This window comes from Grus americana, chromosome 1 (genome assembly GCF_028858705.1).
Source record: "Grus americana isolate bGruAme1 chromosome 1, bGruAme1.mat, whole genome shotgun sequence".
In the NCBI taxonomy this organism is placed as follows: Eukaryota; Metazoa; Chordata; class Aves; order Gruiformes; family Gruidae; genus Grus; species Grus americana.
The window spans coordinates 24,404,045-24,476,133 of record NC_072852.1 but is presented as its reverse complement, the minus strand read 5'-3'; the positions used below and the strand labels follow the sequence as shown (position 1 = coordinate 24,476,133).

At 40.4% G+C, this 72,089-nt stretch overlaps 1 protein-coding gene and 1 long non-coding RNA gene across 2 annotated transcripts; one reads left to right on the top strand and one right to left on the bottom strand.

Annotated features, from left to right (window-relative positions):
- Nucleotides 1–40,547: 40,547 nt before the first annotated feature.
- GPR37 (G protein-coupled receptor 37) lies at nt 40,548–54,437 on the bottom strand. The gene is made up of 2 exons (XM_054813646.1): nt 52,935–54,437; nt 40,548–41,825 (listed from the first exon to the last, which is right to left on the bottom strand). Exons 1-2 carry the CDS (start codon nt 53,640–53,642, stop codon nt 41,007–41,009), a joined length of 1,527 nt encoding a protein of 508 aa, XP_054669621.1. The 5' UTR covers nt 53,643–54,437; the 3' UTR covers nt 40,548–41,006.
- A 206-nt stretch (nt 54,438–54,643) lies between these two features.
- Nucleotides 54,644–61,240, top strand: LOC129215822 (uncharacterized). The gene is made up of 3 exons (XR_008580105.1): nt 54,644–54,912; nt 56,370–56,449; nt 59,497–61,240. It is a non-coding gene; the product is annotated as an uncharacterized LOC129215822 (long non-coding RNA).
- Nucleotides 61,241–72,089: the final 10,849 nt, after the last annotated feature.

Genomic DNA, 72,089 nt, shown 5'->3' with positions numbered 1-72,089 from the left:
CAGTATTGTGAGATTTGAAGAAAGCAACCATCTAAACAAACAGATCTCCTGAGCTCCTAGGAAATTTGTCAATATATCAGGTGGGTGGAACTTTTGAGATATAACAGTGATTTTGTAAACTGATAAGGTTGAAAAGGGAAACTTAATACCTAACAAATATTTAATAATAAGAAATTGGAAGCATTTATAGCAAAAGATGTGGTTGGGTAAAAGGTAAAACAGATATGATTACTAGTGTGCAATTAACAGATCAAGAACTTAAATTCCCTTTTATATTGTGTGTTGATAGGAACACCACAACATTTTTCAAGGAAGAACAATCTGTAGAAAGGGTGTTGGATTAAATGGAAGGCCTTTTTATTCCCAGGCCTCTTTGGCTTCCTATGTAGCATTGGATAAGCCATTTATTTTGCCTGATCCCCTACTTGCTCAGGATATTATTTTCCTATCTACAGGACAGTTTTGAGGATAAATTCTACTAATAATGATTAGGCATTTGAATATTTGGATGTAGTCATACAAGTATCTAAGTCCTTAGTTATCTATTAGTTCAGAAGGAAATTAGATTTGGGAGATGGCTTTGTCTCTATCTCAAACCTATAATTTAGTAAAAATAATGAAACACTAGGACTTGGGTGGCTGCCTAAATTGGAGAATTACATTATTATCAACTCCATTTCAGTGACAGAGTTGATGCTCACAAGTCTGACTACTAAAAAACTGTTTTGAAGACTATAAAAACACTCACAGAGTGAAAAGAAGAGACTGCTTTTGTGCTATCTTAATGAAACAAATATTTTGAGAAAAACAATAAATTTACTCTTTTGTCTATGGAATAGCTTTGATATTCAAATTTCTTTCTTCCTTCATCTTGACTCTTACACCTTAATGCACACCACCCTTCCCATATGTCAGTTTGACACTAAAGATAATGAATACTTTTTGCTTGAAATATTTTACTGTATTATTTAAGAAAATAGCTCATTGGCACACTGTATTGGAAGGGATTTTTTTAAAAAAATATTAACACCAATTTTTATAGATTCTTAAATTCCATCACTATTATTAACTTTAGGATGTAATTCCTATCCACAAATTTATTCATTAGGCAATCTTTTGAATAGGCAAATATTTCACTAATTTTCTCACACATATTGCAAATTACATAAATATATTTGACAAAAGGGAACTGATCCCTTCTAGAATCCTTAAAAGTATAAAAAGCTGAAAAATCTGATATTTTTCATCAAAATTGTTAATTTTGACCAGTACTTACCAGGACTCCTGCTCAGCCATATTCAAATATTTTTGAAAACTCAAATAGAAAATTAATTGTCATCTAACAATATGTAGAATGAAATGATTGCTTCTTGCAGAGTCTTTGGAGAAATATTTTCATTTTTCAGAGTATTCCAGAATTAATTCAGAACAGATGTCTGGTAGTTATAAAGAAAAACTCTAAAGAATCAGTGCAATAAAAGCCTTGTGCACCTGAAAGTTAAGGACTGCAAAATTGCCATTTAGGTACAAATTGAAAATACACAGTCCCTTAACTCACAGTTAAATTCCTAACTTCACATTCTGTTGAAAAGGAAAATCAGGAGGATTTATAAAATAAAAATCTAAATATTTTGTTGGAACTGGACCTTGCAGCTGAGCCTTTCTGCATGGAGCAGAGAAGGAGCTGGACCTGGTCACTACTCCAGGAGAAGGGCAGATCACAGCACGATCTGGATTCAGGATATATGTGGCAAACTGGCTTTTGGGTAAATATTTTTCATCCATCAATGATCCTTTTGTAAGGATAGCAAAAACAGTCAGATGTGCAGGCACAGCTCAGTCTCCTCTGGAGGTAGGGTCAAAACACAGGAGGAGTTTGTTTATGACCAGAATGATGACAAGCACTACTGAACACTTCTTCTCCCGCATGTAGGCTTGGCCTGCTGCATCTCCAAAGAGAAGTCAAAACAAGAAACACTGAACAAGGACCTGCCTGATGTATACCTGCCTGACACTGTAGGTGTACTGTCACCTTCAGTTAATGAAAAGGAAAAATCAAAGGTGAGTCCAATGACATGCAAAAAGATACCTCTGTATATTTGGAACCCATAACTCTGATTTTCTCCATGTGGGTACCATTTCCCTTCACTGAAGAGAGTTCATTTTTTTTGTTTGTATTTTTGCTAGCAATGAATTTCCTATCCAAGACACTAGAAACCCAATATTGCTTACATCTGAAAGGACTGAAAACCATAACTGCAGCTTTATAAAACTGTTCTCAAAAATGACTTAAGCTGTGGTTCCATGCCTGGAAAGGATTCATTACATCCTAGAAAAAGAGTCCAGAGCAGATAAAACTCTATAGCCTAATAAAGCACTAAGGTGATGGAGGAAAAACTCTCACCATTCTTCTAACGGTGATTTATATTCTTTCCAAAACTTGTTTCACCCCAATAATATGAACGGACTTTGCAGAGCAACAGAAACACATTTCCTCTCTCTTAGCCGAATGCTTTACCTTTCTGTATACTAAATCATGCTCTTTAACACTAGTTTTCTGTCCAGCTTCATGACAGTTGCTTTACATTTTGATTTCTTTTTCAACCTCAAGAGGATATGTAGAAAAAGGCTGTCTAATGTAGTCTCATGTCTAGAGAACTCTTCTGGAAGGAACATGAATGAATTCTCAGAAGAATCATTCTCCATGTTTTTAATAATGCTGAATTTTATAATGGAATGGAGAAGGTAAATACTTTTCCCAGAACATTTTGAAAGAAAACAGAGACAACCTGTGTATTTTGAAAAAAGTCAGGTCCTGGGGGTGTGCTTAGCTAGTGCCCAAAATGAGAGTTAGGTAGCTCTTAGCTGTGTATAATCTTAACACAGTTGCAGAACTATTCAGGTCTCTAAAAGTTAAGATTCCAGAAGTACAGAAGTACAATTTTTATGAAAATTCAAACCCAAAACCTGCAGTACCTGGAGATTTTTGGTAACTCCAAGGCAGTCAAAAAGGAATTGGAATATCTGTACCCTGGATAAGGACAGTTAAATCATGCCTGATTCCTACATTTGGTGCTCAAGATAGGTTCTAACCCTATTCATACAATTTTATTGCTACACTTTTTAAAATTATTGCCTATTGAGTAGTAAGAGAGACCAACCATCTACAAGTAGTCTCTGATATATAAGACCTTGTCATTTCTCCATGATTCCTCTCTCTGTGGGAAAGAACTGAACAAATTTGGTATGCTATACCATGAATGAATAAAATAATGGATCAATATTTAAGAGATTTGCCCTACTTCTTGATTTACTGTTAACTTCCTGAATGACTCTGGACTATCACCCCTTTATTTGGATTTTCTATTCACATTAAGCTCAAACTTATTTTGGTACAACTCTGTTGTTTCTAATTACTACTAGTTCCTAGATAATAAAGTATCACAGATGCCACTCTACAAATTTAAGAAATCGTGTAAGATGGTAAGATGTAATCTGTACCAAAATAGTACATCTGCTATGATTCCATAATAGTCTGGTCTGCTTTGGAATTAGAAACAGATGTTGCGTTACATTAGAAGGGAAAATAGGGCTAGTAGGGAGTGGGGTAGAAAAAAACCAGGATTCTTTACCATTACCATCTGCATTTTAAAACCTTGATGTATATTGGTTTGGTCCTTAAAGATATCTCCCTTTGAAATACCTCAAATTGACAGAGTTTACACTTCCAACACTCTGAACAACTTGAGGCATAGGCCAGTACTTTCAGTCTAGTATGTTAGTTTAAATAAATAAACGCCCTGGAATGAGTTTCTCCAAATTATGAGAGTGGGAAGAGATGTCAGGTGAGTCATCCGTAGTAGCTCATCCTCCTGAGTCATGGTAGAACTGATGCAAATATTCCTTCGAGGTCCCAGGACTAGCTGTGAATATGTCAAACAAGTTTACTTCAGTCAGCTTCCTTGCAATTGATTCTTCTGCCAGAAATAATTAAGCATCCTCTAATACTTAATCACATTCTCCCATGCCAGGGCACAAGTCCCTTTCTTCTCCTCTTCTAATAAATGATAATGGCTTGTGACATAAGATTTCCTTCTTCTATAAATTGTATTGTGGGATTTTTTACAAGTTATTTTATAGGGTATTCACGCTCTTCCATTGCTTTGTTCTCTTATGCCACCCTCATGGATCAGGTTTTTAAATATCTTAGGAAGCTTGCTGATCTTCTTTTGATTCTCTGCAGATTTCTATTCCCTTTGAAATACAGCATCCCAAAATGTGGGTGTTATTTCAAGTAGCAATATTATAGAGGTGTTACCGTCAAGCTTGATTTACTGCGATGATCCTATTGATACAACCCAATGCAGGAACTGCCTTTTTTATGATTGCTGATTTATCCCCAATTTATGTTAGTTTAATCTTTACACACTCCTTGATGGACCCAATCTAATTATGTTCTTGAATTTGATTATTCTCCCATGTATGAACTTATTTCCATTAGTGTTTACTGAATTTCATTGATTTTAGACACTTGCTCCAGTTTAAGAAGAGTATTCCATGTTCTAATCCTAACCTCCAAATTAATTTAGATGCATTTCAATGTTAACTTTCACATATAGAAGTTAAGTAGTCTTTACAAGCACCCTCCAAGTCTTCAGTGAATTTTTGCTGTACATTGGAGTCAGAACTATTTTGCAGGACCCTGCATTCAATTTGCTATTGGAACATCAGAATTATTTTACTTGATTTTTAGAAAACTCCATGCCTACATTATAGGATTTCCATCTATTCCTGTATGCCCCATGACCATATAAAATTTTCAGATTTTCCCTAGCAAGTGCTTTCAGGATCAAAGTAGTCAGTTAGACTGAAGACCTGTGGTGATATTTCCTCCCCCTCAAAATTTCACAGTTAAATATGTAAGGAAGAAAGAAACGTTCTACTAGCTGCATGACATACAAGGAGCAACCAGTAGTACTCTCCTATTCAGGCAAACCCTCTGCCAGTCTTTTTCAGACATCAGTGTGAAACCGACAGACATTTATCCCTCCCAACATCTTGAATTAACTTATCAAAATGCCCCTGCTGCACTAATGTCTTCTGCATGATTACTTCTCATTTCCTCATAGTCCACTAAGTATTGCGTTCAGTTTCTTGTTCCCTGCAGTACTCTATTTTCCCCCCACTCAAAGACAAAATTATGCAATGAAAATTTTCTCTGCCTAGAAAAAGTTCTTGTTCCTCTCATTGCTTCTACCATATTGAATAGTCGACCGATTCAAATAAAAAAAAAAAGGACCCTATGCTAGATTCTTCTTTTTTAGCTTTCCAAAAAATTACTTCTGAAACACACTCAGACAGCAACTGGGTTCACACAAGGAATTTCTTAGCTGCATGTTCATTTCATGAGTACCTCTTTCCTCTTACCTATACTAACATACAGAGTGGGATCCAGTATCAGCCTTCCAAAAATCATGACTTACTTGATCATCTTTCCAACTCTAGTTTTAGTATGATTCTTCTCAGGGAGTATTGCTTAAGTATTAAGTATTTCTGAAGTCAGAAATGTTCAGGGTTGCAGGGCCACACTCCATTGACAATGGACTTTGATTTGCTGTTGGCCTCTGCAGGCCGCCTCTCCAAAGTTCTTGTAGTGTGTTACTGAATCAATTAAGCCAGAGAGAAGTAAAGCACTTCCTTACTCCGGCTACCTATAACAAAACAAAAACCAAACAACCAAACAAACAAAAACCCAGAAGAAAACACCAAAAATCCAAAAACCACAATCCCCCAAAAAGAAGAAGGAAAAGAAGATAAAGAGCATGAGCTGTCTGGTTTATGTAGAAAGTAGCAAAAGCAGAGGTTCTCCTCCCTGAGGAATGAGAGGCAGTGGGTAGGCGCACATGGCTGAGTAATTGGCTCACTGAAGGACTGAAGTACATTACTGCTTTCAAAAAGCAAGGTGAAAATTGAATCATAGTTTGTTCATTGACCAGACCCTGCAGTAACGCTTTACACAGAACAAACTGTATTATTAGACATATTCCTTCAGAAAAATTCCTAATGTGACCATCACAAGTAAAGTCCAGAGGGGTCTCCCTGAGGTGACAAGATAGTGTAATGATGGGTACAATGTCAGATATGAGACATCTATGACAAGCATAAGATTCTCCAAAGAACAAAGGAATTGCCAAAGCCGAACAGATGAATGGCCTGTTTTAGTCTGTATCGTCAATCTGGTTGTCAGCAGAACAAGCAATACCAGAGAATAACAGAAGAAACCACACACAGAAAAATCACCTAATAGTGTGCCAGCTGATGGTTGTCTTATCTCCTGAAGCACAAAATTTTATATTACAGAATTTCTGCCCCATGAATTTCAGGAAATATATTCCCATAGTTGTGGAACCAGCTGTTGTTTAGACAATATGGTACATGGGTTATGCATAATTTTATAAGGATATAAAAATGTGTAAGATTATAATGATTATATTCTATATTTATTCAGATGCATTACGGAAGATGGATTTTTTTAAATTATGTTTAATATTGAACAGTGCCTTTAAATTGTTATCAAATAGGAATATATAGGAAATAAATTATAAATAAATAAATAGGAATAAATAGGAAAACATCAGCAATGGGTACGCTATTTGTTGAATGTTCTCTGAAAAAGATGTTGAAAAGTAAAAAAGACAACATTAAATTTAATTCAGACATCATCGACTTACCACTAAGTTTGTGCAGTTGAATTCCAGATGCCAATGCTAGAATAGTGCTATATATATTATATAATGGACTTCTTTTTCCTCAACAATAATGTTTGAACATAATGACATACCGAAAAGTCTTTTACAAAAGAAATTTATTGAAATTCATGAATTTTATGTTCAGACTAAAAAGAATCACTGAGGCATGGTTCCAAGGGTCAACTCAAACTTTCATAGTTGCAGTCACAGTTAATTGTACCCTACTTTTTAAACAAGTGCCAGTGCATTTATTCTGTTCACTCTATATAAGGGCATGAGGATCTAGCTCCCAGTGACATTTTGCTGATACAAAGATATTGCAATACTAAACCTATTCATATTAAATGCAAGGGGAAATTCAGCTGTAAATATTATAGCACATATTGTACCTTGACATATACCTGTGATGACCCTACCAAAGTCAAAGCACAAAGATTTCCCAGCAAAGTTTGGCCTTATGAATAAAATGTTACATGATGGACATACAGCTATTTTAATCGTAACTGGGAACATGAAATATGGGAAAAGCACTTTCCATTTTTTGCAGATAACTTTGACATGATCTAGCCCTCTTTGTTTCCAGTGATTCTCTTGAAATCCTATTCAAATTGGTTATGCTTTTTCCCAGTAAATAATATACTCATGATTCATGAAGTGCACATTTTAGATCAAAGTTTCACTGTAAAAGAGCGTACCACATCCTCTTTGAAATCAATGGGACTGTCCCTGGTAAATTTTTCTTCATCTAATACATTGTATCATTTTATAGAATTTTTAATTGGATTGAGAGAGTAAAGGTAGAAAGTATGATAGTCAATAGCTATTCAGGTCTGAGTAAGAAGTGATTGAGAACATTGACATATTTTTCTTCTTCTCAAAGTTCTTGCCAGCTGTAGAAGGATTTGAACCTTGCACTACAGAAATAGCACTTCTGTTGCTACCATCAGTGCTGGAAAAAGAAAATATATTTTGAAGTGAGCTGTCCCCTCATGCTTTCTTGAATTCTCAGCAAAATTGCTGTCACTGATTGACAAATCTCAACTTAGTTGACAGATAGATCTAACCTTGGAGGGGTTGTATATCCATTCTGTCCCTGTCTACCTTGTGGTGCCCTTACAAATATCACCAAGTTTCTATGGTGGTTGTTCTCCCTGTAGATATAGAGAATGTGTCTCAAGCCTGAGATACCATCTCCTCCCAGGTTTGAACTGGACTTTTCAGTCCACGTGTGAAGGCAGAGCGGGAAGCAAGGCTTGGTAAAAGGGCTGAGCCATGCCACTGCCCAAGCTGTGCCTGTGGGAAATAACTGGCTTCTTGGTCTCATTGGTAATAGCAGCTTCTTAGCATGTAAACCACTCCCAAATTCCATGTAAAAATTGGCTTGAGCCCATTCCAAGATTTTAACATGTTCTCTCCTCAGTGACTCCTAAAAAATAAATGCCATTGCTGGTTTCTCTGTTATCTGGTAACTATTGTTTAATACCATCAGCTGCATCAACCTTTACCCGCAATTTCTGTGCAAAGGCAAAAGGAAAGCATCACGTAACACGAATTTTTGTAAAGCACTTTTCTGTGCTACTGCTCTAATTTATAGGGTCTGACTGTGCAACCTCTTATTCATTTATAGCAGTACTCATTAGGGACCCAGCAGAGGAGCTTGTGTGAAGTAGTGTTCACAAGGAAGACTAACAATCAAGTTCATAGACTGTGAAAGTCTTTTTGTATGGTTGTACCCAGAGGAAAACCCAGAAGGCTCTTGAACCACATGCAGTACAGAATTTCACACAGAAAAAATGGCATCATACCCATAACCTCTGCTTGAGCTGAAGCAATTTGCTCAGCATCACAGCCTAAAGCGTGTTGAAGCAGCTGATAATACACCAGGATGGCCAATGCCATAAAGGAGATGTTTAGTGTCCTTTAGCCTTCATAATAGCACTGAAGGTAACCCTACTGAACTAATAGTGGGGAAAGAAGGGGGAACCTGGTGAGACTTGGCAGGCACATGCACAGAATAATTAGCGGAGGTCTGAGCTGAAGAGAGTCCCCACTGTTAAGTATTTATTATTTGCATCTCAGACAGTGCTGTGAATCTTACCTTTAATCGCTAATATTTGCCTGGAGACAAAGTGATTCAAACCTGACAGCAGACGTTACTAAGTGAACAGTGAACCAGTGTCCTAATAATTATTTGCTCATGGAGTAGCTCTCTGGCTTTTCAGAAGCAGGCAAACACAGCATGGTACAACTAAATGATTATATGCTAACAACTACAATAATTTAAGATTAGGCAAGAGCTGGAGAAAGAACAGTGTTCAGGCGGGCTGAAAATCTGTTCAGTTTAACACCTCTGCTGATGGGTTGTGTTTCTGTTACCAGTTGTATGCCTGAAGGATATATTTATCTGTTTTCCTATTTTAAGGATATGCTATAGTGCTTGTCTTAGTATCTTTAAATGGCCTTATGCAAATATACATGAGTTTCAGATGATCAAGTTGTTATAAGAAAATAATAAAGGTATGGCAGTTTTATATCACTGCCTGTGGATTTATGTGCATAGTTTTATTTGACCTACAGGCAGAGAGGAATTAAAACAATATTTTGTTTGACTTTGGTATTTAGAAATTATATGAGAACTGGCAATCTCATAGTTCCTCTAGACTGGACATAGTCTGCTGAACTGCATTTCACTTCTAACACATAACAGACCTAAGTAATTCATTTCCCTCCCTCTCCTGAATGGATCATCAGTAATACGTAATGGGTAAAACCATGAGATAGGAGAAGAGACTATCCCAATATAATAATCTAGTGTAGCAGTACAATCTGTTTGGAGCAACTTTTCTGCTACACTTTCCGCTTTAAGCATTTAAAGATGGACTTTTTTAAAGAAAGCTTGTAAGTCAGTGAGAACTTTGTTGGATAAGGTAGGTCAAATTAGATCTTTTAAAGTGTTTGGATTAAGGTATATATGGTGGTTGTTACTGAAAAGTTGTAAGAACGTTTTTTTTAAGACCTCCCAAGTATTTTTAAAAATCTTTCCAAAGTTTATTTTCATTCTATATTCTTCCTTCACTTTTTTTCCTTAGATATCTTAGGGGGCATGTAATTTGTCTGTACCATGTTAACACCTGGCAAAATAATGTGTGGCATATGGCCTAATAGCTTATGAACACACAAAGGAATTTGGCATTGCATGAAAAATTAATTTTAAATTCCTGTGTAAATTAGTGGCAAGGGGATGTGATTTTCCAGTTCACATACACATCTCCAATAAGAAATTGCAGCTTAAGGCTAATGAAGTATCTGCCGTAACAGAAAACTATCTTGCTCACTCTGTCTGCATCTGCTGATAATTTCTTAACAAGCTCACTAATGTAGGTAAATTTTCTATGTATAATTAAAAAAAATTAAGCTGGCATCATATTAAAGCATGTTAGTGATAATAATATTTTTTTCAACCAATTTTCATTTTTACATGATACGTGATACATTTGTTGTGTAAAATAGCAGTGCCTAGCTAGTATGTGACCTAGTATAATACGGTCACATTTAATCCAAAAGTTCCTATTAGTGAAGGGAAATAAAAATGAGAGGGATGCATTCATTCTGTCCTGATTGCTTTCCTAGGACATTTGAGAGAACTTCATGCATAGTCATTGTTTCCCTTCTAAATTCCTTCAGGTCACCCTTATTATGTAAATCATTAAAATTATATGCCCATTTGATCCCAGGACAAATTCTTTTCTGTTTTCAAAAGGCCATGGCAAAACAATACTGTACATTTTGTTTTCTTTTTACTTTTAAAATATTCACATTGTAAACACAGTTAATTCTTTGCTAACATTAGACAATTTGAATATGACTCAAAGAAGTGGATATCATCCCTTTGACAAGCTAAATACCACTGGTCTAGTTGTCAGGGATATAATGCTTCACCACCTTGTCTTTGCTTGGCACCTTTGAAAAAAAGAAGGTAACTTCTTATTTAGACACTAATTTGAGTCTCCCGAGTTGGAAATGCTGCTGTGTTCAAACTCCTCTTACAAGATGGGTTTTATAACCTGTACTCACCTCTGCCAGGGTGATCACACAAGGTTTGGATGAAAGGCTGACCCAGGACTCAGGCTGCTTCTCATTTTCTGGGCTGGCTTTCAAATCCTCTGAAGAAGTTACCTCACCACAGGTAGGAGATGAGAAATTTGAAGGGTTGTTACACACTGTCAATATTGATGGAAGGCTGGTGGAAAGCTACTGGGCACAGCAGGGCATAACGAGAAATTCACTCTCAGATCAGTGATCTTTTTCATGCAGGCCACAGAGCTGCTGCAGCCTCACAGGCGGGGTCACTTTTTTCAGACTTTCTTTTGGTTCTGAAATAAAAAAGCCAACAAGACATATACTCTTTTTTGAATCATACAGTGACACGTGATTACATGAAGAATATAGCATTAAAAAGGAAAGCCTAAGAAAACTCCTTATTCCTGTAGTCCTTCCAGCTTCCACCCAATTATTTTTCTGGCTTTCTCTTTTCAGCATTTTCTGTAGTAGTATTTTCTGTTGTTTCTTCCTTTCCTACCCACCTATTAGTCCACTGCAAAGATTTTGTTTTAACCTGATACTCTTGCTGTAATATTCTGTCTGTCTTTTGCTTTGGACTTCTGTTTTTTCATGGTTTTTCCCCGCTTTCATGTTCAGCTTTGCAAATTTAATTTTCTCACTCAAACCTAGGCTTAGCTGCAGCTCAGACCAACACAGTCCTCCAAGTCCACATCTATTCTGCAACTTGCCTAGTAGGTCACCTTTTGTTATTAGCTTGAATACATCAATCAGAACTGTGCTAAAGACACCAAATTTGTGCCACTCAGCTGGCAGGAGATGACAGCCCTGTAGGTACAGGAGCCAATGTGTTAATTGGGGAGATGAAGAAAGTTCATGGCCAGTAGAGGAGAGACTGAGGTTGTCAAGGGAACAGGACAGCATTGCTAGTGGATTTTTTTAAATTGGGGAAATTAATTTTTTCTTCTTTCAGTGGCAGATGTTTTATGATTCATTTTTTTATACCAGATATTATCCAGATATTTCTTTGAGAAAGATGTATTTCAAAGATCAGCTGGGCATTTTCGCCCATTCAGTGCCCTGGAAAAGAAAATACTGGCAAGCCTCTTCATCTCCCTTGTTCTTAATTTATGTCATATTTTCAGTTTCTGTAGATTATTTACTGAAATGTGTTTTGCTAATGGAATCATCAGCAGACCTGCATGCTGTGGCATGAAAATCCATTACCAGGACCAGTCAATCCCATTTTAGTACCAGCCAACCCCAACAGAGGCATTGAAGTCAGGGCCGTAGCCAGCTTGCTTGGGCTGTCTGGTCTAGTCAGTAGTCAATGTAGTCAGTGGTTCTCTGGAACAAGTTTGCTCATTGCACAGACCTGGACTCAGACAAAACCTGTCCTTTGCACCCAGGGCTCTTTGACCACTCCCATGATATAAATCTTCGTTATTAATTGCCCAGATGCACACTTCGCTCCTTCTCTTGTGATTTCTGTATTGTTAGAAGTCTTGTTTCTCCATGCCTTTAAAGAATAGAGTACCTTCTGGTTCACATTCAGCCCTGGTTCTAAAGCAATACGACTGTGGACAGTTGCTTAAGAAGCTTCCTAAGCAGCTTTCAGGAGAGCTGGGAATATCAGCCCAAATTGTGGCTGATAGCAACAGAGGAGAGAGAGGGTTTTCCTTGGATTTATAACTGCTCCATCTAGGTTGTTTTCACTTTAAAAAAAGCACTTATTGCCATGAAACCACTTTCATAATTATATGAAAAATAAAGAATACTGACTGACTTTGAACTAAGATGCAACTTCAAAGGCATAAGGAACTTCTTATGGTATCGAAATGTCATTTTCCTCATGATATAGGAGCTGTTGTCTCCTGCATTGCTGTAGACTGCCATTCTTATACCCCCAAAGGTATACTAATCAATTCTTAAACAGTCTTGCATCATCCATGTTTTAGACATCTGAACTACTGAGTGATCTTTGTAGCAGACACATCTGAAAAAGCAGCATTCACAATACTTATGCATAATTTACAGTATAATTCTTTACACTTATCTAGCACCTTTCAGCTCAGGATTCCGAAGCTCTTTGCAAATATTAATTAATTTATCCTTCCAGTGCTGCTTGCAGATAGGGGATATTAGTATTCCTCAGGAGAGGCAGTGGTCAAAAAAAAAAATGATTGTAACTTTGAGCAAGTCACTGTTGCTCTATAACTCTATTTTTTCAAAAGCAAAATGGAGATAAAATAATAAAGTAATTCACAAAAATGTTATTAAGAATCAATATTTTAGCTTTCAAGGGAAGTCTGAATACTTTTAGTGCAAAATGTTATTTTTAATGTGGATAAGTGGAGGCATAAGCTTGTGAGGGCCCCAACTCTTGCATCCAGCTACCAGCCTTACACATACTGAAATACGCAGGAGGTGGACACCTAGCCCCTAGTCACTTTTGAGGGTCTTGACCAAAGGCTCAACAGTACAAAGGGGTGTATATCAATCCCTCCCACTCCTGTGCTGCCTACAGCAGGAATTCAAGGACCTCATTGTATATTTTTGTTTTTAAATATGAGTGTTCCAACTTGTTCCTTGCCCATTTTTTCTTTTGTCCTTTAAGACCATTGTCTGCTTTGAAAATCAAAGAACTGACATTAAAACTCTCAGTTTTTTGCGCTTCTGAGAGCATTTTGACACTTAATCAAGTCTTGCTTCTCCCAGTTCCCTTTATTATGATAATGTATTACACCAAATTGAAGATGGCAAGAAGAAAATTACTTGGATGATGTCTTAACGCATTAAACTAAGGCCTGCTCTCACTGAAGCCCATAGCAACACTCCTATTATTTGCTTAATGCTAATGTTGTATTCTCAGCCACGCCATACAGCAAAGAAAAGCCAGTCACACAGTGCTGAATATATTAAAATGTTAACAGTATTAGGAACTTGAATTCCTTGGTGCTATGGTCTTCTAATTCGATATCCGATGCCTTGTTAAAATGGAGTTTCCTTGTCTATTCCTGAACAGAGTTATTCCTATGTCACCTTCCATTGACTCGAATATTTAGTCGGGACTTTTCATTTTAAAAGGATCTCATTTTCACACTTCTCTTTCACAGGACTGGTGAGTAAAGGAGAATTTTTTAACTTGAGTAATTCTCCCTCCAGCAATTCTGTGTTTCTGTAATAGCCCCAGAGGGCAGTATGTATTCCAGTGCAGAAGCACATTGGTTAAACTTTCTTCTAAACTTTTGATTTTTTAATTCCAACTGAATGTTTGTCTTTGAAGGTACACAGTCACTTTTGTTTTAACAGATAAGTCAAATAACAGGGAATTTACCTGTTGTTACCTCACAGAGAAACTAATTAAGAAAAATTTTTCTAAGACTATTTTGGACTTTTTATTACTTATAATTCAAGTTACCCATCTCCTAGTACATTAACCAATGACAGCTTTTGTAGTCTTAATTTAAAACAATTCTGGCCTGGAATGCATAAGCTATGTTTATCACTGAGTCTAACTGACAACATCACTATAATGAAGCAAGGAAAGGAGAAACAAGCCAGAAGCCTGAGTTGTTTCTGGAGACAAACCTTCTTTTATTATTAGTGTTGAACAATTATATAAAAATTATTGTAATATTGAAATGCTATATAAGATTTTTGCATCATCAGTGTGGTAATCAATATAACTCATAAAATAAATCTAAATATGGGGCTATTCAGTATGCTGGCATTAAATCTTAGCAGTAATAGCTAATTTCTTTGTATAGCTCTGTTTAGATTCATATATAATAACATTTAATTTGTTAACAACAAGCACCGTTTCTGTGAATTACATGGTTTTGTGGTTTATGACTTTTAGGGTCTCACGTTGTAGGTGGTCAGGATTTACAATTTTCCCCCAAACACATGTTACTTTTGATAGAATCTACCTTCGTGCAAAATGTTCTTCAAATCATATAATAAAAATAGGACTCATGGCCATCTGGGGGTTTCACCCTGGTTCTCCTACACTCACTTTAGTGAGTCAGGCAACTGTTATGCTTGATTGAGCACTTAACTGAAATCCAGGGGGACGACTTGCCGCTCATGTAGGCTTACCAAGCTCTCTTTACACCAGCTCGCTCAGTTACAGACAATCATACAGCTTCAGACTGCAAAGACATATATTATGGGCCTGGGACATACCTGAGAGTGGACAAAAATCTGGCTAATCTGCTACTGGTATCCAAGCTGGCTGGTTTGAAGATAACTCAGGTTTCTGCTCGTGAGATGTACAGTTTAAATTGCAGAAGTTCATGGCTTGTCATGACACAGAGAGTCTCAAAACTGGAGTAACAAGGATGCTACATGTGGGTTGGACCCTGGGAGTAGGAGTCTCTTTCCACAGGCTCTTTGGGGCTTTCCTGGCTCCCTGGGCTCTGCTGGAGTCCTTCAGTGTTGAAGGCTGTACCTTCTGGAGACGTCCAGATGGTGTCTGTTAGGCCATGGTCGTACCTGTGTTAGAACTGGATCTACCCCACACAGAAGTGCACCTTTGGTTTGAACCGTGCATGGGGGGGCAAATGTCCTGTCCATATAAGCTTTGTGCTGGCTATGCGCTTTTATGCTGGTTTTATGCCAATTAGAAAAGAAGAGAAAAAGCCTGATCTGGCATAAAGTTAGAGACATGCAGACAGATAATACTTGATCTGGCAGGCAGCCTGGCAATATGAAGTTAGCTTATTAATATTTTAAAATAAACTTGAGTCAGCAAAGTAAGTATATACCACATCAGTGCCTTTCATCCTATGTCTGCCATGTTTTTGATTCCGCAGCAGGATAGATATGTCATTATGGTGGATATAAAGGGCAGCAGGCACCGTATGCACGTCGTTCGGAAGTAAGTCAGAGGCCATAAGTTTTCCATAACTGATTTTTCCAAGTCTGTCACTAATATATGTCTTTCTAGGAGGCAGACTCCCGAGGAGTCTTTCCAGAGACTTTCATGGACACACGCTGGAATTGCTGAACTCAGTATGATTGCTTTGTCCTTCTAGTTGTACCAAATCAAAGTTTCCATTGTCTTCTTTTTCATTACTGTAGTACAATGAGTGAGCATTATTTTAAAAGTCCTAATCTCCACTAAAATGCAATTTTCCTCCTGCAAGGACAAAACTTGTTACTGATACTATTGTTTCACATCAAATGAGACACACATAATTTTTTATTTACTGTCTTTATCCTCAAACATTTTTAATCACCCTCCTGAATTCTAATGCTGATAATTCTTAATACAGGATATTTGCACACACACAGATAAGAAGACACAGACATATTCATGCTTTCAAATGATTTAATCATAATGTGACTGTTGACTTTGTTGTCTCTTTACTTGGCTTTTAAAGATTTAAAGTCTATTCCAAGGTGCAGAGTTTTGCCAAAAGCAATTGTAACTTTCACAACAGGGAGAATCTGCAATCGTGTTCATAAACTTTTCTAACTCCTTAATATTACAGTCTCTTTCTGTGAACCTCAATGCAATCTCTATCCCACATCCTTTAGCTGACAGCACTGAATGAAGCTGTTTTCAATTCAAAGTGTCTTATAAGGTAGGTGCTAGGCACCTGAATTTTTCAGGTAATTAATGTTTAAAGTCACTTGCTAGGAGGGGCTAATCTAATGGAGGCAAGGAATATCCATTTATAAAACAAGCAAGAAAAGGGAGTTTGCAAATTAATTACTGTCTTTTGAACCTTTGTGAATAGCTATTTTTACTGTGCTGTTAAAATTTATGTGGTTATCTTACTTTTCCATGTGTAAGCTCTTTATTAGAAGCTGGGGGCGGGGGGAGGGAAGAGAGAAAAAAACAAACTGAACTGTTTGTCTTCCAGCAATTGAAGTCTCTCTGACTCTGCTGATACCACAAAATGTCAACATGTTCTAAAAATGGTCTGCTGTTAATATATTGTATGATGTATGTACAAATCCATTAGACTCTGGTTGGATTCTGGAATGAACATAGAAAGCAGTTTCTCTTCAGACTTTAGTCAGGGCCTCATTCTTTTCATGTTCTTACCCAGCTACATTATATTCATAGAAACTTAGAAAAACAGGGCTCTCCTCAAATGATCAGCTGTAAGTGGCTGGCCCAAGGCGGGCTCTCTTACACCTAGGTCAGTCCAGGACAGGTGTTTTGTATAAGCTGTGGTGAAGACCTCCAATGACGAAGACTCCTAAACCTCCCCAGGATATCTGTTAAGGTTGCTAGAATGAATCCAAGTGAATTTCAAACTAATCCAGATGATGTGAAATTGGCTCTGGACTGAAATCTCCAGAGTGTTTCAGTGTGGAAGAACAACCAGCTGTGTCAGGGCTCTGAGGAACCTTCTCTCCTCTGCTCTTGGATTACATATGTGCAAGGCTGAGAGACATTCACGTTCCCAGCGGTGTACGCATTCTCATTTTCCCTCACTTTTACAGATACAGCCTCTCTTATTTCTGCCATAACCAACATAACACCTCTCCTCCTCTATGTAATGATCTTCCCTTTGGATCCATCACAAATAGCTGGAATCCTGTGTCAGGCTGCCAGGCATTGCTTTGCACGTGAAAAACAGTATGAGTCATAAGAAAAGGAAAAACCACAGAGGATCCAACAGATATTTATTCATTTTCATTTGCACTTTTGTAAAAACTTCGAAAGCTGGAGTTCAAAGATGTTCCTCATTCAGCTACAGTCCCGTACGTCATAAGCTGTGACCACAAAGCTGCATGTGTATCACCAAGAGCTTCAGTTCCTTCCAAACCTCTGTTGACATGGCTGCCTCCTGAACAGCTCAACTAGCAAGCCTCCTTCAACAAAATATGAATAAAATATAGACACCTAAGATGAGCACACCCTGGTAATGAGGCCAACTGGCATGGAACAGCCTGTGTCCGTACTGTTAACTGTCTTAATTTTCAGAGCAGAAATGTGTGTAAGGCATCTGGGAATGATCAGTGAACAGTATTCCCTAGTCATCCCAGGGAGAAGTTTGGAAGATAATTGTGACCAGGACCGTTCCAAAAAATGTAGCAGTGTAGCATATGGATACTAATGCTTAGAGCGCTCCTGGAGAAGACATGCATTACTCCCATAGGTATGAAAATGTTTACTTTGCTTCATCTGAGCCCACATTTCTAAGCTGTACCTTACGGCTGCCCTAATTAGGTGGTATAGGCATAGAAAAAAAATAGATAGATAGATAGACAGATAGAGCATATTTTCTTTCCCAGAACTGGAGCTGAGCTGTAACAAACGTAATTTAGAAATTCTTGTGGTTTGCCTGAGTTAGAGCTGACTCTCCAGGCTGACATACAAGTGACAGTCAGTACTTCTGATTCACATCAGAGCTGTGGGCTGGGAAAACCTGCAGCCCCAGCTCTTGTAATCCAGGGATAAACTTTCCCCAGATTTTTGGACAGTTAAGATTTGGACTTGCGGCTTGGGATTTTCTATTGGCCCAATTTATTAGGGAAGTGAGATAATTCAGCTTTAACATTTTTCTCTTGGGGGTCCTCTGCAGGTCGTCAGAACACCACACAGCCCCAGTAATGAAGCGTATATCTCTGCTTTCCCCCCCCCTTTCTGAAGCGCAGTGCTCTTCCAGTTGGACATCCAGCACCTACCCATACCTGTGCCTATTGCTTATTTCCAGTACTCCCACGGGAGCTGACTGTAAAGTCAATTCATTTTAAGCTGAGCTCTGATCGAGGTGAAGTAGAGAGCAGCTAATGACCTGAGCCAGGTACACCATCCCTTTCCCCTGCCTCTCCTCGTTCAGCCGTTTTAATCAGCTATACCAGGGGAAAGGAATCCTCCTCACATATTGTGCACATAAGAAATGTTAAATAGCAAAGTTTAAGGTCAAGCAGGCCCATGAGTCCAAAATGCCATCAGCCCTTTATTACTGATTTTGATATTTGAGATCTTCTACTCTACAGGATTTAAAAAAAAAAAAAGAAGAAGAAGAAGATAGTATTTAAATTATTAAAGCTCTTGGCTGAGGTTTTCAAAGGAATGTACTCTGAGGCAAAAGAAACCCAGGAGCTGTATTCACTTTAAATAATTCTAGTATTCCAATTAGGAAAGCTGTGAGGTTTTTTGTTTCTTAGCTGCCTGAAGACATGCCAGAGTTCGGGAGGCTTTTTAAAAATCCCTATAATTCTCATTAAAGGCTTTTATATTTGCTCCTAAGGCAACACCTATGTAATATAGTTGTTTGCAGTTATCTTTGGCAGGAAGAGATGGTAAAAAAGCAATTGCAGTTGTTTGGTAAGTCCAACGCGCTACCTGGTAGAGAGAGACTGTGTGAAACCACCAGCAGCGGCTGAACAGGAGAAACAAGTGCTCCAGAAAGGCCCTGAGCGACAATTTCCCTGTGAAGTGCTGCCTCATCCTCAGAGCAGGATAAATGCCATTTCTCAGGAAAACCAAACTACGTAAGGATGAGAATAGGTAACAACATGCATCACGTCAGAGAGATTTTTTCCCTAACAATCCTGCGGTTAAAGAAATTTACAATTTGCATTGATTAGCAGTTCTATAGATTGGCATGTTTTTCCCTGTCTCAAATTTACATATCTGTTTTGTGGGAGAAAGACTGTGGCTTTCTAAGTGCTTCTAGAACCTGATGAGACTTCACTTCTGATTGGAGGCTTTGAGTATTATAAAAATGTTATTAATTATTTAACAGTTATCATTATGACTATTGCTGTTGGTTTATTATATTACTGCATATCACCACACATTATTGGATATTATGGTTATAATGTATCATTATAGCATAAGTATCAACAATAATAAATAGTCATAATATGGACAACATGAACAGTAACAGTAACATTAATAATATGCTCCAAGTGTGAAATAAAAACTAGATTATCATCAGTAAGAAAATTCTTTATGTGCCAGAATTTCATCCTCAGAGTGGTGAATCAGAGTCACAAGATTTCTAATGCTGACAAACTTCAAGCCACTTTTTGAGAAATACGATTTTAAGTATACAAAGCTCAAATGGAAATAATCTGATGTGGCATATTATAGCAGATAATATGCAGATGTCGGCCTACAAATTACTGTTAGGAAAGAAATGAGTCGGTGTGATCAATGTTAGGACATTTTTTTCTTCTGATCTCTTTTCAGAGTCAGAATTTTTTAAACAAGGATCTGTTCTTCAAGCTTGCTCTTGGAGATTAAGTGTAAAATTTTGTTTCCATTTATGATGAAATCACCCATGCAAGGGAATTTTATATTTTCAGTTATTTTCCTATTCTTATTTAAAAAAAAAAAAAAAATTCCAAAAGATGTGTACTGATATATTTTTTTTGGTTGCAATTGTCTATGCACCTAGTGTAGATTTGTTTGACAATAACAGGCGATTTGGTTAAGTGAATCAAACTAGCAAAATAGCATTCAGAATTTTGGGAGTACGGGATAATCTAGGTACAAAAAAATTCTGATATGCAAAAATATGTTCATACACAATCCCTTTGTGCCACAGCTGATTGCCCTCAGTTATGACTAATTGGCCCGGGCGGGCTGCTCTTGGGTCTGGAATTCTGTGACTTCACTTTAAAAACTGTGTCCAGCAGAGCACACGCATTTCTGGCAGCTCTCATGGGATGGAGTAATTCTTCCATCAGCATCTCCATTCTTGACTTAACAACTGCTAAATATCGATGGGTTTAATCATTTAAACTGCTGCACTTTTGTACGTGGTGGGTAACGCAGGTACACTGGTAAAAATTACGGCCTCGATCCTGCCTCATTAAAGTGAGTGGCAGTTCTGCTGATTTGGCGAGGAACAGATTCAGGCAATCAACAATCAGGACAGAAACAAACATCCGTACCACTGAGTTGTTAATGTTTTGATTTTCTACCAAAGGTATATTTTTTGACTGGTTTTACTTAAGAAAAACACTTAAAAATATTTAACTATGTATTTGGATCCCATTTACTTTTAATGGTATTCAATCTTATGCTTAAACAATTTGGGAATGATAGCCTATAGTCAGAATTATAAATGTAAAAATGAGTTGAACAAGTAAAAAATGAATATATAGCTATGCCTGTAAAAGGTAAAAGTAAATAATTCTCTAACCTGCATTTATGTCCTTCAGCATTATCAACACATTTCTTATATAAGTATGGTTTGGTTTTTACCTCATAAAAAAAATCAAAATTAACTTTGCTGAGGCAAGAAATTTAAGGAAGAGTGATTTTCATTAGCTATAGCTCTTCCACACAGTTACATTAACATCTGATATACTTAGATACTACATGTTTTTCCTCTGCACAAAAGGTCTAATACAAGAAAACAACCTGTTATTTTGTTGCATGATGAAGCTTTCCATTTAATAAAATGTGAGTTCTTTAGGATGTTGAGTTTAATATATGCTTTCGTAAATAATGGGAATGGGGAAGTGGAGTGGTTATAGCTCTGAAAGTGGGCATGTGCTACAAAGTCATACCTACTATCCAAACTACCAGCTTTTAATGTATTAAATATAAGTATATCAGCATAATTATCCCTGTTTATTTCAGTTTTAATGAGGAAACAAACATAATACATTAAAAGAAAGAAGGCTGACAGGTGTATTAACAAATGGGCTTATAGAGAAACAGATGCAATTTTATTTTCAGCAGGGAGTTAGAGTAACAAAAATAACTTAAAATTAAGAAATACATAGTCGAAATCAAACATTCTTAAGCAATATTCAGATATCTTAAAACATGTCCTTCATCTGTCTGAGACCATTAAGAATAGCTGCAGTACAAAATATTTTATGGGGGTTTTTGTGTCATTCTCTATAACTACTAAATATGTTATTTAAAAAGAGAATATCCTCTGTAGCACAGTAGCCAGCCAAACAGCATTGAAAGGCAAGTGAAAGCAGTTCTCTGCCACATAAAAGTGTTATTTTTTCCGTGCAACAACCAATTCATGATAGGCCCAGCCAGGGCATAGGATATTCCAGCTCTTTCACTCAGTGGTACAGGAACTGTAGAAGACACCTATGAGATCCTATTTCAAGACCACAGGTAATATTTGGATTGAACATGCAAGCTCTGCAATGTTGGAGACAGGCTGTAAATGGAAACGGAATGTGTTGCAGCTTTACTCACAGGACAGGAAGCTGTTATCGCCTAGGTATGTCCCTGGGCTATCCTGCAAATGAGGATTGAGCACGACACCTATCAAATCTCCCAGATTTTTACCTACTCCTGTAGTCAGATGTGCTTTTCAGAGGCATTTGATCTGTGGTTATTTCACAAAATAGGTCAGCATAGATCTTCCAAGATAAATGAGTAAAGAAGACGCTTCATCACCAAAGATTGTAAATACATTAAATTATTGGAAGCACAATCAGGAAAGCTGTGGACATGCATTTAAATAGTTTCCTTCAGTCCTGTTTCTCATTAACAGGAACTTGATTGATTTGATCTCTCTAGCTTCATTTGTTATGTTCAGTAAAAGAAAAAGGACAAAGAAACTCACTTTTTATGTAAAAAGTGAAAGTTTTCAGCCAAAGATTTCCACTTTATGTCCTCTAATGCCCAAATCTGGATGTGTAGAAGGAATGTGAGTACATGCGCAAAACTTTTTGTGAGTCAGAAAGATATGTGTCATCTGAAGCATCAGCCAAAGTCTTTCTCTATTGTTTAACGGATTTTTCCTATGTATTTTTCTTCTATTTATTACAGCTACTTAAGGAGTCAGGAATTTTTAAAAATCATGTAGATTTAATAAATTCCGTAGAGAAATCTAAAGGGCCACATTCTAGAAAGAGTATAGTGAGTAAATGGTATATTTCGTTAAAGAGAACCAAAGCGTTCACAGTGTCTGCAGCTTGAAGAGACCTTTGGTGACCTCAGTAATTTTGATGTCATACATTAGCTATGACCTTTTAAAGAGAAGCCTTCTACTGAAAAGTTGTCTTGGGAGAAAACAGAATACTTCAGACTTCCAAGAACGACTTTATTTACTTTTTCTTAAATAGCCTTTTAAATCTAAGTTCTGAAAGCAACAAAACTTACGTGACTGTGCTTGAATATGTGTACCTGTCCACATATTCACTCCTCCCAACAGCCAATGTTCCATACTTTAGTCAATTTAATAATTTCAAACAAATTTGACAGAGCAACAAAGTCATGAAAATAAGTTGTAAATGGGAGTGATCTTATTGATTGTGGCTGAGAAAGGGGCTGTCGCATCAGTTGATCTTATTAGACACTAGGGAATCCACACCGGTTAGGTGACCTAATAAGTGTTCTGCTCACAGGAGAAGCTTCAGCTGGGGGTTGCAATCAACCAGGAAGAGTTTTGATTTCCACTACTGGGTTCTTTTTTCCTCTGCGTTGACTTGCCTCTTCCAGTGGCCGCTACTGGCACTCCAGGGTCCTTGGCCGTTCCTGATGATCTGCTTTATCCCCTACCCAGTATCAACAGCTCTGGCATATTCCTCTCCCACCATTCAAGAACTGCAGCAGGTTCAGTCATGCAGCTTGTCTCGGGTATCCTTGCTGAAACAAGGTGGCAAGTAGCAAGAATAGCAATTAAGTGCTATGTCACCAGTGGGATGAAGCCATTCAATAGCCCAATGATTGTTGTTCATGACTCTTAGACATTTGTCAGTTCTTTAGACACCATACTAGGTGCTTTTTTGTATTATATCAAGTATCGTTGAACTAACCTGTTGTTATTGCAGATTCATTCACTCGAGTATTAGTCACTACCAGTGTCATGTCTTTGATTCATGCATTAGGTCACACATAGCTCAAATATTTAGAGATTCCCTAATCTGTTTTCTGCATCTTCCCTTCTGTTATTACAGTAAATCAGGGGCCATATGAGTGGTCTTGTTTAGACACGAGGATTATTCAGCTACATACTTCAGCCATCTTCTTTTCATCCCACCACTTCAGCTGCACCACGCAGAAACCTGGGATTCCTGTTTTCATGTTCACATAATCTACTTCAAGCATAATTCCTGACCAGATTTTTGTATATTTTGGTCTATCCTAACTATGTATAAGCCATATATACATATCTAGCATTTTAAAAATCAGGTAGCGTAAAAATCTTCCACATCTGTGCTGAGATACATCCCCTGATTGTAGGACTGTGTGTGGTGTTAACTTCTAGCTTGGCACATGTAATGATAAATTTAAAAAGACATATCATGATTAAATTAGGGTCCAAACATGAAAACTTCGAGGCATTCAGTTACAACCAAGAGAAAAAAAAAAAAAGGTTTATGTTGAAAGCTAAGTGAAACAGTTGGATGAATCTTTAGTTCCTGCCATGCCTTCAATATGGCTTTCAAAAGGTTTCAGAGTATTTTCTGATGCATTTCCTGAGATATCCATCAAATGACTATGACTTATTATCAACAGGGACTTGCAAATGTCTTATGAAATCAACATGAAGATGGGTGAAGACTGTTTAGATGTGTCCTGGTTTTAGCTGAGAGGGTTGATTTTCTTCATAGTAGCTAGTGTGAGGATATGTTTTGGATTTGTGCTGGAGACAGTGTTGATAATATAGAGATGTTTTTGTTCTATGGACTTATTGTTGAGCAGTGTTTACACAGGGCCAAGGCATTTTCTGCTTCTTGCACTGCCCTGCCAGCGGGATGGCTGGGGCTGCACAAGAAGTTGGGAGGAGACAGACAGGACAGGTGACCCAAACTGACCAAAGGGATATTCCATACCATATGACGTCATGCTCAGTTTATAAGGAGCTTGGGGGGAAGAGAAGGGGGGGGGCGGCGGCGTTCGGAGTGATGGCGTTTGTCTTCCCAAGTAACCGTTACACGTGACAGGGCCCTGCTTCCCTGGAGATGGCTGAACACCTGCCTGCCCATGGGGAGTGGTGAATGAATTCCTTGCTTTGCTTTGCTTGTGCGCGCGCCTTTTGCTTTACCTATTAAAATGTCTTTATCTCAACCCACGAGTTTTCTCACTTTAACTTTTCCAATTCTCTCCCCCATCCCGATGGGGGGGGGAGCGAGTGAGCGGCTGCGTGGTGCTTAGCTGCCGGCTGGGGTAAAACCACGACAAGATGAAATCACAGAGACTTGTGGAGCCTGGCAACATTGCTTGCATACTGCTATCTACAATTCTGTTGTGATCTGTAAGGTCATTAATCAATATGTAGCTATTTTCTAGGGTCAGACTATTCAGATCTTTCTGATATTTTGAAGTGGCAGCCTCGTCTCTTGCAACTCAATAGAGGGAAATATAATATGATTTCCCACAGCCTCCCCCAAGAGAAAATGATGCCTTACAGTCTAGACAAGTGGTCCATGAGGTGGGTGGGGAACTGGCTGACAGGCTGCACCCAGAGGGTGGTGGTAAATAGCTTTTTTTTCGATCTGGCAACCTGTCACAAGTGGCATCTCCCAGGGATCAATACTGGCTCCAACGGTGTTTAATATCTTCATAAGTGATCTGGATGATGGGATCAAGTGTACCCTGATTAAGTTTGCCAATGATACCAAACTGAGTGGGGAAGTGGACGCTTTGGAAGGGAGAGCCACCCTGCAGGAAGACTTGGATAGGCTGGAAGAGTGGGCTAACAAGAACCTGATGAAGTTCAACAAAGACAAATGTAAGGTCTTGCACCTGGGAAAACATAATCCAGGAGTGTATCACAGGCTGAGATCTACCTGGCTGGGGAGCAGCTCTGTGGAAAAGGACCTGAGGTTCCTGGTAGACAACAAACTCAGTATGAGTTAACAGTGTGCTGCTGTGGCAAAGAAAGCCAACAGGATGCTGGGTTGCATCAACAAGGGCATCACAGAGATAGAGAAGAAGTCATTATCCCACTCTACTCAGCATTTGTCAGGCCACACCTGGAATACTGTGTTTAGATTTGGTCCCCACTATACAAAAAAGATATGGACAGGGCAGAGAGGTGTGCTGGTTTTGGCTGGGATAGTTAATTTTCTTCACAGTAGCTAGTATGGGGCTGTGTTTTGGATTCACGCTGAAAATTGTTGATAAGACCGAGATGTTTCGTTACTGCTGAGCAGTGCTTACACAGAGCCAAGGCCTTTTCTGCTTCTCACCCCACCCCACCAGCAGGATGGCTGGGGGTGCACAAGGAGTTGGGAGGGGACACAGACAGGACAACTGACCCCAACTGACCAAAGGGATATTCCATATCATATGACATCATGCTCAGTAGATAAAGCTGGGGAAGGAAGAGGGGGACATTCAAAGGGATGGCATTTGTCTTCCCAAGTCACTGTTAAACATGATGGAGCCCTGCTTTCCTGGAGATGGCTGAACACCTGCCTGCCCATGGGAAGTGGGGAATGAATTCCTTGTTTTGCTTTGCTTGCGTGCATGGCTTTTTCTTTACCTATTGAACTGTCTTTATCTCAATCCACAAGTTTTCTCACTTTTCTGATTTTCTCCCCCATCCCATTGGGGGCAGGGGAGTGCGTGAGCGGCTGTGTGGGGCTTAGCTGCCAGCTGGGGTTAAACCACAACAAGTGGGTCCAGAAAAGGGACACAAAGATGATCAAAGGACTGGGAAGCCTGCCATATGAGGAAAGGCTGAGAGAACTGGGTTTGTTCAGCCTTGAGAAAAGAAGGCTTAGGAGAGACCTTATCAACATGTTCCAGTATGTAAACTGTGGCTACAAAGAAGATGGATTTTTGTCAAGGAGTCACATGGAAAAGACGAGGGGTAATGGGTACAAGTTACACCTGGGGAGATTCTGATTGGACACAAGAGGAAGATTTTGCACAATGAGAACAATCAACCATTGGAATAATCTCCCCAGGGAAGTGGTGGATTCCCCAACACTGGACACTTTTCAGATTTGGCTGGACAGGGTGCTGGGTGGCCTTGTCTAGACCACGATTTTGCCAAGAAAGGTTGGACCAGGTGATCTTGAGGTCCCTTCCAACCCGGTATTCTATGATTCTATGAAATGGTAAGATAAATACAGGTGACTAATACTGCACAGAGCTAAAACTCTTGTATGGGAAATGAAGAAGAAGAAATTAAACACAGAACTGGAGGCTGCATTTGTTTGGGCCAGTTTTGCAGTACATGCATAATAAATATAGAGTAAATATAAAAATATTTTATTCTTCTATAAACTTATCATAAATGTATATATGAATGCTTTGTTTATAAGCAGTTGAAGGCATTTGCAGCCACTGTCAATCAAAGACTTTTCAAGGAATGAAAATTAAACATGTGCCATCTTGTGAAACACAATATGATGCCTTGTATGACACACATTCCTGTTGAAACTGATGCTTAAAAATGTTTATTGGTATTTTTAAGAGCTGCAGTTCTTTTATTTTCACTGCCAAGACCATGTTACAGTAGTGACCTGCAGAACCTCACTACTGTGTATTTCACTAGGCAGGACCACATAATTCAAGCATAAGAAAATGATAGTCTCTCCCCACCTTTCAGCAAAGAGGGAACAATTCAACACTGTGGTAATGCTTCATACCATAAAAACATCACTGCAGTGGTAAAAAAATACTATACCGTGCTTTTATGATCTTTTTTGTCTGCTTTTCCCTGCTCTAGTCATACTATCAATCCAAAATAAAGAGTTAATTGTATTTTGAATTATTACTGAAGGCATGCAACCAAGAAAAGTTTCAAATCCATAACAAGATACAAGAGCATGGCATGGACATATTCCTACACCTTTGGAGGATGCCAAGAAACAGAAAGAATTCCTCATAACAGCATTAATTTTTCAGCATACCTATGTGTGGCAAACATCATCTCTTGCAACAGAGGAATCCGCTGCATGGAAGCAGGTTTCTTCTCCATTTAAAGTAATGCCAAAACCATATCTACTGAGTGCTTTTTGTAAGAGAAGGGGCAGGATGGCAGGTAGACCATCTCTCCCGCTGAAGCTCTCCTACTTGATCAATGATCAAAAACCAGAACCTCAGTTTTTTATTTTCCAGATAAATATCCTTGCCATCAGGCTACAAAATTATCCACTTTATGTTCACTGAGTGTGCCTACAGGGTCTTTGTAGACTGTGAAGGAATGAACCTTGGTTCCCAAGCCACCTGGTGTGGATGTGCCCACTTCCTTACTGTTCAAAGCCAGCACCCCCTGCAGAAGGCCGACTTCAGCCATACTCTCTGTGGACCCAGAAGAGAACTATCCTGTGTTAGGAGGGAACTATTTCGCTCCAGAGGAGAGAGTATGAATAGAGCGATATAAGTGCAGCATGGATGACCAGGAGAACAAGAGTTATGCAGCAAAACAGATATAAAAGTGAAATGAGAGTAGAGGCATTTAGTGGATTTTTACACCAAGTAACAGCTTCAACAAGTGAGAATGTGAGGAGCTCCTCAAATTCCCATAGTTCTTTGTTTAGATCAGTCACCTAATGTTTAATGTCTCTTCCTCAAAATGGGACAAGCAGCAAATACAAACCTACACGTCAAAGATCAGTCATTAGATTAATGCGTATTGTAGGGTAGTGTTTTGTTTTACTCTGCAACACATAGCCCAGGATTTACGCACTTAACTCTTGAGATGCTTTTAAAGGATATGACCCTTGCATAAAAAGGCACCTGCCTGATCAGGTATAAGCATTTTTAAACAGAAAGACAGGACTTGTAATATTCAGTGATGCAAAAGAACCTGTGTGGATTTTGCCCAAGGCAATATCTTTGACCTAGATTTGTTGCCTTTGGTTTTTAGACAAATTATAATTTAATATTCATCATGCTGAGTTGTTAGCTGGGGACAGTATCACCTATAAATAACTTCAAATAAATAAGCACAACCAGATAGGAACAAGTTTGGTCAAAATGGAAATGGGATAAGTTTGAACTGCAGAAATAAATAAAACAAGGTTTCTACCTAGTAGCTCTGCTGCAGGAATTTAATAGCTTGCAATGACTGATGCCATGATAGACCTGAGCTGACAATTTTCTGTCAGGGAGATATTAGTCTGTCTTAAATTATTCCAGACTAATAAGCACATTAATATTGTGTTGCTCATTTATCTATGTCTACAGGTTAACAGAAAAAGGAAAGAAAGAAGAAAATTTTTAAAAGGTGAAGCCAAACTACTCACCCAAGTAGATCCATTTGTCTGGAAGAATACCATCTCCTGTTCTTTTTTACTTTAGAAAATAATCCTTATAATCAGTAATTTAACAGGCAGCCTGCTTTGTATTTCACTGGCACCATACTTCTGTAGCTTTGAGGTCAAAGAGGTAAACAGCTGTGGCAAATGACTCCAAGCAACTAGCCTGGTAGCTCATCATGGGGAAGAAATGGATTGTGGCAAGGCATCTGTAAAATTTCCCTAAGGCCATAATGATACAGTAGCTTAAAAATGACATACAGTTTTGCAGCCTTCAAGTGATCATTTAGATTAGGTTAACAGAAAGATCATTCTTTGTAAAAATGAGCACAACAAATGGCAACCAAAAAATATTGGTGCTTCAGCAGAAACACACTTACTTAAATTGTGTTTGGTAACCCCCCCCACAGAGAGGAGAGAAAAACCTTTTAGCACTCTTAAAAGTGAGAGACAAACAGCACTGACTAGAGCCAAGCGTTTCAGAGGCGGAAGCAATGTGTGAAACATCCCTCACCAGCTCAGCCAGCGCTCCCGATTCCCAACCTGTGCCATGCCTATTGCTGGGGGGCTGAGCAGGCTGCCAGCCCTCCTGGTCCTTTGTGCTTCAGGAAGACGATGGTTTTATGATGCAAATGAAGGTCGACTGAAAACCACTGCACCGATCTTGCTCCTGACCACCTGCACCACTTTTTTCTCCTCTGAGACCCAGGGTCTCCTTGATGGCAAATGTATTCATTTTTACTGCGGCTGCTCTTGATGCCTATGACAAGGCACCTGCTTCTCTGCAGAGATCTCCTGTATAAATCAGTATAGCCCAAGGAGATCAGAGGACTCAAAGAGAATTGAGCGCCTCTGTCCACCAAGGCCCTAAGATATCTAAAGTATAGCAACTACAGAATTACTCAGCTTGTTCAGTCAGAAGCGTTCTCTTTCTTTACCCCAAAATAAATCATGGGTTGGGGGGCTGGACTTTGTCCTAAGCAGAGAACCCTAACAGTGATGCAGATTGACTGACACAATCTAGTTTTTTGCCCTTGCTGTGGTTTAGCATATTCACACCATAGAAACACAATATTTCTGGTTTTGACAGAAGTGCTTTACTGCATCTGCACGCAGCATTGCATCGGCAGGAGCTGCAGGCCTGTGCTGCCTGGAAAGGCTGTGCAGTGCAGCGCCCAGCACTGCCAGGGGCTGCAGCAGGGGCTGGCCGAACGATGCTTTGTAAGGTGCTGCAAGGACAACTGCTCTCAAGGTAGAGGTGCGGTTGCAACCACCTAGACACTCTGCAAAGGGCTTTTGGCGCTGATCCTTCAGTACGTGAAGGTTTTTTTTACATCAGAACAATCCTGGAGTAATACTCCTACAGCGTACGCTCATTTAACTGAGATCAGCCTCTGGTTCTAAGCCCTGGGTACTGAAACATATTATCAGCATAAATGATAGCTGAAATTTTATCTTTAAGAGAGCATCTTTAGCAGACTATAGATTATGTAATGTTCTAAAAAGAGTAAATGCCCCGATGAATTTATATTAACTTGCTTATTGACAGCTAGAGCTTTTTTGCTACTTACCAGATGTTGCCTTTCAGCAAACAATCTCCTATAGCAGACTGAAGAAAAGTTGCTGTTATATTTCATATTAAAAGTAAACATTGGAAGTAGAAAATTATACATAGAAAATAGATGAAGAAAAAATCAGGACTATCTTAATTTGTTAGCTTTAAAGTCAGAAGAAATTGCCTACATTACAATGATGCGCCATCATGAGATCACGTAAGAGGCACATGTTAAACAGAGCAATGCGCGCAAGACTTTTTTAATGCATTCGTAAAACGATTGACTATGTGGGAGGAGGAGGAAACACTAACAGAGTTTCAGCTAAGGAACTACTGGTAATTATCTTGCATCGTCATCAAAACCCATACATAAATAACCAGTAATGAGCTCATGGATCTTCAGGTTAGAAAACTGTTCAGCTTCAGAAATTGAGTGTGAAAAAGATCCAATCTTGTTTTCAGTTATTCCAGTGTAACCTGAGCCAACTCCATTTAAATAACTAGATTTATTTGAACATGTACTATCAAAATTATGAAAGGTTTGTTGAGGTTACAGGATTGCTGTTTTCTTAATGAGGATAATTAGCGAGAGAAGCAAATGGAAGTGTGGATTCTCCATCGTGATGGAACAATTAGATCTGCTTCTGGTATCCAAAACTGAAGCAGGACTTCTGCACTGGAGTAACTGGATGAAATTATGTGCACTCATAATGCAAGAATTAGCCTTGTTTATTGCCTTTCTGTCCTTACATCTTTATGTCACTGAATATTTAGCTTTAAGGTAAAGGAAAAAAACATTCCTGTTTCCTATATAACATTAAATTAGTTAGCGTATATATTATAGCATATATTAAATAGTTCAAACCTTGCGTCAAAGTCATCTTTCTTCTTCATTTGAATAAAGAAGCTTTCTCTAGAGGCAAACATAAATCCTACCTTATAACATCCTTCCTGAGCCAGTGATTGTTAGGAACATGTCAGGATGGAATTAGTTTTGCCCATGAGGAATCTCATCTTCTAATACTTTTAGGTTGACACTAATATTTGGTTTAGATGCCAGAATCAACAGAATAGTTTTTCTCCTCCAGCAGGGCCAAAAGCTTGACAGCCTGCCAGTGGCTCGGGGTAGAGCAGGTCAGGTATGCTCTGGTGAAACAAACCTTGGTGTTTCAAATGCTACTCTGCTGAACACAGAATATTTCATTTAAAATACTTCATATTTTAATTTTCACTATGTTCAAGATTAGTTCCAAGGGACTCCCATCTGTGGTTTTGACAGGTCCACCCCACGGCAGACTTTTGCAGCTGGCTGCTGAAAGGGATCAGAGAAGCTCAGAGTAATGCTCATTTTACCAGTCTCCAGGTTCTGATAGCTTTTGGTTTCTGGCAGGCTGCTTTATTTTTTGGCTTTTATATTGAGTTATTTTGAATTAAGACCCAAACCACATACGTACATGCTAATCTAGTGAGCTGGAAGTGCTTATTGGCTTCTTTAACTCACCTTTTACTCACTGTACTCAAGCTCTGATTAAACAGGGATCACTGTGTATAGAGGACAGCACAAACAATTAAAATTTTCCAAGTGACAAGAAAAACAGAGATGGAAAATAGAATGAAAGAAGATGACAAAGGAAAATAAACAGAAAGGAAGTATAAGAAATTTTAAGAATTCTTAAGCAGTAATATTGTGATTGACAGTAAAACAAATATTATTCTATAATTAGGGAGTGGTGCATTGAAAGCAGAAGGAAGTGGATTTTAGGTGTTTTCACTTGGCTGACTACCTTCTGGCAGATTCAATGTAAACCCACAATTTTGCTTTCCTTTATATGATTTACAGTGTTCAAATCTCTATAGTTGCTTCTGAGTGTAGTTGCTAGATGTGGACATATTTGCAAATTCTGATTTATGCTGCAGTGGTACTCCAGGAGGAAGAAGGTATCCAAAGCTAAATCCTCAAACCTCAAAGAGTTAACGATTATTTCTTATTTATTTCTTTCCTTTTATTTACCAAAAAAGGTTTAGAAAAGTCAAGCCGTGCAGGCGGTGGAACCTTCAGGATCTGGACGCATACAGTGCTGCCTTGTGCAGGGTGAGGACAGCCTGAAACAGGCACTGAGAAGGCACAAACTGCCCCTATTCATCTGAAACCAGGCTCTGCGAGAGTAAATGCTAACATGGTTAACCCTTTCCACACCAAGTGGAGACATCGGGAAAAGCAAGCTAACCTGCATGCTCTCCATGCTCTGTGTATCAGAATGGAGTTACCACTTGAACAGGACTGTGTGGTCGGGGGAAGAAGTCAAGTATTCTCTCTGGGGTTTTGGGGCTCCATTAGCAAGGTCACTGGCTCCATCCTCAGCAGCAGTGCGGAGGTTTATATTAGAGTCAAGGATTCAGTGTCCAATCTCCTTTAACCCTGGGAAGCTAACAAACAGTTACAATTAGAGAATTCTATCCCAAAAGGTGGAAGTCAAGCTAATCCACATCTGAGCCTCTCTTCCTTTCTTCTACATCCTTTCTTCCTCTTCTGTTGTCAAAAGCCAAAGGCAAGTCTTCCTTCATACAAAACAAGGATGTCTTAAGGGAGAATGAATAGTGTAAGACATTGGTCACTACCCCTTAAGCCTTTTTTAAAACAGTGCTGTGTAGACCTCTCAAAACTAGTTCCAGCATTTGACAGTCTTGTCACCGAATTGTCATCAACTACAAGGAGCCTGGCTGCAGATGTACTGCAGCTTCATTTGGCCAGCATTGCCCGTGAGATAGCCCTGTCCTTTCAACTTCCAGCTGCAGCTTCAAACAGCGCCATCCATACGTAGGCATATTTTATATCATGGGTAGGTCAACAACTAATGTTAACCTCTAGATTAATCACACAAACCTTAATCTAAGCTCATGACTGATATCTGTTAAATGAAGACCTGAATGAGAAATGGTTTATTCAGAGGTCATGAAGGCGTCTAATGATCTGCAAGAGTATTCTTTATAGATGTAAATAGAGAATCAATCACCACATGAAATAAAGATGCCCGAGCCAGCACTATCTCAGGTAGGAAGCTCCTGTGTTTTGGCAAGGGGGTAGTGCTGTTGTCTGTTGGCAGAGCCTCATGATCTGCATGTAGGTGAGCCAGCTTTAAGTCAGAAATTCACGCTGTAGTGTTGATACTCTGGCCACAGGTCTGATACAGATTGATGAGATTTCTTTTTTGTTCTGCTAGCGTAGAGAAAGAAAGACTGCAGCTTCCTTATTTGTAAATACTTTCCATAGGGAGAAGGACTGTTCACCTTAAAGTTTTCCAGTGGCTAGATTGTGAAAAATGAATGAGATTTACAAGCTCTATTTAAAAGAATTGATCATCAGAAAAACGAAAGAGAATTTTCCTTTGCTCAGGGGAGAGTTAGCAAATGGAATAAGACATTGAAAGTACTGATAAGGACAGCCAGTAGAAATCGTTTCAAAATAGAGGAAGGAAAGAATTTAGAAGAAAAAATGTGAAGTATAACTGCTGGCTACAGTTACAGATGGGACACCTTCTTTCTTAAGCTTTTGTGTTCCCTGTACAACACTAAAAACACTAAATAGATTTTTTTCTTCTAGCACATATATATATTAAATCAAATTGGAAGCACATCTTAGGGAAGAATTTAGTTCTCTGTTATAATAGCTAACAGGCTAAAATCTATTTCTTCACATAAATAGTTGTATTGTCTTCAGTAAGGATTATCACATGCATATACAGCTGCTATTAAATCATGTTATTCCAGACTATATGTATGCTGGAGCCCCTTGTGACCAGTTATGAAATTCAACCACAAGCTATTGTTGAACTGTATGTATCTCCCATCTTTTTAAAAAGATTAGGCTGGCAAGGCCATAATTATTAAAAAAATATAGTTCTCGCTTTACATTACCATCCCAGCCTTTAAAGTTTATTCAAATCTAATCTCTTCAAGATCAAGTTAGCCATGACCATGTTTCTAATGTGAGTATTTTGGCTTCTTTCTCAAAGAACAATGGCCTTAATTCACTGTGAATGTAAATGAAGATACTTGATGTAAGCCAAGGATGGAATTTCTCTAACTAGCAAAAGAATGAGTGCTTGTGGTTTTTTTGCATTTTCAGGGGAAAAAACCCCAAGACAAACCAACAAACAAAACCCCCCAAAAAACAAACAACAAACAAAGCATTAACTTTGTAATCACATAAAAATAAAGGATAAAAAATAAAAAGCCATGAAGCAAAATAAAAGCTTTCCCTTTAGCCATAACTGATCTACTACCTTAATTAATAATCCTGCAACAAGCACTTTTATTAAACACTGTAAACTGAGAGTTCTGTAATTCTGAAAGGCCAAATTTCTAGTAGAAGAAAAACCCCACAAACATTTCATTTAGGATAATGTCTTCTACTTTTTGGTAGTAAGAAGCTGTGATGCAAAACTAAAGCTAAAGTGCACGAAGACAGAAGTCTTGGACCTCATTTTTGAAAAAGGCCAGGACAGCTCCAGGTATATGGATCCTGGCACTCCAGGTGACATGACATAGGGAATGCGTCACCAGCAGGAGACACCAGCTCTCAGTGCTGTCATGGACATGTTGAAAATGCCAAGGAGTCTTTGTCCCCACTTTTATTGCCTAAAAATCAAAAATTAAACCTACCAAATTGTATCACAGGGAAAGCAAGTAGCCTGGATTTCAGGGGTTAAATGCAGGACATGGTTAAACACAGGTCTCCTCCCGGTTGTTTGATGAGCCTCTAGCCCTCAGCATGAGTCAGTGTTTCTATAGCAAAGATGTCTGGGTGTTCTGGAGCGTCTCAGTCCGTGTCTTTTTTCATTGTTTCTTATTCACTACAAAACATACCCAGCCTTTGAAACTCTGACATCTGCTAAGCATAGGTATTAAATGACTCCATCAAATACAAAACAGTAGTGAAAAAATACGGTTCCTGAAATATGAACAAGTGCAGGTAGGATACTGTAAGTTTTAATGATTCACATCATCTGCTGACATTGACTTTGGCTGAGGTTTTCAGGGAAAAGATGTGGTGCTTAGGGACATGGTTTAGTGGCGGACTTGGCAGTGTTAGGTTTACAGTTGGACTCGAAGATCTTAAAGGTCTTTTCCAACCTAAACAATCCTATGAAAAAGAAAGGTTGGAAAGAAGAAAAAAAGAGGCATTATCACAGAAAATGCCTGATATAACTCCTCCTAATCACATTTCTCAGTGTTATTAGGAAAATGGACCTTACTTGTCACTTATTATATTTCTAGCCTGCAAAAGAAGGATATTCTCAGGATGAAGACATAAGAAGCTAGGACATGGAAGATCTACTTCAAGGACCCAGTTTACCTTTGTAAGCTGGGCAAAGCATTAGGTCTAGGTTCTTATGGAGTTGAGGTGAGCCAGCTTCCTGCAGGCAGTTCACTTCATACGTTCTCCCATCCAGAATGAAGGTAATACACAACCTCATCCATATGTGCTATCATCTTCCTGAGGCAGAGGGATTGCAGCCTAGAGTCTCAAAGGTGTGTATGAGGGCATCTGCCCAGCGTTGCCCTGCTTAACTTTCAGGAGTGCTGCCACACTGCCTGCAAAATATCCTTATCTGAAGAAAGACCCTCAGAAACTAACAGGTGGAGAAGATCTGGGCAAGAGAGAAATGCAGAACAAGGCATCAGATTTCCTTCTGCTTAAGCTCACCCACTGTGACTACTCTCCCATTAGTCACCTGAAACAGACAATTTGCTCAGTTAGGTGGGGAGTTCCCCATCCAGGAGCCACAAAAATCCACAAGTTTCTACCAGAGAAGAATCAACAAGGCCCTGGGTAGCATACACATTCCAAAACAGGCTTGGGTTCAAATGTCTGCATTAGCGCAGGCACTTGAAAACTGCTCATTTCTCACCTGAGCACTTCGGCAGCCAACCTGCCGGCTACTCTTGAGTCATGGTTTCTCCGCTTCTCTGACAGTAGCTGTTCCCCTTCGAAACATTTAATGGACCAGAGAGTGAACACAAGAGATTGTTTCTACAGCACAGTGGCTTAGGTCAGCAGTGTTGGTACTGGGGCTGAAGTCCCTACTTCAATATTTAACTACCAAAAACATTGGAACAACTACAACAGGAGAGGTAAAAACCTCCTCACCAGCATATCTATCACCACAGTGGTTATGCCTTTCTGATAGAATCTTGAACCACCAAATTCAAATCTCGGCTATAAATTAAGCAAAGCAGGACTTTGAATCTATCTCTTCCACCCTAGAAATAACAGAACCTAAATTTTCGATTCATCAGAACATGCAAAAACATATATACGCTGCTGCTGCTATGCTAAGCCTGTATCTACTGGCAGTCTGCAGCCACCTTAGATGTGCTCTCCATACACATGCAAGGCTGGGCCCAGAGGACAGACTCATTTTGAGCAGGTTTTGCTTTCAGTCTTAATTCCAACACGGTAACAAGGGCACGACAAAAGTGGCTTGTGAGTTTTGTTAATATCACTTGGCAAAAAAAGCCCAGAAGCAGCTCAGCGCTGTATTTGAGAACATCAACAGCACTTAGGCGCACATAGGGCAAGTTGCATGTATTTTTACTGTGCCTAAGACAATGGCTCACAGATCCTAGGAGAGGTTTTGAATACTCTTGTTGTTTAATGAATTTGGAGAAGCTACTCAGAGTTTCAATAGCAACTCACATTTCATAGAATCTAGTTTGCCTGAGTGCCCTGAGCACAATATGACAGTCTCACCATGTAGCATAACATCATACAATTTCTTATGAAAAGATGCACGACAACGTGTTTGGAAAACTCTCCATTGTCTTTAGGAGCCATTCCCAGAGCTGCTGGAGCAGCAGCTGTAGAAGCTTACATTTGGATCCCAATGACAGAACAGGAGCTGAGCAACTCTCTGAGATCATTTAAGGGTAGGAGTTATTTAAGGTTGGATGCAGGAATTTATCTTGGAAGGGGTAAAATAAGAGATTTAACTGACCAGCATTTTTCAATAATTTATCATTTGTACTTTGGCCTACACAAAGATCCTATTTTTGATACAGGTCATGAAACATGATCTCACAGGAGATACTGGAACTCATACTAGAGTTTTATGGGTTTTAATTTCTTAATAGAACCAGGGCTAGGATGATAAGTGTTAATGTATTAAAGGTTTACATACCTGAGAGGTATGAGGCTTTCCAACCTCACAATCTGAGTTTCCATTCCATCCCTCTTCTTTTACGTTGATCACCATGCTCTGCATATTTCTCTATTTTATACAAAAGAATTAAATTCTTGCCATAAACATTTCCAAATCTTCATTCATCAGTCCATTAAATGCCTTCTTGTTAACAGACAAAGGTCTTACGGAACTAGATTCAGAACAGTCAGAAATAGCTTCTAAGACTACTAAAGAAAGTAAGAAAAGTAAACACCAGGAAAATTTCAAGAGTTCAGAGCATCAATCCCAAAAGTAGGAAGACAAGCAATGCAGTACCCCACCTTTAACAGAAGAAATCACTTACCATGACACTTAAATACATTAACAAGCCACACCTGCATCAGAATGGCTGCAACAATGAAAACCTGCTGATGTGGGACTTGTTTAACCAATTTAGAGAACAAATCAGGATAAAAGGGTGTCTTGCATGTCCAATTGCTATGGAGGTCCAAGGCAAGGGGGAGAAGGAACTGTGAAAAAAGCTCTTTCAGCAGCAGCAAAGGCAAGGTTACACTGGGTACAAAGAAGCCCCACTGAACACCAGGCTGGAGAATGCTCCACCACACAAGCAGGAGGGTTATTTCCAAACACAGCATTACTGAGCTTCAAATTCTACCTTCTCCCGTAACTTTTTTAATCTCTTTTTTGCTGGTATGTTTTTTTCCCCAGTTAGATTAGCATACACACATTGTGGAAATGTTTCAATAGAAAAGCAAACTGCACCACTTGGACACAGAGCACTTAACCTGGGAGCAAAGAGCGTACCTTGGCATATCCGCTGCAGACTGGAAAGCTGGAAGCACCTCACGCCCAAGGCAACTGGGGACTTTTTCTGCCCCAGTGTAGTCTTGCACCCAAATTAGTGAAATGTCACCGTTTAATAATTCCAAGTAATTTCTATATTTCCTTCTTTAAAAAAAAAAAAAAAAAACAACTGCTTCCACCCATTCTGCTGTTCCTTTCTCAGGTCCTTGAGCCACTCCTCATGCTGGGACTGAAAAGACAGCTGAGAGAAACAAGTCAGGAAGCAACACGATGAAGGAACAAAAAAGGGAGGTTTTATTCCCATTCTTTATAAATACTGGCACCTAAAAAAGAAGAATAGTACAAATCCAAGTGTAACGATGGGAATATGTATTTGAGGAGACACAGGCACCACAGTAAGGAGATTTTGTTTTTATCTTTTCTCTTTAATACCTTTCATAGTTTATTGAATGTAATCAAGCAATGTGAAGTCAATGAAGGGTTTATAAAGAAGGGACAGTTCCCCCGTCTTCAGAAGTGATTGACCATCTTACAGAATTATTTTAAAAACTTAGGTACTTTAGCAAGTCCTAAACAGAAACACATATTTAAATTTAGGCCTGTGCTTAAAGTAAATTCCTTTGCTAGGGTCCAATGTCTGAATCAAAAATCAGGAAAAGAATTCAAGTGCGCGCATATATATATATATATTTGGATTCATATTCAGGTTAATTAATTTCAACTGCTTTTCAGTTGAACTTGTTATGGGTTAAAATGGTAAAGAAAAAGAAGAAATGCTGCTCGCCCAAGTAGATACAAAGATTAAACATATTAAGTTTAAATTTACTAAACATAGACTCCTTTCCAGAAATTACAGCAAGTTCTTTAACATATTTAGAGGCAGGTATCGGGAAGTAAGACTACATCAGTTACAGTCATTGTTAATTTCAAAGGACAAATGCATGGAATTTTACTTCTGCACATACTATTGCAATTGTATTATTTATTTAATTAGTATTAAAATATAAGCTAATTATAATGAATTCAGATCCTTAGCATGTGTCTACACTTCAGCCCGCTGCCCAGTGTAAATATGAGCTGGCCTGCCTGCCAAGAACAGCCTGTCTACTTCAGCCAAGAAGTGGGGCAAATAAGCTCTGCTGGTACAGACAGGCACTTCCCAGTCTCCAACCCGGCTCGCTTATAACAACCTTAGATTTTACTGTATTGCGCTGTTGCTGGCAGCCTTGACATACCCTCATCATTTTAATAACTCTGCGGACAGCAAGAAGCCGTCACCAAAACACACTGTGGTTCTCAAAAACAGCTTCAGCGCTGTGAGCTGCTAGTGAATAGCAGTCTCTGTGAGAGCAGCATGATTTATAATCGGTATACAGAGCCCCCGTGATTAATATTCGTGCTACATATCCCAGAATAAATAGGAGATGCCAGTCTGATCCAAAGCCCTCTGAAATTGATGGAAATCTTTCCATTGACTGCAACGGGCTCCGGGTCAAGCCCCAAGCGTCCAAGTGTGTTTATACCTTTTAAAAAAGAAGGAATTAACTCTCCACATGTTTCAGTCCCCCACATTTATTGTCAGCAAACCTCTGGCAAAAGAATGCCTCGCTCTGCAATGGGACTCTCCCTGAAGCCAGTAGGAGCTATATATACAGAGATTGGGGACAGAAGCTCAATGTAAAACCAATAACATATTGGAAAGAAACTTGATTTTGAAACCACACAAGACAAACTTTAGTGGGAAAGCAAATCTTTCTTTGTAAGAAGTAGAAAATAACTCAGGTTTTGTATACCTGTAGGTTAAGAAGGAAATTTTCAATGAGGCACACTGAACCTTTGTAATGTACATTAAAAACCCCCCACACTCATGTAAATCTAATAGCATTATAACCATCTTCCTTAGACACTGTAATTATAGCCTCCAAGGGTAAGTACATGTATGGTAAATTAAATATGGCCATTTAAATTATTTTATGCAAAGATTTTTTTTTACTTATTAAAGGAATTTAATACTACTTGTAGGTGCCCTTGTTAAATGCAGATTGACAATGAAGTTAAAGAATAAAACCTCATTTATTTTTATGCTACTTTACAAATTTTCTGAAGTCCAAGTCCTCTCACAATAGTTTACAGTAATTGGATTAAAACTATCTTCAAATACTTTCCACCACATCTTTTACATGAAACATCTTGCAAAACCCACAATGTCTATATAATCATTTTACAGTGATTATCAAAAAAATACTATGGCATTAAATAAAAGTGGATTGATATGGATTCTCCTCCCCAAACAATAAAATCCTAGCACCATACAAAATATCATGATTTAAAACTGAGTGCTGGCTCTCCTTCTCTTTCTTTCATTTTAATAACCAAACAAATTATTTTCTAAAGCACAACTGTTAATATGCAAATTGGTTTCCAGAGTAGTTTTCAATAATCTTTTTTTTTTTCTTGCATTTTGCTTCAAGAAGAAAAGTAAGCATTAAAAAAAAAAAAAATAAAAAGATACAGGAAATAAAGTCCTAAGGTCAATTAACAGTGAGTCCCCACAGAGGCAAAAGTGGACATTTCGCGACGGATGGTACTGAAAGGGGAGAGCTCCAGTTCTGTGGTGTACTCATTGTCGTTGTCGTCACTCGTCACTGTTGAGGACTTCTGGATGCATTCATCGCAGCAGCAACAGCAACACTCCATAAAGGCCCGGCTGAAAGGTTTACAGAGACAGAAAAGGAGGACTGGGGTAACACAGGACTTAAAGAACAAAAGGAACTGACTAATGAGATGGAGGAGGTCCATAGTCTGCCGAGACACCCCTGTGGACATGTAGGCAGTCACAATGTTGCAAATGTTTTCGGGAATGATGCAAAACCCATATAAAATGGTCAAAGCCACCACTGTGCAGTTCATCTGACTTTCCAGCTGAATTTGTCGCTTGTTCCCCCTCGTGCAAGCCTTCTCAGCCCTCCTGATTTTCCTCGCTGTTACCAGCGAGCAGGTAATAGTGAAAAGGGTAGGCAAACAAAAATAGCAGCCGAAGTACCACCAGAGTCTTGCCCCATCGTAAGTGAGAGCTAACACGTAGATGGTGTCAGGTAGCGTGGTGGATATCTTCACCACGCACCGGTCCCCCGGCGGGCTGCCGCTGTATTCGGGGTCCTCCTTTGCCAGCTGGCGCAGCACCACCTCGGGCAGGGCCAGCAGCAGCGCGCCCACCCAGATGACGGCCAGCTTGGCCGTCGTCGAGGTGCAGTTTTCGATCATCTCGTAATACATCTGCACGTTGGTGGCGGCACGAAATCGGTCGATGCAGAGGGCGCACAGTGTGAACGTGGTGACTCCAAGAGAGGCTACCTGGGAAGGAGAAAAGGGGATGCGAGTTAATACAGGTGCTGTTGGGGGGGGGAAAAACTAAAAATAAAGAAAAAAAGGGGGGAAAAAAAAAAAAGGACAGCCACAAGGGTACAGTCCATTATTCAGTGGAGAGAGGGAAAAATTAATCTCCTTCAAAAATCCCCATGTCCCCTGATGATGGCAATCTTCTTAAGAGACAGAAGATGAAGGCCTGAACTCGCTCGGGCTGAAGAGCAAATTAATTTTTTGTACATTGGAACAGCTTTTACCATCGAGCTGGAAAAGGTTTATACTCTTTCATAGTTAAAGAGAGCTCAATTTGTACTCTGAAACACCAGTCAAGTCTAGCTCCTTGACTGGCAAAGGCAAAGGGACACCTAGTTTAGGGGTATCAGTGTAGGAAACAATTAAGCTCCATGGTGCTGAGCATCATCAAAAGAAGCATCACAGGCAGAACTCAGCTTCCAGTGTTTGCTGAACTGCTACCCAGCATGCATCCCAAAAGAGTACGACCTTCTGTTTTCCTGCCTACAAATATTTACTTCGGCTTGTGTCATCCTCTCCTGGAGGCCCATGCACGCATCTGTGCAACACTGAGTGGAAAAACATTGGGCAACTGACCAACATGCAAAACTAAACCCCTTCCTCCCCCCTCCATTTTTCTAAGGGGTGTTTTTCAGAAAGATCAGTTCCACCACTGAGGTTGGAATTTAAGTCCAAAAGGGGAGAGATCGGAGAGTCTTCCTTCAGCAGAAGTATGAACTTATGCCCACACCACATGTTCATCAAGCATGCAGGGGATCATAACATTGAAACCTTCCATGTCTACAAAATTTAGGAACCTGGCGGATTAGGCATCTACTGAATGCAGCAGCGTCCAACAATTGTTTTTGTGGACTTAGGCTTTTAAGTGAAATTTTGATGCGATGTAGGCACATAAAATCACCCCGCACTGTGAGTTCAAAGAGACCGTATCTGAAATCTTTGGGCTTCCATAGCCACCTTCACTGGAATAGTTAGGCTTTAATAATCTATATCTTCAACATTTCATTTAGAAAAAAATCTAGGCTTAATTTCATAGGAAACATCCTGTGGCAGAATACACTGCAGGCCAGGAGAAATGGCAGAAGTTTAATTGTTTTAAAGAAGATTTAAACATGGATTGGACAGAGCTCTCAATTATATACTGAAAGGAGCAAATACAGAGCAATGCATATGTCCTCTAGCTTTAATAACCATAATTCTATGCATGAATAGAAATCTCGTATTGTCATGAAACATAATTTCCTATCATTTTATCCTGTTTATAATTAAATTTCCTAAAAAGAAATTTGCAGGAAGACTATATACATTTTGGCCTAATCCTATTTCCAATAAATTCAACTTCAGTTCAAATTCAAAGCAGAACTCCCATTAACTTCAATTGGAGAAAGATTAGGTGCCCTGTTGCATTCTAATTAATTTATTTTCTTGGGTTTGCATGCTTGTGTTATGCTGAAAATGTGTTGATGCAAAAGAAAAGAAACTGTTAAATAATATTCCTAATAAATGTAAAGAATTCTTACTTTCATCACAAATAAACCACGTGTCTATGCAATTAATTGGGACATCTAGGGTAATATTAGGCCGTTCACTATAATTTTGCTTACCCAAATTTGATGTGCAATGATATATTTAAATTTCATATAGTTAATTTTAAAAAATACTTTCTAATTTCCACCATAATTTTGAAATATTCCTGTTTATGCATCTCTTGTAAAAAGTTCTGCAAAGATAAATAGTACAATTATGCACAATTATAGAAATGTATCATTAATTTTGGCCTTCAATATTTAATGGCCATATGAGATTGCTAAAATTGAATATCACTGGAAAATATTAGGCGCTTGGGATTAGAACTGTCAGGCATTGGCTTAGTTGGGGAACTCTTTGAAGCAGCTTCCTAAAAGATGGGATGAGTAAGATGCAATCTCTTACTAATTAACTTGCAGGAATATTTAATGATGACAAAGCAGTACCATAAACATTTTTAATAGGCAAACCTATTGATTTAGGAAGATAAACTGTCTGACAAGATTCAAAGAAAGCTTGGTAAATACAGCAAAAAAATAAAAACAATTAAAAATTACAGTTAGAGGGAAATCTTAATGAACAGTGATAAACTTAGCTAATGAAAGATATTTTTCATGTATCACTGTTGAGACTTAGATTTTTAAATTCAAGACTTTGTTTCCAAAACATTTAAATGTGTGTGCAGTCTTCAAATTCCTTAGAGTGACAGCAAAACCTTTAGCCAGAACATCCAACATGAATAACAAAAGGGTCAGGACTCAGCTCACTACAATTACGGGAGACAGGGAAACAACTGAGACTCAGGAATGAATACGGATTGAAACAAAAATCAGCAGAAGATAAGAAAATCTGAGGTTTTGTACATTAACATTTTCCCTCTCAGCTCTTACAGGAGCCTCTCCCCCGTCCCCAGTGCAGACGCTTTTATTGCTTCAGCATTTCATTGCAAACAGGCTGTTATACAGTAGCTAAGACATTAAAACTCTGCAGCTGTTAAGGCTGGACTAATGAAAGAAGACATGTCTACCATGAACAAATGTAACCTACGGGGTTCCTGTCACATTAATTGACCAACAACTTGGAGGTTTAAGACAGTGAAATAGAGCAAGAGGCAACGAAGAACAGTGGAAGTCAGCTCTGAAAACTCTCCCGTGGATTCACTGATGAAACAAGCTAAACAAAGCTAGTGGTTCTCTGGAAGAGGCAATGGTTTCCTATTTTCTGTAGATTGACAGAGTCAGTGATGCCATGGAAAAGCTTGCAAAACACAAACACTCCCAAGCAGATGAACAGGGATTCGCTCCAGCTGACTTGCTTAAAGGCAATATAGCAATTTAATACCCCACGTTGCAGACTATGAGTAATAGCCAGGAAAATCAATGGGCGCTGCTCACAACCTACGTGGGCGAGAACTGGGACATGCATTGTGCATGTTCACAGTTTCACTTTAGGGGTGTTTCTTCATATCAGTCATACTAATAATTAGGGTTAAGCTGAAAATGTGGAAGAAGGCAGAGAAGTTTCCTTTTTAATTTGTTACATTGCCCTGAAATAACCACAGAATGAAGATAGTTCATTTGATGGGGAGTAGGTAAAGGACAATTAACAAATCCTAAAGTAGCGTGAAGTTGCATGGAGTTTAATGGTGCTCTTCTTGTAACAGCTGAGTTTCTGATATGCTGATATGCTGTTGCAGTCTTAATTTCAACAACCCAGCAGGAAATGAGGCAAGCCAAGGGCGAGTCAGGCTCAGTAGTTTTTGATTGTCACTTAGTTGTCTGATTTATTTCCATATGGTCCCTATGAAGATTCTCCTTCAGTCTCTACAGATTCAGGATGACACCAGTTTACATCTTTCTCTTACTAGATGAGATCAGAAAAGTCCCCAAGTTTCTAACTGAATGACCACCGATCTGATTTAAAGAGGTGGTGAAGTAACCTCGTCCCACAAAATTTGGGCAGAGAACTGCTGTTTAAGGGATTACCAGCTACAGCATACACACACAAAAGAAGACATTATTGTTACAAGAGGGTCTTTTAATACTGTTGCTCCTTTAAAAGTATTGACAGGGATGTTAGTGGGCACCATGATGCTCCTTCCAGACACTGCATAAACCTTTGGTCATTAGCTTACCGGCTGTTAGTCAACTGAGGCCACAGAGAACAACAGTAAACTCATGAAACGCTCAGGTTAATTGCATCAGTTCTCCTCTCCATCTTTTCAACATACCCATTCCCCTTTCACGAACTTTAACAATTACCAAAATGTTCCCAGGCCTTCCCCAGCCTGTCCTACTTCTCCTGGCTGTGGTCCCACAGCTCTTGGACCTGGCCTCTAGGAGCAGAGCCCCTGGCTGGCCAGGGAAGCAGTGTAGATGTAGGTGGGTGAGCAATGCCAGTGGAACTAAGACTCTGCATTCTCTCTCACTAATACCTGTTTGAGCAGATAAAGGTAATGAAAACATGACATCGGAAAAGGTGACTTGGGTGAAAAGGTCAAAGACCAAATTCTGTGAGTGAATATAAAAGAGAGGTTGGGTCACTCAGTCTGGTAAGATGAAGACCAAGAAGTGATATTGCTGCTATCTACAAATAAGTCTATCTGGAGATACAAAAGTTACTTAAGTTGAAGGACAGTGAACATAATAGAATGGGAATCAACCAGCCATGAGCAACTTGAGGCTGGAAATGAGAAGGACCATTAATCATCTAAAGCACTGTGTTCTGGAGCACGTCTTCTGATTCAGAAGTGAGAGGAAACAACAGAGGCTGAGTTTATATGAAACAAAATAAAATACAGGAGTTATAAGAAGTGGCTGATGGATTTTTCTAAGACAGAATTTTATGTTGATAACACGAACACAATGTTTCTTAAACTACAAGGCACTCTTCCTTTCTTTGTTACAAGGCAGGATGGGTATGTGAAACATTTCCCCGCTGTAAAAGGAACGCTGAACTACAGAAAAGTTTGACGACCACAAGTTAAACAAGCCATTTCTGAGCTCTCAGTGACACTCTGTAGACTCTTTATATGCACTCCTGTTATAAACGACTAATGTTTTTCCCCAAGCCACTACAGTCTATCATTTTATTATGGCTGTTATATATCCACATTAAACTTCATAGCTTTAGAGCATGTTAATGCAAAATACCATGGTGGCTCCTGCAAACTTGTCAGTTTTGCCTAATAAACAAAGTTAGTACAGACTGCAATATTATTTTTTTGTGCTACTCTACACTTACAGTACAGAGTCCAGTAATAAAACTGGACAACTGCGAAATAAAAGGCCATCCTATTACAAACAATTATTTAATTGTTTAAGATTATATAGATTTCTGGTTTCTGTTCTTTCAATTAAAAATAAAACCCACAAAAGAAAAAAAGAACATCATTACTACAAAAGAACAAAAATACATAAATATAGTATTTCTATATTTCTTACATGAAGAGCTATTAAATATTAATGGGTTTATGCTTTAAAATAGGTAAGGGTCACTCAAATAGTCAAAACACTACTGGGGTGTGGCAGAAGTAATTCAGTAGCTAAAGAGTACTGGGGCCAGGTTACCCCTCCAACATTAGCAAGTAGCTTAAGAGTACTGAATGAAAATATATGCCACCTTATTTATCTGAAAGACAAGATGGTAATTCTGGAAACAACTATCATGGAGATGTCCTACACACGTGGAACAATGGGTACAATACGGTTGTTTCCTTTGTAGTACTATGAATATTCATATCAGGGAGACATAAAGCACATGTTCTCTGTGTGTTTCTTATCCTTCTGTATATCCTAAGAGTAACAGTGTTCAGAATCAGAACCCAGTTCCAAGAGCTGCTCTTGAATTCTGTTGGAAGAGAAAGGCAACCAGACCATCAGGGCACTGGAAATACTCAGTACACCACATGCTTATCCAGAGGGTTGGAAAAATCACAAAACGATTTAATTTTTGTTCATTTTCCTATTTGCAATCTACCATGCTACCATAGAAGTAAATTAAATTTACTTTTTCTTTTTTTTTTTTTTAAACAAAGAAATGAGCACCATTCACCACTGAGGATCAAGTTCTCATGGTGGTACACAAGGGACTCCTGCACTAATTCTTACTATTAACAACATGGAACTGCTGCTAAAAATCTGCCTCTTCCTCCTTTGCAGGAAAAATCTTGTCATATGGAGAAATGACATTCCAGTGCTCGGAGTTAATGGTGCCGGGACAGCAGATGCTGCCTTCTTCTCTCCACACATATGTAACTTAAATATTACTGACCCAATTTTAAACCCAGTCTGACACAAATTCATTTCCATGCTGAAATACCACATGTAAAGTTTAAGCCAAAAGCAAATTTTTATGGACAACTTATAAGCCCCTAAGGACAGGGTTTGCAGAGGAAAGAAAAATTGACAGGACAGCCACCGTGGCAGTTACTATCATGATGCCTTTAATACCTAAAGGGCAGAGAGATATTAACACTTGTGTATTAAATAATTATTTATTGTGTGATAAATGCTGAAGATCTTCCGCTAAAAGACACATGTAGCCATTGTCCTAGAAAACGCTCAGTATGGAGCTTTGAAACTGCAAACCTCTCTGAAGATCTTTGTCTATGACCCAGAGGACTTACTGGAGGTTCAGGAGTCTAGCTCTGACTACAGTCAAAGAAGATACATAAAGAAGATGCCGCACAACAAAAGACACAGAAAAGACAGATAATACACAGCTTTTATAAACTGCCATAAAAAATGCATTTGCTTCCCTGAAGTGAAACTTAAAATAAGGACAGCTCTGGAACAGGCAGGGAACAGCCACTTTCTTTGTGGCTCTCACTTGCCTCTACCAAGTATAAGAGAGAAAGGGGAAAAAGCCTCACCTCAGCCTGCCCTGGAGGGTCAGCTCCAGGGAAAGACAGTAATTTGTATTCCAGGCCAAATCTATCCTTATGCTTTCCACTAAGAATACTAATTGTGATAGCTTTCCTGAGCTGGAAGGTACCCGCCAGAAACAGGAGTGATGCCACAAATCGATTGCCAAAAGCACAAGCAGAGCCTGGGCATCAGATTTTAGAGGCTTTCACTATCAACCTACTCCAGAGTCAAGCCAGTCTCCTCTGCATGGTATGGTCCAGATGAGGACACCACACACTTTGTCTTTTGCTTCTTCGTGAGGGGTATGAGAAAGGCAAAGGGGCTCACGTTTATTAGCACCGAGCGCAGGGCTGAGTACCATCACTGGCCTCAGAAACTTCTTGCTCTGCACTGGACTGCACAAGACAGTAAATCAGCCTCTGTAAATCCTCGTTGTAGACCCTTCCCCAGTTCTAAATCCTTACTCCAATCTGCCAGCAGAGAGAATGATGCCTGCTTCCAATGACCTCTCTCAAACTCATCAAGCTTCTAGCATAAACTCCAAGAGCAGGATGCACACAACTCAGGTAAGCTTCCTTTTAAAGCCCAAAAGACAGTTTCTAGTCCTAGTTGATGCAAACCATCTGTCACCTTGAGCAAGCTGCTCCGGGCCTTAAACAACTTACTACTGGCTTCCAGCATTAAAATAAAAAAGAAAAATGCTGCTTCACAGGACTGTTACATTTAACAGCTGTGAAATATAAACAATAATAAATATCATATTTATAAATAATAAATATCAGCAGTAAAACTACTGATTTTGTCTACACCCACACTTCTTTGTATTAAGGCCTAGCATAAATCTGTGAGTAGAGGAACTGAAACTATATTGTTCTGTACTCTGTTTTTTTTTTCTTTTTTTTTTTCCCTAGTCCTTTTGCTGAAAAGACTGGGTGTACTTACACAAAAAGAAAGAGTTCCACATTGGCAGGGCTTCTGGAACAGGAATTAGCCAAAGTCATTGTCTTTGTATTGTCGTTTACCCTATATCTCCTGATTCCGAGCAATACTGAGAAAAGTGTATGGAAGACAACATTAACACAGTGTGCAGGTCAATACTTCAGACATGCATTCCTAAAGCTAGACCTCTGAACCATCTGCAGAAAAGTGACAAAATTTTAAGAACTGCTGAAGATTAAAACTGCAAAGGAGAAGCACATCTCCACACGTCCTTATGGGCAGAGTGGCTGCCCCAGTTGTTCCAATTCCCTTCTCAGTTCCCTCTCAGTGCATTCAAAACTGCTCCTCCAGGACAGTGCCATCAACAGGGTCAAGTGAAGTTCTTGGCGGAGACATTTTCACCCACTTGTACTAACCGTCTGTATTTCTAACTTTGTTCTCCAGCAGTTTTACTCTCATCACCTAAAAACCTGTGAGAAGCACAGAATTAATTTACTCAGTTTCTTCTCGTTCACGTACAGCATTCCTTATGCAAGCATAGCCATGACACAGTTTTAAAAGGTAGTTAGAAGCGACCAAACTGTGATACAATATATGGCTGAAATGACTGCTTTATGTACTTGGTCACAGCAGATCTTTATTAGGTATGGGAAAACTGCCCTTTAAATTAAATACTGTGAAGACCTTCCACTGCTGGAAGCTCAACACTTACCTATACAAATGTGCTTTAAGATATCGTAAAACATTTTCCCCAGACTGTGTGCATGTGTATTATCACTGGCAACAGATGCTTTGTTGAAATTCTACGCAATACCCATTAAACAGCACAAATAAAAAACAATTGGCCACAAGAGGCTAAACTAAGAAAACTCAAGGTTCCTCACTGGGATCACTTGAAACCTTCAAACACAATACAAAGCATTCTTGAGTTATGTTAAAATGCTGTGATCACCATACCACTTGCTCTGGATAATCAGACATCCCCTGTTCCCTAGTTGTGGAAGTACAAGCTGGTATAACAGAGGGCTCGGTCCAATAAGGGCCTTTGATGTTTGTCAGTGAGATATTTCTGGATCTACGACTCTGGGTGAGATGCGCAGCTCCCTAAACAGTGTATTAGGAGAACTGGCATGCAAAAAAGAGCTGCAAAGCATGGAACGAGGAGATACTTAAGAGAACAAAATGCTGGGCTAACTTACAGAAAACACAAACAGCATAAAATTTGTCCATCTTCAGGAAGATGCTTCTATTCGTATTCCATGAAGGTCTGGAAATCTCTGCTGAAGATAGCTGTCTACAACTTTCCTCTCAAGGAGCTAAGAAGACTTCATCCTTCTCCCACTGTGTGAGAAGAGGATGAGCCTGCCCAGGTGAGTTACAACACAGGAGAAGACAGCGTTGTTCAGCTGTCAGGTGAGCGCACTGCTGCGAACAATCCTTGAGAGAGCACGGAGCAGCAGCTGCTCACGGGGCAGATTTCACGGCATGCTCCACATCTGCATTGCTCCTGGTGGTGTCAGTGTCACTGTGTTACACCTGTGAGGTTAGAACAACACTTGGAAAGTGGTGAACCTTTGCTCTAACTGCCTTCTCCGTCTCAGCAGGGTCAAATCCTGACTTGCAGGACAGAGTCCTTCTTGCCAAGCTCGAGGTGAGCTGTGGAGAGTCACAAGCCACTACTGGTGTTCAGTATCTGCCACTCATGGCTACAGGTTACTGAGGGGGAAATCCAGCCTATCACTTATTGCTCCCAGGGTAATGAATATACTTTACATACATGAGTATTATATTTAACGACTACTGAATGAAATATACAATTCTGGGAGCAATACACAACCCCAAGGGTACATCTTTTTAGATCTGTACCTTAGATGTAAATTAATTAAATTTCCTCAGGGACAAGGAGAATGTTTCACTTTTAGACCCCAGTAATAATTAAGCCTAAGACAGACACCATGCTACTGGTTCATCACGACTGGATTGGTGCCAGTTCTTGAATAAGACTTCAACTTTAGACATCTACAGAACTATAAAGTGAACAAAAAAAGGTGTCATTAAAGTATAAAGGGGCGATAGCAGCAGCTGAATGTTTTCCAAGATTACAGTTTTGAATTTCAGCAACTACCTTTCAGCTAAAATACTTTCAGTTTGACAAACTCTTTAGTGCCCAAAGCTGCACAGCATAAACAACTAATTTTGAATAACAGCGCGGCAATGCAAATCATTTCAATTACTGATCTTTAATTAGAATGAGCATTACAAAGAATTATTTCTATTTCGTATGTGGATGCAAAAAAAAAAAAGGTTAGGAAGCGTGAAATGTCACTATAGGAAAGTCCTGAAACACTTAAACTACAGTATCTACTTTAACTGAAATGGTCACACTTTAGCTGAAACAGTACTACTTATTTTATTTATTAGCCCCAGAACCCAATTCAGAAATTTTAAAAGCTCCTACTACTATCACTTTCTCAACAAATACATATTTACTCCTTCATGTCTTATTAAATGCAAATTGATTAAGTGTACTCTTGAGTTTTTCAAATGTAGTGGTATACTGCTGGCCTTGAATTCATCTAAGCGTAGCACAGCTCCACCCTTTGTCCAACACCACCAGTAATGAAGTCTATCACATGCAAAAGAAGTAATGACAATTTAGTGGCGACGCGTCACACACCTTTCTAAACACTTTCTTAAAAATATCGGTTGACAGTTAATTAGGTATTACTGTGTACCAATGTGCTGTTGAAACTGATATTCTGTGTATTAATAACAAGTTGGGTTTTGGTTTGGGGGGGGGGTGTTGGGTTTTGTTTAGGTTTTTTCCCTAATATCTCATTCGTAGGACAAGAGAACCAACAGTTATTTCCTCAGCTTTCATTTACAGAATAATGTCGAACATAAGGTTTTGGGAATACAGCAGAGCCAGCCAGAATGACAGGCTACCACCCTACCAACAAGCCTCAGTGTTCAGTTCCAGTAAATAAATAAAGCGGACAACCTGAATGCTGCTGGCAGGACTCTGGCCAGCTGGCTGGGAGCTTCTTTGACAGAGCCTCTGAACAACTGCCAAGAAGCTGTGATTTAAGTGGAGCTGGGGTAATTTTTTTTCATTATTTTTTAAGATAAGCTAAATAAGTAAATGTCAGATTTGAACGCTCAAGTATAAATTAAAGCACACACATCCCATTGATGGTTCTTTTTACAATCACCTCCTTACAACCTATCCCCAGTCACCCCCTCCATCCGCTTTCCTGACTCACTTCACTTTACGAAAACAGACCTAAACCAAAAAAACTTGAAATTAATTCTGAGATGATTCTTCGCCTTTCAAGATGACAAGGAGTAAGGAAAGTTTGGCAGAACTCGCGCGAGTGGAAGGAAGAGCTGGCGCGCTTGGCCTGAGGCTAAACCAGAAACCCCGGCGCTGCCGGACCCGATGCGGCCACAGCCTCCTCCTGTCACTGCGGGGCCGGACGGCACCCGGCTCTGCCTCAGCAGTGCCCGGCAAACCCGGATCACGCCGCCCGGGCCGCCCCCGGGCCGGCAGCAATGAACGCGGGCGGCGCTGGCCCCGCACGCACCCAGGGCCAACGGCAGAGAAGCACCGCGGCGGGAACTGGTCGGGGGCCCGCGTCCCCTCAGGCGGGCGGGCGGGCGGGCGCAGCCAGGCCGCCCGGGGGCTGCACGGAGGCGGACGGACCCGCGCGTCCCTACCCACCGCTATTACCTCGATGTACGGGACGATTTTGCAGGAGAAGTCTTCTAGGAGCCACTTCTTGGTGAGCTCCTGGAAGATGACCAGCGGCAGGCAGAAGAAGACGATGAGGAAGTCCCAGAAGGCCAGGTTGGCCAGCAGGGAGTTGGAGATGCTCCGCATGTAGTAGTTGTGGCAGACGATGCACATCACTGCCATGTTGCCCATGATGCCGATGCCGAAGATCACCACGGAGAGGCACATGACGGCGTAGGCGCCGTACGACTCCTCGGTCAGCGGGTAGAAGGGGTTGCGGAGGCGGGCGCGGCGCCCCGTGGTGTTGCCGCGGCCCCCGGCGCTGCCCTCGCCGCCGGCCGAGCCGTTCAGGGCCAGCCAGCGGGGGCCGCCCGCCGCGCCCCTCCCCGCCGCCGCGCCGGCTCCGCGCTCGCTGCTCCGCGCCCGCCGCCGCCGCCCGGCCCCCGCCGCCCCGCGGGGCGCGCAGCTGCCTCCCGGCCCCGCCGCTCCGCCGGGCGCGGCGTCGACCCCGCGGCGGAGGGCTCCGCGCCCGGGGAGAGTCGCGGACGCCCGCCAGCCCGGGGCGAGAGGCGTCGGGGCTGTCGGCGAGCGGGCGCGCTGCGGGGGCGCCGGCAGCCCGGCGGCCGCGGCGGGGGCCAGGGCGCAGGCAGCCCAGGCGCCCAGCACCTGGCAGAGGAGGGCGAGGGGAGCGCGGAGGGGCTGCATGGCCGGGAGGCGGCGGGGGTCGCCCGCTCCCCTTCAGAGGCGACGGCCGCCCCGCTCGGCGGGGCTGGGAGCGGTAGACATGCCCGCCCGGCTCCCGGGGACAGCCTGCCTCGCCGGGGAGGGGGCAGCCGCGACGCCGCTGCTGGTGCGCGGGTCCCGCTGCCGCCGGGGTCCGCCGCGGGAAGCGGCCGGCGCTGGGCACCCGGCGAGCGGAGCAGCTGGGAGGCTCTTCTTGCCGCCTCCCGGGGCAGACCCGGAAAGTTGTGTCGCCGTCTCCGACGCGCCGAGTTAATGTAGCAAGTGCAGCGCCGGGAGGACCCCCCTCCGGCGCTCCGCCCTTTCCCGGGACCGCTGCCTGCTCGCCAGCAGTCGCACCGGCCTCGTGCTGCCTATTTACATCCTCCCGCCGCTGCGGGCAGTTGGTGGTTTTATTGGTGAGCAAAGGTCCCTTGTGGAAAACACCTCCCCTCTCCGGATAATCGCAAACACTAATTCCTCCTCTCCAGCAACCTCGGAGAAAACAGGTTGCTGCGCGCAGCTTAGGGTGTTTAAGAGCTTTGCAAAACTCTTGCCGGGATTAATCACCGCGCCGCCTAAACGCTCGCACCGCGGCGAAGAACGGCCGGGGCGGCAAAGTTGCTGCGGGCACCGGGCGGGCGCAGCCCCGGGACCGACCCCTCGGGGCTGCTCCTGCCTCCCCGAGCCGCGCGGGCTGCAGGAGAAGCGGGGCGGCAGCCGCGGCCGCCCGGGCAGAGAGGAGCTGGTGTGCAGCGGGCTCCGCTCCTGCTCCCGGCTCCCCGTGCCTCCGGCCCCGCTCAGCCCGGCGCGGCTCAGCTCAGCTCAGCTCAGCTCCGCCGCGGCTCCCGGGGGCGCGCCGGGGAGGCGGGCGAGGAGCGCGGCGGCCCGCAGTGCGCAAGCGCCGCCCGGCGGCGCTGCGGGGCCGATCTACCGCCCGGCCGAGGCCCAGGCGCCGCCCGCCCGCCGGGGGAGCCGGGCGGCGGGGGAGGAGGGGGTTGCGGGGCCCGGCGAGCCCTGCCCTCCGCGCCCGCCTTCCCGCAGCCTCTGCGTGCGGGGATGCGCCGGCAGAAGCCGCTTCCCCGCTGCCGGCGCCCGCGCAGACGGGGCCCGCCGTCCCCGGGCGTCTCTGCAGCCTGCCGGCTCTCCGCCGGCTGCTGCCAGCGCCCCGGTCTCAGGGTCTGGCTGCCTGCCTCGGCTCGCAGGTGGCAGCGCAGCCCGGCAGAGCGATAGTCGAGCGAAGCGCCCTGCTCCGGTACGGGGAGTCTCGCGTCCCGGCACGAATCCCGGGCGATGGGAACGGAGGGTGAGAGGTGATGGGGGAAGCTGCCGGCATCTGGGTGCAGACGAGCCCGTGAGGGCCCCTTGCTGTAGGGCCAGAGGGCCCAGCTGGGGGGAGAAAGGGGTGTTCCCGTGTGAGAGCGCAAAATGAAGCACAGGGTTGCCGTTGAAGGAGATGGTGTTCAAAACATCACCCCCGCAGCTACTCGGTGCCCGGAGAGGCAGGTCTCCGTTTCTTTCCTGTTCTGAACCTTTGTGTATGGCTTTGTACAGTCAGATAAACTTCACAGCTCTTCTTGTTTCTCTGATTTAATTCAAGTGACTTCTTAGCTTGCCAAAGTTGGATACAATAAATATCTCACTGTAAGTAGCTTTAAGGATTCTCTATTGTCCTTGTTTCCATTTTTAAAAGTTTTAGCGTAGCTTGTTCCCAACAGGGTTAAAAGTGTTAAACTTTTCCTATAAAGCATTTTGAGAAGCATTCTTTCCCTCCGTCAAACTTAACCCACTTGATATAAAGATCAGAAATTTAGTCATAACTACCAAAGCTACCATTTTAGCGACTGAAATCAGGACAGCAGATCTAATAGTCCTGTAAATTCTTCTCTTGTGGGCCAGTTTTTAAAGTCTTGAGATCCCAAGTAGAGGGGATGTTCTTGCAGGTTGAGGCCCCGTCTTTTTTGTATTAATGATCAACAAAGAAAACCGTGTAAATCTACAGTAATAGAAAATACACATCACATACACGCATAAACCCAATCTATCAGCTGCGGTAACAGAGACAAGATTAGTACCACTTTTTCTCAATAGGGTTGAATCAAGTTGTAGTGTCAAAAGGACACTTTTTGTATGAATTGTCAATTATTGTTTATGTGTAAAAACACAGTAGCTGGCAGAAAGGTAGGCTTTACGTGAAGGTACTCACTAGGCTGACCCTGCCGCCAACAGAGAGAGAAAAGTGCCTTCCTGAGGTCATTTATCTGATATTAATGTCCAGCATGTGGTGTAAATTGCTGTCTGGAGGTGCCGCTCACACACATCTACCCTAGGAGCTTAGAAAATTATTTAGAATCAAAACTGCGACCTTTCAATGGATAAAACTAGTGAGTCCTGTCGCATTCAAACCTAGGTGTAGTGCCATTCCCCTGGCTGTGACGGTTGCCCAGAAAACACGCAAACAGGACAAACGGAAAGCTTTTCCTTTTCCTGGCACCAGTGTCTCACACGTGTAGGTGAGTTGTGATTGTGGGAACCTTAAGGCGTTTCTAAGCTTATGAGAACAAGTGTAGTAAGTTAGAAACTGCTGTGTTGAATGTCCCTTAACGTAAGTCAAGCCATTTTCTTCTTCCTTAGCCATGTAAGTGTCATGGAGTTAAATGATCAAGATAATTTTAAGACTTCCTAATAAATAACAAGTTTTATCTAATAAAGGTATATATGAATGGAAAACAACAACAACAAAACAAACAGAAAACCACCACACCAAAACCCACCAGGAAAAGAAGAGAATGGTAAATATATTTAACTTTTTTTTTTCCATCTATTTTTCTCCCATTTGTTTCTTCTGAGCTCAGCTGGTGTATAAAAGGACTTAATGATGATAATGAGCTTACATTTACTGCGCCTTTCTTCCTGAAGAGTCCCAAAGGGCATTACAAACAGATATGATAAATTCACTGCTTGTTCTTAAAGGATGCTAAGGAATATTGCTTCTGGCTTTTATATGGAAAGACCAGACAGCAGTTAGCAGACATATTTCCCTTCTGCTTACTTCTGCAAGAAATATGGATCACGAAGAAGAGGGTTAAGCAGTGTTTGGTTTACGTCACTGATCCTTTAATGGTGAGATAAGAACCGAGTCATGCATAGGTTTTCCACTGTCAGCATTTCACCTGCTTTATAATAGAGAAAATTGATTTGTAAACACAAAAAAAAGTCTTGTAAATTATTATTTTCTGCTTACATTTTATCACATTTCTCTTATTTCATTAAGTATTTGGCTTGTTACAGCACATGCAAAAAAATTGGATTTTGTAGCTTGCAGCCATATAACCACCCTGCCTTGAATGGAGGAGCTTGTTGTATTTATATAGGCATGATGGAGGTGTTCTTCTGGGGTTTTGTCTTGCTAAAACATTTACATCAAAGAGAATCAGAGGAATGATAGTTCCTAGAGGTTTCTTATCTCATTGAGACGTAGTTTTGTGTAGAGTTAGTGTATCTGCACCTCACCATAATTACCTAATTCTGCCAGTCTATAAAGGTCCTCTTTTGCTGGCTTTAAAAACACTTAATTTGCCATTATGATAGTCCTGTTTACTATTGCTGCCCTGTTAGATGCTGAAAGTTATTGTCTGAAGGTTGCGTTTTCCCAGTTTCTTTGGTCTCACATATTTAATTGAAATGTTGTTGCAGTCCATATAATTTCTGAGTTTTGGTTTGGTTTTTTTGTTTTTTTGGGTTTGGTTTTTTTTTGGGGGGGGAAGGAGGTTTGTTGGGGGGTTTTTTTGGGTGGTGGTGCACATGTCCTATGTCTATCAAATAATTTTGGTACTTCTTATGATAAGATCTTCCTTTAGGATAAAGCTCCTACTCTGTCATATTCTGATACAGCCTCCAGTTCATTCAGGCTTTCACAACTCTTAGTGTGCTTCTCTTCTAAAGGAGTTCTACATGTTTTGACAGTTTTTCTACCAATTCATGCATCAGCCTAGAAATAGTCTCACAAACCACAAGCAGACATTTATAACACATTAAAAAAAAAAAGGCATTTTTCTCTGTTAGATGAGGGAACTAAAATTCAGAGAAGTTTTTGCAGCCAAAATCTATAAAAGGAAAACCAATAAACATGTTCTTACATGAAAAAAAAGTATAAAATTATGAAATTTGAAAGGTTTCCAAATACATTCATTCTTTTTTGTTGGTGTTCTACGATATTTCAACTATGATAAAGAAATCAATAGGCTTTCAATGCCTGCAGTGTTGTTTTTCTGACATATCCAATATTCATTATTTGAATAAGTGATATTCTTACCCTGAACATGTTACTGTGTTGCAGCAGGAAGGGATTATTGCTGTCCTTTTTACCTCTCCTCAGGGTTCATATTCAACAGTTCATCAATGAGGAAGAAAAAGAGTTTATTTCCAGAAATAACTTTTCTTTTTTGGTTTTAAACTATGGTGTGCTCAGCTCCCTTACACTCCATTCTCCTTTCTTGTTTAGACAAATGTAATAGGACAACTTTTCTCCCAGAGAAAAAAGACTGATTTGTTTACGCTGTCTTCTTACATCTGACTGGGTTTTGATGTGTATTACCTTGCCACAAAAATCTGAGATCAGAGAGAACATAATTTCTGTGATGTGGTATCACTGGGATTTTTATTTCAGACAAACCAAAAACCCGTAATCAATGGAAGGACTTTTGTTGTTGAATTCAGTTGCTTATATGGCTGGGTCAGGCTCTGTAATAATAAATAAACATTAAAAAGTTTGAAATTGAAATTCAAAAAGGAATTCAAAGCGTAATGATAAAATTGGGAATTCCTTGTAATTACTATTCTGATTCTGCGCTTACTGACGTCCTTTAGGAAAGCTTATGATGGCTCCTGAGTATAGATTGCTATTCCTCTCTAGTTTCACATTTTAAATTATAATACTTTTCCTTTTAACCTTTCTCTTTTACTGAAGTTTGAGTTCTGTTTTAAAGGGTAAGCATCAGTGTTCATATCACATAGTCCAAGTAGATTTGTTGTTTCAGTTATCCTTGTTTTGAAATATAAGTACCCGCAACCCTTCTATTACTATAATACAAAGACAAGTGATCTGTATTGCATGGAAAACTAAAATGTGGTTGCTGCTTGCATTTCTGCTTTTCTGTCCTATTTTATCCAAAAGGCAGAACAATATATAGACTATCTAACAACATCGATTGTTGAAGAGAGAAGTCATCAATTCTTTTTTTAAGGTGTATTATTTGGGGAATAAGTTATATTTATATAATGCGGAGCTGTGGGAAAGAGTATTATTAGTGAGTATCTTTGACAGACCATAGATTAAGACAGTGATGGTGAAGCCGCATGAGTCATGTCCATCCTCATGAAATCATTCTATTCCAGTCTCTCATGTTAGCATCATCTCTTTTACCTGTGATCATCTTCACAAGTTTCAGTGCAGAAAGTGTTCAAACAGATAAAAGGTCTCAATAAACTACAATACTAGAGGTGAGATGCAAAGACTTCTTTTTTTCTTTACCTTTTAACTTTGATTTTAACTCTGTAATCAGTAAGAAATGTAGAAGGGCAGTAAGAGTCTTATGGACACAGGTTAAACATTTACAGACTTTGAAAATGGTAGCTGGTGTCAGCTTTCAACCTAACAGTGATTTTTCTAAAGTGTCCACCATGGTGAAATTCTTTTGATCATTACATTTCAGAGAATTCTTAGATTTTTTTTTTTGCTTGTTGTTTTTTGGGGGATTTGGGGGGGTTTTTTGCTAGCTGCTTTATAAAAAAATTTTTTTCCTATATTTATCAGAGTCCTTTTACTGTCCCCATGCAGAAAAATGGCCGCCTTCTTCATCTCCAAGTTTGATTATTTCAACTCATGTAGACTGGAGCCATAAATCCTAAAAAGAACAAACTAGTATTCAGAGCTTCACGTCAGACTGCCCTTGTGATACAGATAATCACCAGGAACATTGCTCCAGTTAGTCACTACTTGCCCTAGTTGGTTATTTAATGCAAAACTAAAGTTCAAGGGAAATTAAGACCTGAACTATGGTGACTTCGAAGTTGTGTTCCGTGAACTAAAGAAGATCTGTGAGGCCACAGTAAAGGTTTCACAGCTGGTGTGGAGAACCTGATGGAAGAATGCAAGCTCCACCATTTCCAGCTGAAACTGTGCTGGGAAATTCCCAAGTGTCGGCAGTAGTCTGTAGATCCAAAAAGTTTTGGAAGCACTGCTGTGCTGGGGATGGCCTGGACGGCCCAGCATAGCAGCACATCCTCCAACCCCACCCGCAGTCCAGCCCAGACTGGGCGATAACATATATCGCAGAGTGGCAGAGGCGGTCGAATGGCATCTCAGTTGTTGGTTTGAAGCAGCCGGTGCAGCTATAAAGAGAAATGAAGAAAATGAGGGGAAAGGGAGCTGAGGAAGACTCTGTGAAGGATAAAGAGAGAGACAAGTCAAGAAGTCCGACAGAAAAAAAAGGTCATGAGTGAGGAAGAAGGGATTTTCTTGAGAGAATATGAGGAAAAGAACAGCTTAAGGAATAAAAGGGTGAGTGAGAGCCTACAGTGTAGAGGCTGCCTCCTCCCTTGAGGCAATGGAGCAGACAACTTTAGGTGATTTCTCCCTAGCTCCTGTTGTTATCTCCCAGCATTGTGGTCCCATCTCTCCCTCTTGTGTGCATCTCAAGATTTTTCTCTAGTTTGGAACGCTAAAATGTATTTAATTGTAAACACTTAAAACCTTAAGTTTCCTGCATGCACAGAGGATTTTCTCCCTTCCTGTGTCACATTAAACTACTAAACACGCAGCTCAAACATACATTAGCTCTCGTGTCCAGTGAAGGGCACTCCAAAGCCCATATGTATGCTGCCCTTCGTTCCTAAGGGTAAGTGTAGGCCATTGCTTTGCCTGTACAGGATACTTGTTTTTCTGTTGTGGGCTGTCCCTCCTCCAATGCAGTATCTTTTTACTTTTTCTTTTTTTTTTTTAAAGTTAGACCTTAGTTTGTTATTTTCTTCCACTTTAATGTTACTCCAACTGCAGTTTCATCTGCAGAGCTCATTTACATGCTGTTTACCTTTTCTTCCAGCTTATTAATGAAGTTATTAAAACAAGAAACAACTTCATACCTTGCAGTAGACCCACTGCATACTTCCCCACAACTTAGTGCAATCTGCTGCTGTTTCTTATCAGCCAGGGTTTGTGATCCTTCAACCTGTTTTCAATTTACATGACAGTGCTTACGTCCAAAACAATTTGAATTCATTTTGGGAGATTTAGTGAGACACTGTATTAAATCCTTTATTAAAATCATGCTGTGTATCTTTCATCCAGGATTTCTGCAGTTCTATCAAAAAAGCAATCACGTTTCCTTGGCACGACATGTTCCTTATCAACCCATGCTGCTTATTGCTTATCGTTTTATTATCCTTTGAATGTTTAGAGGAGTGTTTTGGGTTTGGTTTTTTTCATTTATTTTCTTTTTCCCCTCAGCAACTGTTCTGTTCTTTCACATTACAGAATATGCTTGAAATTACACTCCTTGTTTAATAAACTGCTCTTCTTCCCTTTATTGATGTTTGAGGCTATACTTGCTACGCTATATGACTTTTCAGAAATAATTTTTGAAAGGCTTAGTATTTTCAGTGTGTACTCAGGGATGCCTTTAACCTGGACTAATTGGCTGGATAGAACAATTTTTCTTATTTGTGTGCTATCAATAGCAATTTTTTATTTCTTGTTTTCTGTCAAACCTCTGCTTTCAATAAGAACAAATAATAAATACATGTGTCTGGGAATCATGAGTTTTTTCCACCTCTCTCCTACCAAAGTAGCCCTACTTTTGGACTATGTTTGCATTTATTTTATATCTTTTAAAAATCCTCTTTGGTATCATTAACTTGTTTTTGGCTTTATCCTGAAAGCCATTGAGTATTTTGACCATGGTCTAACAAAATTATAAGAGTCTATTTACTTTTCATCACTGAAGTCATCAGGCAGCTTTTTTTGGGAATGTTCATACACTCAGGTTAAACACAAGTTTTTATGCTTTGCTGTTGCTCACACAAGTTGTCTTCTACGCTTCATCTTTTCCCTGAATACTAGCCCACTCTCTATAGTTTGTTTGCGTTCTTCTTCATAAGTAAATACATCACCCTGGGGAGAAGAGTTATTTAAAACTGTATGATATATTTCGTACGCATTCTGCCTTTCATGTCATCTTTATTGTCAGTTAAGCACAGATCCAGAGTGTGTTAAAGTTGGTGAGAATATTCCAGTTCACTGCAATGAATTTGGATCATACCCTTAGTTGTCAAATCTCATATTTTGTTTTAATTTGGGGTCATCTTTTCTATTTTTTTGGTTTGGTTTGGTTTTTCCTTCATTTATTTTTTGCCTCTCTCCCTCTTCTATATCCCATGATAAATTGCTACCTTCTGAAGGTTAACAGTGAGTAGGGAGACCTGCTAACTGCATCTCAGCAGCTGGAGGGTTATTTTCTGTGTGCCCTTGTGAGGGCATATCTGTTAACTCTTTTAGATGTAGCTTGATTTTCTGTATTACCATAATTTTCCATATTTGTTTTAAAGACTGAAATTCTTGTCTTCTATAGCTTTGTTCCAATTTGCCAGCATCTCTGAATGAGGACGTAGTATAAAGTCACCGGTAATGTTAGCAGGTTGTTGAGGAGAAGAGGCAGTCAGGGATGCCAGCTCTCCTGTCACTGGTCTTTTGAATCACAGAAGTCCTGGACCACACAAGGCTTCTGAGGGTGTTGGTGAAAGCTATTTGTGGTCATGTTATATTAGGCTGTGCTTTTTCTACCTAAGTAGTGTCAGCACTCATGACTGTTCAGGTGGAAACCTCCGCTTGCTGCATAAGCTACTATATTCTTCCCTTAAAATCATCAGTGAAAACCCTAATTTAAGCAAGTGGCATTGTTACCAGAATGTTTCTGTTGAATGAAACACCATCAGGAGGCACTTGTTAGTCGTGCCTATTAATAAATTACAGGATGCTTTTTACGAGATTGAGGATATCTTGACATTGAGAGTGCAGTCGTTTCCCATACCAGAAATGTCTTCACTTCAGTGGTGCGTAAATGACTTGTACAGTGGGACAAATTTTTGGCCGTGGTGGTTCTTTGTTAATCAGGCCAGCAAAGATACAGGGACAGAGTTAAAGGAAATTGCCTTTTAGCTACTTTGATTCTAAAGCTTCTAAAAACTGCTTTGGGGTTCAGGGAAGCTCACAGAAATAGTGCTCTGGACTGTCATCTGCAGCCCTCCTTCCTCCTGAGGGGTGGCACAGAACCATCCTAGATGACATTGGACAATCAGCAATTTTCTTAAATTAGGAAAATAGGAAAGCCTCACTTGCCTTGTTTTAGCTGCTTTTTACTATGTGTACTTCATAGCATAAAGAGACCAGAAAAAAGGTCAAGGATCCAGTTTGGTCACCATAAAGGGCTTTAGAAATGTGTTATTGACCTCCCAAAAAACTTAATTCCATGCGAGCCTGAACAATAGACAAAGCTATATGTTTTCCAGAAGGAAAATATATTATTGGCTCGAAGAAGTGATTAACATTGTTTTAAAAAATAATAATTCAAAATCCAACAAATAATCTAGACTCTCCTTTTAAATAACCCTGGTTTGAAAAAAAACTAATGGCATTTATTTTTCTCTCTACTTTTACTTACAGACTGTAAGTTAAGAATTATTATAGTCTAATCATGAAACAAATGTTATCTGGTTTGATATGCTTATTTTTTTTGCTCTTAGCAGCCACTGTCAAACTGTATTTCATTTGAGTGCTGGCAAAATGTTAGCTTACTGTAGAGTGAAACACATATGCATTTCATGTGAAACACAGATGCATCATATAGGCTGAGCCTGGCTGAATTGCACCTCGCTGTGAGCTAAGGCATCCGTCTCATCCCCTCCAACATTACAAAGGTAAGGGACAGCAGGAGTGATTTATGTGAAGAATTTAAAAAATACATTTAATTAAAATTTTAAATAGGAAAGGGCTGTGCTTTTATGTTCATGAAGATCCTTTCTTCTGTTTTTGAGACTGAGCCTCTCTGAAAAGCACTCAGTTCAGCTTGAGTCACCCACTTGAGCCTTGCTTAAAATGAGGGGCTGCTGTTTCTAACCTCTTGCAGGGAAGCCTTTAGCTGGAGCCAGGAAACAGAGCACAACCCAAGCTGCCAGCTTGTTAGCATGGGAATCCTGCCTTCATTGAAGTCTTTGGATTAATGAGTTCAGACAGACAGATGTGAGACTCCATGTGTGGGGGAAGGGGTTTCTCGTCAGAGGGCCCTGGAGTGTTCTTGGTGGCAAGAGCAGCTTTATTCCCTGAAAAATACGGGGTGGTGATGGAGCAACTGTGAAGGAAGGCTGGCAAAATGAAAGGAAAAATATAAATATTGCAGGTATCTTTGTGCTGGGAAGTAATGCGCAGCAGCTACTCTGAGTCCATCCAAGAAAACCCTGTGCTTTCTTTATGTTCACTGTTTAAATCTGAAGCTAAAATGAGTTCCCAACATCTCAATGCAGTAATGTTACCAATGCATCGTTGCTAATGGAAGTGATCTGAGTTTCCCATGAGCCATCACTTCAGGAGAACTGATTTCTTTGGGGTAGAAGATTTTATAAAACACCAGATCTGTCATAGCAAATCCATCAAGATTATCCCCTGCACACTAACTTTCCTCCTATGCTATCAAAAATAAATAATACAAAATAAATTCTAAACATCTTCATCAAGCACTTATAAATTAGGGGATACCCTGTGGGGCACAAGTCACAGTATGTGCATTTTACAATAAAATATTTACATATTCTGTGACATCTCTATATTACAGGAGAGTAGAATCTTGAATAGCATTTGGAATGCAATTGTGCACATAGAAAAGCAAATAGAAATGTTACATAGTATTTCATAGAACGCTTATAAAATTATTATGGGAATATAAAAATGCCTAACACTGATATCCTGAAATCCATGTAATGGATTTTTTTATACAGATTGCATAGTCCAATTTAATATTAATTACATTTTTATAATGCTGTATGTTGTAAATGCACATATGCACACGTACTGTTCCACAGAAACACGTGCTCTGTCATACTTACTAAAATGTATATGTCACACTTTCTATTTTGTGTTGTATGTTAATGTTAAAAGCAAGAAAGTAGAGGCGTATTTTCAGTCTAAATGCATAACACTGGGAATGGATAAATAGGAACAGATGTGATGTAGAAGGAATTTTATTCTGGAGGGCTGTCATAACAGAATTAAGCTATCCAGCTGACTTCATATTCGATGGTAGAAACTTTCAGCAGTGGGTGGTGTATGAGCACAGAGGCACACCAGTTTAGAGCTCAGTGAGTAGTTCTCAAATATAGCCAGAGTAAAGCCTGGTGAAAGATTTAGAAATAATAAGCAGCAGCTGATGCAAAAAAAAAATGCTGGGTGGACATAATGTGTCACAATAGCCCATCACATTGAGATAATGTACAGCTGCAATGACGTCAACTGCCCTATCGAGAGTCCTGTGATGGGGTCTTGGAATAATGCAACTGAATAAAAATAATCAAAAAGGCTCTGTTAGCATACGCAGTGTGGTGATAGGCTGGGGACTTTAGAGTACTCTCTTGAGGTGTGTGACCTCTGCCAAGAACATGGATATTCTTGGGTTTGGGGATGAATAACTCCTGATGCATTCAGTTAACAGTATCTTTCAAAATTTCCCATGGAGCAGGCCCTGCAGCTACAAGGCCAGAAAAATACATCTTGCATCATCAGCATAATGGTAATATTCTGTCCTGTCTTTAGGAATAATCTAAGAGACTTCGTATTTACAACATGGGAAATGGGAAAGGAAGAGAGCCTTGAAGGGTGCCACATTTCAAATTCCTTTACTCTGACACATAATTACCCAGCAGAACCAGTTGTCTCCCGTTTTTCAGAGAGCTGGAAAAGGAGGGATGCTCTTACGGGTAAGACCTTGGGAGATACAAGCTCAGTAGCTGGCTCTGAGAGAGCTCTTTTAGTGTGCCCTTGAGCAAGTGCTTCAAGTGGCTGCTATTTGGTACCCCTTCTTTACAAGAGGACTACTATTTCTGGTCTTCTAATTGTCTTGATATTTCTAGGCCCTTGGGGATGTGACTGGGTTGCAGCAAAACACCTATAAAGTGTCAAACACACGATGTTCTAATGCTATTTGGACCCGTGTGCACTACCAAGCTGCAAATAATGAACAGTGAATAAGGCTACTGGAGAACAGCTTTAGAAACACCAGTCACTTCCTCTGGTTGCTAAAATGAAATACTATGGATTAGAAATCTTATTTATTTAAACATTCCAGGAAAATCTAACCAATACTAAACCTTTTTATGGACAGAACAGGTAATGACACCTATAATTTATGCTGCCCTTCAATTTAATTCCGGAGTTTTTCCGTTTTCCTAGAAACTTGCAAAACTGAGTAGCATTATTTGCTTCAGGCTGAATTTTTGGGCTATTTTCTTGGAAAGTTTCTGAGTATTAAGGAAACAATCTAGTGTTTTGATCACTGTGAAATGCTAACACCTGTTTCCTTTGGAAGCTTTCAAGCAGAAGCTTGAAATGTATTGCAGAAGGGCAGAGAAAGAGGAGGTTCCCTTTCATTATTTCCCTGAAATGTTATTCCACTTGAGCTGGTTTTTCTCTCTGCAAGATGCCTGGTGCGCATCCAGTTTTCACTGCAGATGCTCCAGCACTCTGACCAAGCCATACACGTGCCAGCATCAGTGTTTTGCACACTGAACATTCACCGTCCCAAGGGAATAGCACTAAATCAGGACTTTGTAATTGCTCATCCAAGTTGCTGGTGCTATGGAGATGTATCTGCCTGCAGAGGCAGTGAGCAAAAGGAAGGAAATTCCTTCTTCCATTCATGTTCTTACTAATCTCCCTACTCTAAGCAGACATCAGAAAAAAAATCTCAGCAGCAGCAAAGAAGGAAGACAGGAGTTTTGCAGGGGAGGCACCTGGGGGGTGGGGAACTGAGAGGAAGGGGACAGGGGTGAGGATGAGGTTGAGGGAATGACAACTCATGGGTCTGGCGAAGGGGGAAATGGGGCAGCAGACTGGCAGCTGACAGATGAAAGAGAAGATGGAGAAGGCCTGGATGGGACAGGAAGAGGCTGGGCAAAAACCTCTAGAATCTGGAGCTGAGCTCAAGAATCCCAAATCTCAGCAGCTGTTTGCTGTCCAAAATGTTGCTCTTAAACCCTCTTTTAATGGGAAAGCTTTACAGAGGATGCGTCTGTAGGAGTTTACTAGGAGTAAAACTAATGGGGCTTATCTTGCCAGCAGCCTTCCATGTTTCTCAAACTCTCTGATCTAGAGATTTGAAAAGACTCTTTCCAATTTGGGTGCACACTTAAATGTGCACTTCCAGGAAGAGCAAACAACCTAAATGATGACTGCCTATCCATGGCACATGGCCACGGGTTCCAAAAGTCCATTTAGGTCACTTCTGGAGTTTGGAAGAATCTTGACCTTTCTAGAAGAGACTCACTTTGGATATAAGGCCGTTTTATAGCACTCATAGTCTTTCTAAAACTTACAAAACTTTGCCTGGCAGCAGCCACATATTTCTTAGACTTCTGAAGTAGCAGATGAAGTGAACTTGTATGTTAAGCATGAGCAAGACGGAGCCGAGTTTAGCGTACCTAGCTTCAGCCACATTTTGGTCAGGCAATTTTCTGATCAGAAAATTATGAGACCATGAATTTTCAGGTTTGCTTGAATCAAAACCTGTTCAACTGATTTTGCTTCAGCTTCCCAGACTGCTGGTGGAGACAGACCGTGCAGATCTGAAACTCCAAGGGAGCTTGAGATAAATGAGCAATGCAGGAGACAAGCTTGAACAAAAGCCACGCCATAGTTAACAAGAAGAACTGTTACAACACACACAGTATGGTGTAGCACAAATGCAAAGTGTAGTGCAGGGGCAAACACACCTATGCTGAATGGGAATATGCTCAGAAGGAAGGTATGGTGGTGTAATTAATCATCTACCACTCACAGACAGGCAAATCATCAGAAGATGACAAAGAAACGGGGCCAGGACATCACTTTCAGTCACCAACACAGGAAAAGGGAGCTGGGACACATGGCATAGAGAAGAAAAGAAACATCTCCTGCAGTCCCATGCAAAACTTGTACCAAACCACAGGGGACAAATAGGAACTCCTGAGTCTTAACCCATCCTGTGCCTCTGGCAACTCTGCATCCTCACTCTCTATTCAGGTCTCTCAATTGCTCAAGAAAGGCACAAGTATTTATGTTAAAAAGGTTCACACAGAAAATGCTCCACTTAGAAATTATTCCAGCCAAAAATGTTGGTTGCAGCCCTCCATGGACACAGAAGTATTCCTGAGGCAAATCTCCTCTTGTTTTGGATTATTTACTATCAGTGTGTCAGTGGCAAGAGCCTGGTCTGGGCTTCTACTGCACAAGAGGGAAGAGAGGAGCAAGAAAAGTTCTTGTCCCGAGCGCTTCTGGGCCACGACAGACCCGCCAGGAGCGACTGGCAGCCGTCTCAGAGCAGCAGCTATCCCTAGAGGATCTCAGCGGTGTTGAGGGTCATTAGAGCCATGCACGTGCCGCAGAGGCAGCCTGCGCCCTTCTCTCTTGCTGGTGCAAGGGCAGGACCTGGAGATGCTGTGGGCTCATGGCAGGGCTGCCGTTGGAGGCTGCGTCTGGAGCACTGCATCACCGCTAGCGCATGGGCTGTTCTGCGTACCCCGCGGAAACTGCGAAGGCTTGATCAGCAGCTTCCCCCAAAGGACTGGCAGCTCCTCTAACCCTGTACCTGCTGCACACAGTGAGTACACACTGAAATGACTTGTGAGTCATGTGAAATATAAGATCTTGCCCTTTCTGAGCAAAATGCCTCTCCATCTCAGCCGTATATGCTGCTAAAGATCTTTTTCTTGAGTCTCCGTGATTGGTATTCACGGAGTGAAAGAGAGGGGAGTGGTCTGGGCTGTCAGCACGAAGGAGCAGCAGGACCTGGGCTGCAGCGAGAGGTGTTCAAAAACCTGAATGCTAACATCTCCTACAGCACTTCCCTGAAACAATACGCTGGATAGTATAAGAGGAGCCCTGCTAGTATTTTACAGACCAGCCTGTTAAATGGGTGACCACGCTATCAATCTAATCCATGACTCTGTCTGAGGACCACTTTCTGATACGTTTCTATCCACATGTTCTAGAGTGCCTTTTATATGACTGACATGGACTAATAGTTTGGTAGATTATCAGAGCAAGCAGACAACAATTGAGAAAATTATTGGTGCCTATTAATATGAGAGCGCTAACTATTATGCTAATTGTGTATTCACAGAAGAGCCAGAGGGCAAATATATGGTACTTTCACATAACAAAGTGTTTCAGCTGATGTTATTACTGATTATATTCTAAATTCATACTTTTCAGAACACTTGTGCTTTTTTACTTATATGCTTGACAGCAAATTTCTAAAAATATATTTGGTGATGCATCCTAGCACCAACTGTGCAGGGTCTGCAGTAATTTGCTATCCTAAAGAGTCATTGTCAGGTTGGACAACCCAGCTCAGTGTGGCAGGATTTTTAGGAACGGTAATGTCATTTCATTAACATGTGCCCTAGTGCTTTGTTTTTTTAAGGACACTGCTGACCACACACAAATGCACACACACAGTTATGAATGCTGCATTGCCCCTGTAGAAATATGTCTATCATATTTCTGCTAACTGTGACATTTTGTGTCACTCATGGGTGCTGGTACCTGGCTCTGTATAACTGAGACACCAAGCTCCTCGTTTTTCTTGCTGTTTTCTCCTGCCGCATATAATCACAAGATATGTAGGAGCAGCTTATTTTCTCTCCTGTTACCAGAATATTGCTATTTCTGGCATCTTAACATCTAGATGTTGTAAGGGAAGACTAGACAAAGCAGTCTTGTCCTAAGCTGCCGTGGTGGGATACCAGTATAGCGTCCTCTTCTCCAGAGCTGGGATATGGAGAAAGACCTTCATTCTCCAGCAATGAGGTGAGTTAAATAATGGCTGTCTCCTGCAGACATTTCTGTAGCACTTTTCTAAAATTCTCCAGTGAAAATCTCCAGGCACCTGCGGGAACAGCCTCAGAAAACACAGGATTTTTGCTTTACATTGACATGTCAAAGAAACCTGCTCTGGAGTGCTTAAAGGTAAAGACCAAGTAAGGAGAGCAGTCCTGAGAGAACAAAATACACCTGCAGAAAAGTCTTTCCACCCTACATGAGTTTTTTTCTGAGGCTACAATAAGCTGAAAAGAGTTGACCTCTCTCCTAACAAGCAATCAAGGATGTTCAAGTGCTACTGGTAGATGCACCTACTTGCTGATCATGCTGTTGAATTTTTTACCCGACATGATTTGTCATGATTGAAAAAAGAAGTAAAGAAAAGAAGTCTGACATAAAATTGCTATTAAAAAGTATGTGTTTGGGTGGGGGGGGGGGGGGCAACACATTCTTCTCTTTCCCTGAGATCACAGCAATTAATTCACAAGGGTCTTTTAAATCCCACAGCAGCTTAGTCAGAACGAGAGTGAGAATTTTTAGCCATTTCTGCTGAGATGTGCTTTAAAAAGAGAAATGATGTTTCATGGGATACTTTGGCAGTTCTAAAAAAATATGCTCACCTCATTGCAAGACTGATGAAGTTTAAGTACCATTAGCAATAACCATCTCTGAATACATTCTAAGGATGCTACTGTTATTACCATTGAAAACTCAGCAGTCCTGCTGTAGCAGCATAAAAATTAAACTGATGAGCTGCAACTTAAGTATTTAACAATAAGATATCAAGCGAACTATTCAAATATGCTGCAGCTTAGCAATTCATAGCTGTAACTAATGGAGAATGCAACAAGAAGTATGAGAGAGATTAGTGAGAAGCATGCAGTGTGAACGCTGGGGAGGGCATAATGGATGGCAGAAGAAATGAGGCGGCGAAGACAGATAATTTCTGAAGGGACAAGACGTTTTAGTAGCTCTGAAATTGACAGGTAGTAAAGCATTAAATGTCTGACCCAAACCAACTGGAGTTGATAATACAGTAGTAGTAGCAGCCAATTTTTCTGTTACACTCTAGCGGTTAAGGTGCTTGGCCAGGAAGATGACTGTTTTCAGACCAGTGCAGCTTTTTTCTTCCTTTGTGTAGTCGGGAATGTAGGAGTTACAGGAACAAGAAGGAAGGAAGAGCGGCTCCAGAAATGAGCGCTTAGACACTCATCTTCGGCATAACAGGTTAGTGACTGGTACCTTCCGTGGGGAAATAACAGCCTATGTTCAGTTCCCTCCTTGGAGTCATTCAGACACCTATCTCCTGCCTACCTCGTGTCCTAGGGCTAGGACTTCTCTGGGAATAAAGTGTTGTTGATATTTTTCATTGCCTCCAGGCTATTTTTCCTGGTTTCACATAGGCAAATAACCATGAGCGAAATCAGAGTCAAGCTGTTCAAATTTAGCCAAAAGGATTTGCAGTCATATTTGCTTATTTGATCATCTCGTGGAACCCCCAAACTGATGGATGTTATGGCTTTGACTGACAGGTGGGAACAAATAGAGCTTCATACCAAGATTAAAAAAAAAAAAGGCTCAGACACATGTATTAGCTGGCACTGACGCTCCTGAAGCTCCTTTTTCTGAGCCAATAAAAACTATAATACAAAAGTGAAATGCAGAGGAGTTTGTTACAGTATATTTGTCATAAAACTGAGTGAATTACAGCAATACTTGCAGAAAAATACTGTACCAAGAATGGCACATAAATATCACTTTTAAAATGCAAATATCGATCATGAATCTGTCTTAGAAGAATATAACTTTTTTTTACATTTTTACTCAGTAAAGGCCTTAAAAGGTAGGGCTATATCAAAATTATTTGTATATAGGTAATAAATAGTATTTGGTGGTGTTACTTTAGTCTCCAAGGCAGAAGCAAGGGGTGGCTATTCCTCTAGCCTGAAGAACCTCTCTGTGTAATAATGAGCACAATTCTCATGTTTTTCTTCAACATCAATGTATTCGATATAGACACAAATTGAACTTTAAAGAGGATTTTGCAGACAATTTATACTGGTGTTTGTAGCTGTTTTTGCAGGAGGAGAATTTGCACAGAAATAAAAAGTCTATTAACATCCTTAAGTACAATTGCCCAAGAGAGAAAAAGGATAGAGAAGAGGAGGATGCCATTCAAAATTATGACAATCACTGTAAAAATTGTTCTTTCTCTAAGTTCCATAACAACCATCAGTTGGTATAAAAGTGAATCTGTTCTTTATTACAATTCTTTTCCTCCAATTTGTGTCCAAGTTGGCTTGCTGAGATAA

Excerpts from the sequence above, each read along its gene's own strand:
- GPR37 (XM_054813646.1), bottom strand. The coding sequence starts at position 53,642 with ATGCAGCCCCTCCGCGCTCCCCTCGCCCTCCTCTGCCAGGTGCTGGGC. Across the intron at positions 41,826-52,934 it reads AAATCGTCCCGTACATCGAG|GTAGCCTCTCTTGGAGTCAC; the intron begins GTAATAGCGGTG and ends TCTCCTTCCCAG.